The sequence below is a fragment of the Sminthopsis crassicaudata genome, chromosome 3 (genome assembly GCF_048593235.1).
Source record: "Sminthopsis crassicaudata isolate SCR6 chromosome 3, ASM4859323v1, whole genome shotgun sequence".
Lineage (NCBI taxonomy): Eukaryota > Metazoa > Chordata > Mammalia > Dasyuromorphia > Dasyuridae > Sminthopsis > Sminthopsis crassicaudata.
In genome coordinates, this window is record NC_133619.1 from 580,553,740 (window position 1) to 580,625,828 (window position 72,089).

General features: G+C 36.7%; 2 protein-coding genes and 1 pseudogene across 2 annotated transcripts; 2 read left to right on the plus strand and 1 right to left on the minus strand.

The window, feature by feature from the left end:
• The first annotated feature begins 9,160 nt into the window (after positions 1-9,160).
• Positions 9,161-10,339, plus strand: LOC141559836 (hypoxanthine-guanine phosphoribosyltransferase pseudogene; annotated as a pseudogene).
• Positions 10,340-21,557: 11,218 nt separating this feature from the next.
• LOC141562430 (olfactory receptor 52M1-like) lies at positions 21,558-22,511 on the minus strand. Its single transcript, XM_074302466.1, has one exon. It carries the CDS (start codon positions 22,509-22,511, stop codon positions 21,558-21,560), a length of 954 nt encoding a protein of 317 aa, XP_074158567.1.
• A 15,995-nt stretch (positions 22,512-38,506) lies between these two features.
• LOC141563620 (heterogeneous nuclear ribonucleoprotein H2-like) lies at positions 38,507-39,943 on the plus strand. Its single transcript, XM_074304977.1, has one exon. The coding sequence runs from the start codon at positions 38,507-38,509 to the stop codon at positions 39,902-39,904; it is 1,398 nt and encodes a 465-aa protein (XP_074161078.1). The 3' UTR covers positions 39,905-39,943.
• The last annotated feature ends 32,146 nt before the right edge of the window (positions 39,944-72,089 follow it).

The window sequence follows — 72,089 nt, forward strand, 5'->3', positions numbered from 1 at the left end:
CTTTCTGAGTACAACAGAGTGTTCACTCCTCAGAAACAATAAAGAGGAAGTTTATTCTCAATCAATTAATCATAGCAATTTTCCAATTATTTACTAAGTGTAAAGTACTTAGACAAAGGGAGGCTCACTCTTCTCTTCAGTGAAGAGAGCTTTTTACCAAATGATCCCACAGTAGAAATAAGTCACAAGCTCATTGATTACTGGGAGCAAATCCAAACCATGTACTATACTTATATGTCCATGATGGTGTCTGATAACTTGATTGTATTCAAGATCCCAGCATTTTATTTGCTTATCTTCACCATAGGAGAAGAGGTATGGACTCCTCATATTGACCATCACCCCTCTAACAGTACCCATAGGTCCAACCAGTGACAGTTTTAATTTGCCATCAGCCAGAACCCCACATTAGTCATTCTATGAGAGAAGAATCAGAACAAAAGGGAAAAAAAAGAAACAACAAAAATTATAAATAGTACACTTCAGCCTGCATTGAGACTCCATAGTTCTTTCTCTGAATGTGTATAGCATTTTACATCATAGGACTTTTGGAATCATCTTTTATCATTGCATTGATGAGTAGAACTGTCTTTAAAGTTGATCATCTCACAAAGTTGTTGTTATTATATATAATCTCTTCTGGTTCTCCTCATTTCACTTGCCCTGTCTTTTTGAATTAGTTCTCAGTTCTATAAGTTTTTGGCTTTTCCAAAGTAGTTTTGTATAAGAAGAGGTATGTTGTCTTATCTTCCTAAATCTTACTAAAAAAATAAAAAAATGATATGTTTATAATTCATATGATGTTTTCAATCTAAATGGGCAGTCAATTAAACTTTAGAAGACAATACAAAATATAATCAAGGGCAAATTTATATATAACCAGACTAAATGCTTTGACTGTTCAAGGAAAAGGAGGTATCACAGATTGTCTAAGGGGTAATCTCTGAGTTAAATAGGACATCCCTGCTGCTAACAAAAGACAGTAATTAATTCTCAACAAGCCAGTTGGCACCACTAAGGGCCTGATCATCTAGGCCACAGAGATCATATTAACTAAGAACTGGCTGAGAGAAGTGATTTTTTTTTTTAACTTTAGATGGCCTCAGATGCTAATCAGTAATTCATTGAAAAAAAGGCTCTTAGCCCTTGGGAATGGCACTATCCCAGGACATAGTTCCATCCTCAGAGGGGATAGGTAAGCTAACTTAGGGATGACTATTCCCAGGGTTTCTTTAATTTACAGTTTGTGATGTTAACAGTTCCTGGGAGACAGTAATCACAAACATCAGAGTAAAATATATATTAGCAACTCTCCAGTTGATGTTCAGCAATCAAGGTTCAGGGCCTTTTTGGCTTCTATTGGGAGTTATCACTTTCTCCTAGGTTTTCTTCCTAGCCCTAGAAACTTCTGGCTCTGGAGTTGGTATACCCACATATCCAAATGGAGAAGCAAAAATCTTGGCTCAGTAGAAATCCCAGAGTTCTTAAAGAGTGAGTAGAAAAAAAAATTTAGGGGAGGGAGAGAACCTCTGCTTTCAATTGAGAAAAAAATAACCGGGTTGGTTGAAGAGAAATCTTGAAACTGAAAATTACTTTTAATCTAGATTTCAGTCTAGCATTTGGGTCTAATAGGAAATCCTAAGTTGGGAATCAACAAGGCTCTCAATTTAAACAACAGTTCTCCTAACTGTTCCATCATTGACCTTAAGCAAGTCACAGCTTCTGGGTCTCTTCAGTTTCCATATCTGAAAAATGAGGGTGTTGGATAAATCATCTCTACTTTCCAGATGCTACTTTCTACCTCTGGTCCTTGTGGTCTTGAATCTCAAAAATATTTATGTTAGGGTGGGTATGGAACACCCCCACCTCTACCAACTAATTAATATGGAGCAGATGACTAAGACTTCTAAATTGAATCAATTAATCAAAGCTGTAAACTAATTATAGATTCCATCATATTGGATAAAGTGCTTGATCACTGATTCAAATCAGAGGGCAAACAAACAGGAAATGTATTTGAATTGATTGAAGGAATCAGACATATGGCTGGTTTTATATATATTACAACAGCAAACAATAGCAGGATCATACCTAAGGCAAGCCAGCCTAGTGGTGGTCTAGAAATATAAAATGATCCAGAGGTGCAAAAAATATGGCTTTCCAAGGTAGTTGAGTCACCTCTGTCACATTGGTCTTGGTCACCATAACAAGAAAAAGGGAGGTCCTCCAATTAACTTCCTAGTGTGCCTTTGACTGAAGATACTCAGATTCAATGACTGCCAAGTGAATCTGCTGCAGTCTTTAGGTGTGGCCCAATATTCTTCTTTTTGAGAATTTAGAATATTTTTATTAGCCTGTAACAGTCTTTGAATTGGAAACAATGATTTGGGCTCTCATTTTTTTTTCTTTAGATTCTAGATTCTACCAACCTTAGTTTTTTCTTTCTTTCTTTCTATTTTTTTTTAAAGCTTTTTATTTTCAAAACATAAGCATGGATAATTTTTCATCCTTGACCTTGTGTTCCAAATTTTCTTCCTCTTCTCCCCCACCCCCTTCCCTAGATGGCAAGTAATCCAATATATGCTAAATATGGTAAAAATACATGTTAAATCCAATATATGTATACATATTTATACAACTATTTTTCTGCACAAGAAAAATGAGATCAAAAAGGAAAAAAATGAGAAAGAAAACAAAATGCAAGCAAACAACAACAGAAAGGGTGAGAATGTTATGTTGTGGTCTATACTCAGTTCCCACAGTTCTCTCTCTGGGTGTAGATGGCTCTCTTTATCACAAGATTGTTGAAACTGGCCTGAATCATCTCATTGTTGGAAAGAGTCACACCCATCAGAATTGATTGTCATATAATCTTGTTGTGTGGTCCTTTCTTCTTCACAATCCAGTCTGGAGGCAAACCCTACCTCAGCTCATGTAGGAGATGTTTGCCAATAAGCACCTGGGTTAGTTATGGTTAAGAGGGAAGCTAGAGGCACCAAGAATGCTGCAGTGATGGCCAGAAAGAATGCTAATCCATAGTAGCATCCATGGAAACCCTACAGAATCATCAGTGGACAACTAGGCTGGGTCTAATATCTTGCATGAAACCTGGCAATCAGTGGTTTGGTATGGGTTCTGCTGGTAAAACTACAGAAATCTGGCAAATTAAAACTGTCATCATATTGGTATTGTAAAAGGGTGTTGGTCAAGTACAAGGAGGCCATACTTCTTCCGAGCTAAAGATAAGCACGTAAAATGCTGGGATCTCGAATATAATAAAGTTATCAGACATTATCATGGACATCTAAGTGCAATACATGGTTTTGATTTGTACCCAATAATTGATGTGCCTGTACTTGTAATGGTGATTCAACTGCAAGGATATGAGATGTGAGGACACACGCCAGTGTACTGGTGGGGCATACAAACATAATGGTTGTAGTCCAGTGTCAAGCTTCAGAATCACAGATCCATTACAGGAAGCCATAACACAACCATAAGATTATGGGATATAAATGGGATATAAATCAATACCATACATATAATGAGCATACTAATAATTTAGATTTTTCAAGCCTTTTCTGGCTTGCCAGTCAGAAACTCACAATGCAGCTTAAAATTTTCAATCATTCTGACAATGGCTATTTCCTTGTGCTATACCATACCTGTGTATAATATGGGAAGAGAATCAAAAATTACAGAAAATTCTAGTTCTGTGTCCTAGGGAGGACCTCAAGATTTGAAACAGCCCAAGAACTGTTGTACTACCTTCTATTCTTTCACTTGTCCTGGGAAACTATTCAAATCTTGGGAACGATTATATGTATGATTCTACCTTCCCATTTATGATATGCATAAAAAATCTTTATCTTTCTTGCAACAGGTAAATTCTTCTGCTCAAAAGTTTCCAGTTTGCAAACTTTCTCGCTCTGAAAATAAATAAATTACTATTTGATCTCTAAAAATCTGTCTCTAAACCTGCTTTGTTTGACTCCAATCATTCTCAGTTTAGAGACCAGTACAGTAATAGTCTTTTAATAGAAGCTAGAAAAACATGGATAAAGTTAATAAATAACAAAAACAAACAAACCAATCAAAAAATCCACTAAAAGCCATGATTTTGCATCCTAGACATTATATATTTGCTTCTGATTCTCCAACTCATATTAAAACAGTGAAAATTGCCTGATGAAAACTTTATTCAAAATCTTCCAGGTCATTATGCTATAATTAATATATCAGTTATGAATTCAGATACAGTGCTGGTATCTAAAGCAGATAATGGCATTGCACAGCTTTAGGACTGGAGAACTGGTTACAATTTCTAGATTTTGAGTTAATCCAGGTCTAGCCAGACCTTGCCTATAAATGAATCAGGTTGTTTTGAAAAACTACATTACATTTTCTGAGGAGAAAAGATTGGACAACATCACTATTGATTAATCCCAAATAGATCATAAAAGAGGGAAAAGGATCCACATGTGCAAAAATGTTTGTAGCAGCTCTTTTTGTTGTGACAAAAAACTGGAAATTGAGTGGATACCTATCAGTTAGGGAATGACTGAATAAGTTGTGGTATAAGAATGTAATGGAATATTGTTGTTCTATAAGAAATGATAAGCAGGTTGATTTCAGAAAAGCCTAGAAAGACTTACAAGAACTGATGTTAAGTCAATTGAGTAGAGCCAGAAGAATATTGTACAGTAACAAGATTATTTGATGATCAACCGTGATGCACTTGGCTCTTTTCAACAATGAGGTGATTAAAGACAATTCCAATAGACTTGTAATGGAAAGTGCCATCCACATCCAGAGAGAACTATGGAGAATGACATTTTAAGGAGCACAGGGGAGGGTGGATAGCTTCAAATGGAATACTGGGATGACTTGGGATGCAATGGGCAGTAATAAAAGAGCTTTCATTGGTAAGTAGGGGATAAAAGATGTGGCCAGATAAATGACAGCCAAAGTTTCAAAATTGTTGGAAGCCAAAGGATATGCCTGACTGAAGGGATGGTAATCTCTAAGCAATGTGTTGAGCTAGATTTTCATATATGATATTTCCTAGGGCTTCAGCCTCTTGGAGGAGATCCCTCTAAGAGAAATAATCATCAGAGACTGGTTGGAAAGAGAAGGAGGAGTGGCTAGGAAGAAGAGAAAACCAGCAAGAGGTCTACCATAAGGTAATAAGGATGGAGATGTAGAAATTTCTTGGGAGAGGAGATGTAAGTATTTGTTTATCCAGAGAGGCCAGTTTGCACTATCCTTCAAAACAAGGTTAGGCGATTTTCATCATGATTAAACAGGAAGGTTCAAATGAAATCATGTTGACATGTTTTGCATATATTGGATTACTTGCTATCTTGGAGAGGGAGTGGAGGGAAGGGAGAAAAAATTGGAACATAAGGATTTGTAAGGATGAATGTTGAAAATTATCTTTGCATGTATGTTGAAAATAAAAAAAACTTATTAAAATGTAAAAATTTTGTTTTAAATGTAACTGGGGAAAATATTAAATAAATAAAATTATAAAAAGTGAGAAAAAATAAAGTGCTATACTCAAAAAAAAAAAAAGAAAAATATATGTTAAAGATCTTTAGAAAAGTTGAAAGTGTTGTACAAAAGTTTTCTTTTATTATAGTTCAGGACAGATATGGAAGCAGTAAGCTACTATTCAATTTTCCCCCATGAAATGGTCATGGCATTTTATATCATGCTGTCTTGTCATTCTCCTTCTTGCTCCTTAGGTGCTTGGAGTTCAGGGTCTTTCAGTTCCTTAACCTGAATCCTGTGGCCAATCCCAGGCCAAGCTCATTGAGCTAGATCAGCCATCCAGGGCAGAATATTTCCTGAATATGGGAAAGCTACTCTATTTGTCCCTCCAGCAGCTGTCCCTCTATTACTGCCCAGTATGACCTATATGACTTTCTTGCCCTGAAGCTCCTGAGAAGGCTTTGACTCCCTTTTTAGGACGTGATAGTTATCCAGTTTAGAAAGCAGAAATGCAATTTTGGCCTGGGTTGGCTTACTGAGACATTAAGATTCTTTCATTATTTCTGCTGTGGGATCATTAGGTAGAAAGCTCTTTTCACCAAAGAGAAGAGTGAGCCTCTCTTTGTCTAAGGACTTTACACTTAGTAAATAATTAGGAAACTGCTATGATTAATTGATTGAGAATAAACTTCCTCTTTATTTATTCTGAGCATCTTTTTGTACTCAGAGAGTGAATGGGGAGGGGGTGGAGTTATCAGGGGAAAGTATATAAAAGCCAGAACTGGTTCTTATGGAGTAGTAATCCCTTCTCTGAGACTAGAGTGGACTTCAGCTGCAGCTGTGATCCTGATTGAGAAACTTCTCAGCCAAGACATCAAAGATAGGTTTTATCCTAGGAAAATGTCTCCTTTCCCGCAGATTTGTGAAAATTAAGAGCTGGTCTGTTGAGAGAGAGGGCACTTGGAGTCATTAGAGCTATGGGGTTTGCATGAGTGCCTGGTTCATGGATAAGTTTTCTTATTCTGCCTAAACTTTAGTTTCTTTGTTAAGAATCCACTTCCAGTGAATACCCAGAGTGTGAATCTGAATTGAATATTCCATGAAGAAGATGGAAAAATATGCTTTTCAATTTTTTGTTTATTAATCTGAGAGCCAGAATTTATATACTCTTTAAGCTAGTATTGCATTAACACCAGCTACCTCCAGATGGGTACTATATATATTTCAGGATTAATGTAAAGACCTTACTTCAAAGTTCACCTTAACTAGCAATAACAAGGTGTCTATCATAATAGGGTCATAAATAACAGTAATAATCAATAACAAGGTATTTGTCAAAACAGAGTTGAAAATAGCATAATTATGCTGCATTTTTCCTGTCACATGCATTCTCTATCAAGATTATCCTAAATTTACCTTGAATAAGTCTTTCATCCCTTATTAAGGGAGGTGATGAGCTAATGTTTTAAATTATTCACCCTTAAAGCAGGTCTCAAGTAATACCTGAACTAGACTCTTCCTGTACACGGATTTTTTCCAATACTGGTCCTCTTCATTTCCTCATCTGTAAAATACAGAACTTTAATATCTTAACTTAGGTAGACTTCAGGATCAAATGGGTTAGCACATGGGAACTGACAGTAACACACAATAATATTCTTCTGAATTGTCCTTGTTGGGGAGATTAGGTGTAGTGGAATTATTAGGGAAGTCCTGAGGTAGCATCTAAAAGCTCTGGAGTGACCCAGCATCAGCTGCTTTCCTTGGCATGACCTAACTAGGCACTCAGAACAGTAAGCCAAAAAGCATTTATTAATCACTTACTATATATCAGGCAGTGAGCCAAGTGCTGGGAATAAAAGAAAGGCAAAAACTGGTCTGCCATCAAAAAGCTCATTTTCAAATGGGGACACTCTATACAAATATCAGTGTGAATATGCAATATGTAAATAGTGTAAATAACAGGGAATCTTTAGAGGGAATAGGGGAAGGATGAGGGGAGGATGAGAAATAGGGGAAGGCCAGGAGATTGATATTTAATTCTCAAAGTAAAGACTTGACAACAGATTGGATATCTGGGAAGAGCGCAAGTGGGGTGATGAAGATGATACTGAACTTATGAACCTGGGTGATCATGAGAATAACGGTGACCTTGACAGTCATAAGGAATTTTAAAGAGCAAAGGGTTTGGAAGGAATGACATTGCTTTTGGTTTAGATATGTTGGATTGAAGATTCATAAGGGGCATCCGGTTTGAGTTGTTCAGAAAGCAGTGGGTGAAGCTCAGCAGACAGGTTAACCTATGTCTGTGGATCTGAAAACCATCTGCATAAAGACAATTTAACCAAGGCAAATCTAATGAGATTGAGTGTGATAATATAGATTTTTAACTTTTTTTGTATCGTGGGTCTCATCTGGTGAAACCTACAAATCCATTCTCAGAATTATATTCTTAAATGTATACCTCCAATTGCATGGATACTGTAGTGTCAACTCAGGAAACTAGAAGGGAAAAGCAGAAAGTTTGCTATAATCCTGACTTCAGAATCATAAGATCAAAGACTTTTGAGTCCTAGAGCTCAGAAAATCTTTCAAAGCCAGCTAGTCCAACCTTCCTTATTTTACAGATAAGGACAGTGAGCTTAAAGGACTTGCTAAAGATCAGGGGTAAATGACAGAGCAAGATTCAAATCCACTTCATCTGCTTCTGAACATTCTCCAAATCTCTTTCCACTACAATCCTCTGCCTCCTTTTGTTGGCCCATGTGAATTCATAGATAATCAAGCACCATAGGTTTAGGTTTTCTCAGCTCTCAAAAAGCATCTTTTTTTTCCATGACGAAGAGGAATTTGCTAGAGCATCATTCTTGTTGATCTCTCTCAGAGCATTTTCTAAGCAACAGAGAAGAAAACTAAAATCAGAAGTTTCCTAATGCTTAACAAATTTTGTTGTTACTCATTTTCACATGACCCCATTTGAGGTTTTCTTGGCAAAGATACTGGAATGGTTTGACATTTCCTTTTCCAGCTTATTTTACAGACTAGGAACTGAGGCAAACAGGGTTAAGTGACTTGCCAAGGTTAGCACAGCTACTATATGTTTGAAACCAGTTTTGTACTCCACCTTAGCAATCCTTAACAAATCTAAAGTAATTCAAAAGTTAAAATTTGAGGTCATTATCTTTACCTTCTTCTCAGATGATCCAACCTTGATTTCTTTTCTTTCATATGATGTCTCCTAGAAAGAGGAATGTAGTTGCCTTCACTTTCTCATCCTACAAGCTATATTTAAGCTAACAGAGAATAACTACATAATGAAGTGATCTTTCTCTCAGTGGTTAGGTGTCAAGGGATAGAGAAGGAGGAGACAAAATCTAATTATCAAATAAAGGGGAAGTCTTTAGCTAATATGCTCTGATAGCACAGTTAAAGAAAGTCCTATTTCAGCCCATAACTTTGACACGGTTCCTTCCCTCTGTAGGTACCAGTAGTGAAATAGGAATCACTGAGATTCATCTTAGAGCTGGAGGTGGCAAGGTAGCATCCTATCCTTGCTCCCTGGGCATTGCTTAACCTCTTCCTCCTAATCAACTTCTTTCTCTCCTCCCATATTCCTCTTCCTCCTCTTCCTTCTCCTCTCCTCTCTTTTTCCTCCTGCTGTAGCCCAGCTGCCCCAGTCCATCTTCCTGCACCATCATGGAGAACATCAGCACCAGCATCATGATTGCAGATGATGAGCCAGGCTATGACCTAAACTTATTTTGCATCCCTAAACATTATGCTCAAGATCTGGAAAAAATCCTCATTCCTCATGGACTAATCCTGGACAGGATTGAACGTCTGGCACAAGATGTGATGAAGGAGATGAGAGACCACCACATGGTTGTCCTCTGTGTCCTCAAGGGTGGCTACAAATTCTTTGCTGATTTTCTGAATTATATCAAGGTACTGAACAGGAAAAGTGATCAATCAATTCCTCTAACTGTAAATTTTATCAGAATGAAAAGCTACTATGATGGCCAGTTAACAGAGGACATAAAAGTGATTGGGAGAGATGATCTCTCTACCTTAACTGGAAAGAATGTCCTGATTATTAAAGATATAATTGACACAGGGAAAAACATACAGATTTTGCTTTCCCTGGTCAAGCAGCATAATCCAAAGCTGGTGAAAGTAGCCAGCTTATTGTTGAAAAGGATCCCACGAAGTGTGGGATATAGACCTGACTTTGTGGGATTTGAAATTCCAGACCAATTTGTTGTTGGCTATGGCCTGGATTACAATGAATTCTTCAGGGACTTAAACCATGTCTGTGTCATCAATAAGGTTGGCAAAAACAAGTACAAAGCATGAGTTCCAGTTTGTGGGTAGAGGAGCATTGAAACTCTTGGGAAACACATCAGCTTCACCTCTGGACCCCCAGCTCAATTTATCCTTTATTTCTACACCATGGCTATCTGTTTATTAGAACTTTTTACACAAATTGTATTTTATCTGTTTTCTATTGGAGGGATGTCAAACAGGTGCTACAGTTCTGATTGTTTCATTGTTACATTTAAAGAGAATATCACTTTTTCTTGGTGGGTTGTATTGCTTCATTTGCTTAAATTTCTGCACTGACATGCTTAAAGTAGTGTGCACATAAGGAACATTTAAAGAAGATAGAATTATTTTTTAAAGGAGTAATTTAATTATATATATTGATGAAAATGCAGAGAACCGATTGAATGTTAGCTAATATCATTCCTTGTCAAAGAGGAAACAATCTGATTCAATATGTATTCTAGTTCTATACAGAATACAAGAAGTTTGATTATTTTCTGCTACCCTTAAAACCTTTGGTTATTCTTGCTAATGCTGCATTAAAATAGAAGCAAAGACTTTTCTTTCTATTGTTCATCTCAATAAAATTAAAATAAAAGTTCACTGAGTTGTATCCCCTTCTTACAGATTATTTCCTTTTTGTGTTTACCATTCAGAACTAATTTTCTTTTAAAGAAGAATTGACAGGGGCAGCTAGGTGGCTCTATCTAGTGGATAGAGTACCAGCCCTGAAGTCAGGATGACCTGAGTTTAAATTTGACTTCAGACATTTAACACTTCCTAGATGTGTGACCCTAGGCAAGTCACTTAACCCCAATTGCCTCAGCAAAAAAAGAATTGACATTCTGAAATCTATGACATTTGAGTTGTGAAATTTATAATTCAAAATGTTTAAAATAAAGGCTGTCTTTTAAAAAGAAAGTCATTGTTCTATGATGGGGCCCATCACTCTGGAAGCTTGAATAAGAAATCAGTCCCATCTCATTTCATTGGATACCTGTAAATCCTGAAATGAAATCTTCTCTGTAGTAAATTTGAGTTATGAAACTGACCAAATATCTAACTGCTCTGTGATGGTCCAAATCATTTCTATTGATATAGTGGCTTCAGAGAGCATTTCCTGATCACTGAAGATTGTTGGAGGCATCAAATATTGGGGTTCAGTCATATGATAAATTCACAATGGCCATTCTCTTTGTTTATAAATAAACCAAAGAGATACATTAGGTACAGAAATGGTAAATATGAAAGAGTTGGGAGAGTATATAGTTAGCAAGAAAAGGGGTTCTAACAATTAATTATGGAAAAGACAGTTTTCCTAGTGGAACTCACAATTAACCAGAAAGGGAACACTCCATGATGTTGGAGTATGTCCTTAGTGGTTAGCACCCTTAACAAGGGAGTTAGCTTTAAGGAGAAAAAGATACCATCAAGCATGGTGGGGTGAAAGGGGCAAGCCAACAAGGCATGGGAGAATGGTGAGTAGAGAGACAGTATCCAAGATTCATTAAAGATGGTATGAGCCATGGACAGACTTATTGGAGAAATTTAAGCTCAGGGGTTTAACATAACTGGGATTTCTGATGGGACATAATAAGGTGGGGAATACCCATGGTGGGGAGGGAAAGACAAAGTATAGAAACAAGAGGCTAAACTGATCTCCCTTAGTGCCCTTTCCTGCCTCCCCCAGGGAGCAATTTCGTCAAAAAAGCTATCTCAATTTAGTCAGGACAAATGACCTCATATTCTAAGTCATAAATGAGGAAAAACTTGGAATTTCAATGCCAAAGTGGCCCCAACTTAGTCTTACAAAGAAAAAGGTTCCTTGGGCTCCTTGTAAACCAGGTGATCTCTGGAGAAAGAAACCTTGCCCTGGGACACAATCTTCACTCAAGTTTTACAACACTGTCTCCATCTTGTGAGATAGCTTTCACAGTTCTCCTCATTCAATTCCCCCCTCTCTTTCATGAATGGAAAGCTTCTCACACCAAAGTTTATCATTTTTGAAGTCTGATCTATCCTCCCAGGCTCCAGTTCCCACCCTTCTCTCTTGAACGCAATCTATCATGCTAATCCCATGACTGTACCGTCTATCTTAATGATTTTGCAGTTTCTGAACCACATTGGTAATAAGTTGCATCAGACAGTGGGACATAACTCCACTGAGGGCTATTAGAAGACAACATAAAGCCTGTCTCCAACAGACTCCTCCAACCCAAGAGGAGTTAAAAGGGGAGGTCCAAGTTTGAATCAGAACATGTGCTGATTTTCTAATGTCTTTATTATATCTTTTACCAAGGCAATAGTCAATATTTTCTCTTGGAAACATAGTCTTTTCTCATGGAAATATGAAATCACCCAGGCAGCTTCCTCCCCTCTTGCCCTTCATTCTAACCATTTTGGATAATACAGATTGGGATAGGAGGGCCCACCAGAGGCTATAAGAATAGCCTTCCACAGACATCTTCTTGATGGGAGTTTTCGTCTTGGGCTCTAGTGGCTGGGCCAACCTATTATCCCCACAAGTTGTCTTCCATAATTGGAACAGGTAGCCTTTCACAAATAAAAATGTCTTCACAAAAGTCAGCAACAACAGAGATATTAAAATAAATAGACAGACATATGCACTTAGCAACAAATAAATGACTAGGCCAAATATTCACTTACCTAATTTAGGACATAATGATCACATTTTTAAATTTTTTTGAATTGTTCTCATGGCTTCTACTGACCATTTGCTCTTATTATAATTATAATCATAATTATAATTATAAGAGAAAAAAAAAGCAGGGACATGATTATAATAGCATCAAAACAGGTCCTTCAGGCCATGGCTTGAGAGCACATATATATATGATAGTAACATCTCCTTGTAGGATTGAATCAATCATACTGAACCATGCTAAATTAGATAACTATTGTCTCTATCAATTCCACTGACTTAGTACCTTGTAAGAATCCTTTGTTTCAAATTCAGGGTTCTAAATTAAATTCAGAGACATTTAATAAAGGCCTTAAAAGACATTCAAAAGTAACAATAATTGTATTACTTTTCTTCCACCGTGATATTTTCCAGAGAGTTTTAATGAAATTTTGAGACCCATTTGCCTCTACCTTCTCCTGAAATTATCTATTTTCTATTTCTTCCCTTTCATAGTCCATTTGCTGGAAAGAAGGAACACATGGTGTTCCACTTTCTCAAGCTGAAAGCTAGTAGCTATGTTGAAGCTCACATCTGGTAAATTTGGTAAAAAGAAGTAAACAGATTTTGGAAATGGGAGAGAAAGAAATGCAGGCAGAGAGTAAATTGAGAAACCAAGTTAAATATGAAGAAACAATGCCTTCAGGCTTCCTTCTGAATCACAATCCAGCCATATCATGTTCAAGTGACATCAAAAGCAGTGTATGTGAATATAGCTCTGATGAAGAATTTTATTTAACTTCCTTTCCCAACCCAAATTATCCAAGTATAACTTGAAGAATTGAAACCCTCCTTTGTGTATCCCAAATTTGCATCTGCATCCCAGATGGCTGAAGATATGATGGAAGTGAAGACAAGAGCAATGATAATGAAATCAATAATAAAATCACCTCTGACAATGATGATGACCAATATAGAGATGCTGTTTATATGGAAGACAATTTTTAGTAAGGGATAAGTGATGGATGTGGTAACAGATATAATGATAATTAAGATGATGGTAGTAGCCATACTGGAACACTGAAGAGGCTGCTGAGGTTTATGGCCAAGATGACAAGGGCCATAACATATTTCATGATATCCATTATGATAATGGCAGCAAGGTTCCTGACAACCATGATGATAATGATGATAAAAGTTCCAACGATCAAGACAGAAATATTGATGTTACCCACAACAGTGTTGGAGACAGGACTTGTACGACCACATGTTTTTCATATGAACTCTTGCAGAGCCATGTGTCTCCTCCTTCCTTCTACTTCTTGTGTACTTGGTTTTTTAAAACATATGCATATGACCTATATACAGTATTCATGTTCTCTTATTACCACTTTCCCTTTGGTTCTTCTAAACTGATATGGAAACTTTTCTTTTTTTCCCCAAAATGTTAGCTTTCTATTTTGAATGTTAAGCTGTGTTAAAAATTGCTGTTCATTAAATACCTCATAACATATTATACACAGTGATAAAGGAAATAATAATTCTTTTTAGAGATAAATGACATGTTAGCCCATTAAGACTGGAGCCCTGAATCGATAGGGAAGGAGGAAATTATAATTTATTATAAACACCACAAAAAACACCTAGGCCTATTTTTATTTCTATTTTTAAAAGAGAGACAAACAGAGATAGAGAGTCAAAGGCTTCAAAATATAGAGAAAAGTCACGTAGATTTAACTTGAGAGGCCTGATTCAATAGACTTTCCTTATCTTTCTTTTTATTTTTTAATTCTGAGTTTAATCAACATCAAATAAAATTAATATTTCCATATGCAAATGACAGGGGGGAAAGAGAATTTTACATGAAACTGTGACTCCATTATATACATCTTGCTTTTATTTTAAAATATCTGAGATAAAACATATGTTAAAAGCTTTTTTGTTTGTCTGTTTCTTAATGACTTTTATTCTCTTCTCTTATACAGTTTTAAATGCTCCAGTGACATATTCTTCTTTTTTTTCTTATTTCTCCTTTGACAATTTTCATTAGCACCATTTTCACAATCTTCTTTACATGTTTACCACTTTAAAAATTGAAAGAATGAAAAAAAATTCATATATTGGATATATATTAAAAAACCAAAATGAAATAGCCACCTTGATCCTTTCCAAAATGTATGTTTCATTCTACAGCTTGAACTTATCATTTCTCTGACTGCTTGGATTTCCAAAAAGCCATGTGGGAGGACAAAGTGGAGATAACATGCAAACACAGAAGCCTAGTTGGAAAGCATAAAACCATAATGATGCTATAGAAAACCAGCAATTCTGCTGTTTTTGAAGTCATCCCTAGTGGTTTGAGTACTATCTCCAACTCTGAACTACAATTCAAACAGAATAGAGTAGGTAATCCTTGTGTTGATGGCTAGTGGGAATGGGTGACAATGAATTATTCAAACTAACACAGGTAGGACTAAGTAAGACACTCTCAAGCCCTAGACAGGTGAATATGGAATTGAATAACTTCAGCTTCATTAGGTGTTGTAAACACTGACATTTTTAGCTTAAGTCCAAATTCTTCTGTCATTAAAATGAATGTGCCTTCAAAGTCTATACAGTCTCTAGTTCTCTAATTCTCCTAAAAGACAGAATTAGAAGAATGGGAAAAAAGTTTTAGAGACAAATCAAGATCTGATATATATGAAAACATCCTAATGATTAGTACTGTCTCAAACTGGAATAAGATTTCAAGCAAAGTAGTGACAATTCCCATCAATGGAATCCAATGGAAGTCTCCAAATACAAGATGACTCGTGCCTTGTCAAGACTGTGGTAGAAGGAACTATTTTTGTTGTTACAATTTGGTACATGAGCACTGAGGTTTATTTCAACTCTTATATACAAAATACAGTTACAATGATGCTAGAGGTGGTCTCGTTTATCCTCTCATCCAAAGTAAAAAATTCCTCTACAATATCCATGAAAACTATTCCCATAGTTTCTGTTTGATCACTTCCCATGAGAAGGCTCAAAAGTAGCCAGCTAATTTCACCCCTAAACAAAAATTTAATTCTCTACAATTAGCCCCATTGGTCAGGTTACAAATGAGGATTTTCCAAGAAGCTGGATTGTTCTAGACAATGAAGGATCATAATTTGCTCTAAGTCTTGGAGACTATGCCATTCATCTTGTCACAATCCTAATACCAGAGAAGCAGTGTTGCATAGTGGATATGGAGATGATCTTGCAGCTAGGAAGAGCTGGATTTAAGGTCTTCTTCTGACACAAACCATCTTTGTAATCCTGGAGCCTGACATCTAATTTCTCAGCACTTTGGAAAACCCTTTAGGGGCAGCTAGGTGCATAGATAGAGCACCATCCTGAAGTCAGGAGGACCTGAATTCAAATCTGTCCTCAGATACTTAACACTTCCTAGCTGTATGATCCCGGGCAAGTCACTTAACCCTAATGGCCTTAGGAAAGAAAAAGAGAAAAAAAGAAAAGAAGGGAGGGAGGAAGGGAGGGAGAAAGGAAGGAAGAACAGGAGGAAGGAAGGAAGGAAGGAAGGAAGGAAGGAGAAAGAGAGAGAGAAGAGAAGGAGAGGAGGAAAAAAAAAAAAGCATATTTAACATTTGCTCTAGGATTTACTAGGTCCTCAGACCATAGATGATAGGATTCAAGGTGGATGGGATAACCAAATAAAAATTAACAAGTAGCACCCATGCCAACTTGGCCACAGCCATGTGCTCATAGTAGGACCATGTGGGAGGCACAGAATGGCAATTGGATCACCATCTAGCTCAGCAGAGTCATAAACAGAAACATCTTGGGGGCCATAGAGGTTGCCATGATAACTGCCAAAATGCACAGGAAGTAGAACATGAGCTCCTGCAGAATAGATTTGACCCAGATCACAGTCAGAATCAGAGTGTTCCCTACAAGGGCCATAGCATACATCAAGCTCAACGGAGTTGCCAGCCACAGGTATGCCCTCTCCAGTCCCAGGATGCCCATAGTGTGAAAGAACTATCTGATGTCTGGTTGTAAGGTGATTCCAGCATGAAAAGAGAGGCTTCTTTACTGTGGACAAAACCACAAAGTTTAAGGGAACAAGGAGCCAAGCTTAGGCTTCTTTCTCCAATGCTACCTTCTACATGATGACATATTCTAGAAGTCCTCAGAGCAAAACATTATCAGCAATTATTGCTAGTCCTAAGAGAATTTCCCAGTACTCTACTCAAACCCAGTATTCTAACAACCTTTACAAGTTTTTGCAAGGGAAAGATAGAGCATTTTCAATGAAGTCTTAGCCCCAATAATTCAAACACAAGAGTCCAGTTATATTTTAATTTTATTCCTCTTTATTGAAGGATTTTTAACACTATATTGAAGGAAAGTGGAAGACACACCAAAGCATTGAGCTGTTGCTCAGGAAAGGGAGAGCAGGAATGATTTAGTGGTATTTGACAAAAGAGAAGAGACGGAATTGTTTAATTTGGCTACTTATTTCTCTGCCAAGAAGATCTTTTGTCTTGAGAAGGCTAGGAAAAGAATAGATAACTGGCAGCAGATATCCAAGAAAAGTAGAGATCAAAACCAGTTGGATGTCATTTTGCAGATCTCAAGTTTGTAGGTTGATTTAAATAACATCCTTGGGGCCTGAAAGAACTAGTGGACATGACTTTTGTACAAATGTTGGTGATTTGGGAGGACTGCAAAACACAGAAGTGGGGCAGGAGTGATGAAAAAGCAACTAATTAGGCTTTGCAAATACTGAGTGTGCCAATGTCCTAAAAGTCTCAGTGCAATGATAAGTCTAAGAATGAAATAAGACTTCTAGGACACTCTATACAATATGTGAGAGGGGAATAATTAAACAACAATTTCTCTGAAAAAGAATCTGGGCACATTATAAGTTTCAATCTAATAGGAGTCAAAACATGATGAGATCTGAACAATCTAATATGTTCTTGTGCTACGTTGAAAGAGGTGTTGCTTCTGAGAATTAGGTGGCTGATAAGCCTGCTGTTATTTTTCCCTAGTCAGACCACATCTGGAGAATTGTGTTTATTTCTGAGCACTACATTATAGGAAGGAAATTGGATGTGGGATTTTTTACCTTGAATTATCACTGTCTAGTATAGGTCACTGAAGTTAGTAGATATTAATAAGTGTTGGTTGTATTTTTAATTATCATTAATGTATAAATTTGAGTCTAAAACCAATTGGGCTAATGGTATTATCCTAGAAGGAAGGAATCAAGAGAGGGAGGGAGAAATTTGAAGAAGGGAGGGATGGAGGAAGGAATGGAGAAAGGGAGGAAGAAAGGGGGGAAAGGAAGGAAGGAAATAATAAAGGAAGGAAGGAAGGAAATGGAGGGAGGAAGAGAGATAGAAGGAGGAAAAGGATAAAGGAAGGGAGGAAAAGGATAGAGGCAGGGAGGAAAGGGATAGAAGGAGGGAGGAAAGGGGGAGAGAGAGAGGAAAGGAAGGGATGGAAAGAAGAAAGGGAGAGAGGGAAGAAAAAGAGGAAAGGAGGGAAAATAAGAGATTCTTATTCAAGGACCTGGGGATATTTAGGCCAAAAAAACAGAACTAGGAGGGACACAATCATGGTCTTCAAGTACTTGAAGGGCTGTCATAGGGGAAGGAGGGGAGCTTTGTCCCAAAGGATAGAACTAGAGGCAATGGAGGAAGGAAGTGGGATATAGAAGAGCTATAGTGAAGCATGTTTTAGAAAAGCAATGTAACCAGGAGAGTAGCCAAAAAATCCTGCGACATCTAAGGAAGTCACTAAGATCTTCTGTCAGAGGGTGGATAGCTACCTGTCAAAGATACTCTAGAGATGATTACTTAATGGGGCAGTGTGCTGACTTAGGATGATCTCATAGGTCCCTTCCACTTTTGAGATTCTGTCCTACAAAAAACATCAGAAACTCAGTGGACAGCAGGTTCAAAGTGATTCCTTGAAAGGAAAGGAGCCATGGTCCTTCATCCAAATCATCTTTCTTTTTAAACCTCAGGTGAGAAGTGAAAAAGGAAACCTGCTCAGTTGAAAATGTGCCTCAGAGGGCACATCCCTAAATCAGTGTTGTGGAGCACAAGCTATGACAGTGAGGGGTAGAGTTTGCAATCATTCTGTCTGCTCCTAGGAAGAATGACAATGGTTGATGATAGGATGAGGGAGGGCACATTATAAGTCTTATATCTGAGAACCAGGGTTCTAGGCTAGAAGAAAAGAGATGATCTTGATTAGACTCTCTGAAACTTTGAGACTCTGGTTCAGGTCCTCAGTCATTCTGCCTGAGAGACTGAGGTTCTGAACTCTAGAGCAGAGAATACCCATACTTTTAAAAAGATATCTACCTGAAATTCCATCCCCAAACCAGGATTTATTTGCCACCTCAGGTCCTTGTTTGAAAGGGCAACAAGAGCATCTGAGCTGCCATCTCGCTAGATGAGAAGAATATATAACCCGATGTCCTCCTTTCTCTAAGAGCATGTAGTCTTGGAATCCCCTTAGGAGATCTGCATCCTCTTCCTGAATCACTCAGGGAAAAGTCTGAGCCTGTGAACTGTGGAAAATAGGATGTCAGAGGAGACAGCAAGTATAGGAGAACAGAAGCTGACTGTAGAGTCTGAGGATCATGATATTCTTACTACTGATATCACAGGGCTGCTGTGATGCAAGTTTTTTGTCAGCCTTAAGCATTATAGAAATGTGAGGGCTATTCTCAGCACAGACAACCTGAGACAATCAACCATTTCTTCTATCTCTTCATGGATCATAGTTCTAGAATCAGAATCAGCAAGAATATGAACCCCACACATAGGATCATCTAAGACTGAGGGGATAAAGTCTAAGGAAATCCAGAATCCGTTATTCTAAAGATTATAATCTTTCTTATGGTTGAAAGGTAGCCCAATGAGAAAGTGATGAGAAAAAATTGGAACCAGTGAGAATTAAGGGCTCACTATAATAACATTACTGCTGGAGAAGCAAATTGGAACCACTCCCATATATTTTCCAAGAAAATCTCAGATGAGACTATGAAGAGTCAGACACAACTTAAATGACTGAACAAGAATATAAAGTTACTGGTCTTTGTATGTATTATTCTTGGTCTAGACTCTGCATCCAACCAGGGTACAAGTAGCCTATGGACATCAACTCTGTTTGGCACTGATATAAACCATGACCACCCACTCATATATGATGGGGATGCTTTGGCACTTGATTTCAGAGCTTAGAATTTAATCATGAAGGATAAAACAATGTTGAAGCCTTACTCCTATAATTCCAAGGGAAGACAGAGGAGCCATTGAATACCCTAATAAATTTCAGGAATGAAGGGGAAAAAGGATCAAGTTTAAGAAGGAAGGTGATAGACTAGAGAATAGCATGGAAACTTATGGTTCAGGATAGAGTCTGTTTTTCCTTTTGTTTGTATCATGTCTCCAATACTTATCACAATGCTTGGCATACAGCAAGCACTTAATAAAGTCTATTATACCAATAAGTAATTTTTGTCAACCTGTTGAGAGTCTAGAGCTCTTAATAAATACTACAAAGTAGTCAGGGGTATAATGAATTTAAGAACTGAGATTGGAATTAGAAGAACTGATAATCCTTGAAAGAGAATCACCATTATTTGGAGGGCTTCAAGTGATAGCAGGCATAATGTAGACTTGATTCCAGTTCATTTGCCTAGATCATAGGTATTAAACACATGACCATCATTAAGCCCAGTCAGTGGTGAACAAAGTTAAAATATAATTGGGAACTATTTGGCAAGATAAATAAAAATAAAATAGAACATAAGTAACATTAATTTGAGTGTTTTTTAAAGTCCAGTATGTGACCAGCAGGGATTCTTACATAGGGTTTAGTGAGCCCTGTTTCTATTTGAATTTGACACCAGTGACCTAGATGGCCAGAAGTTCTAGAACCACTCAGAGGACAAGTTTTCCAGTTTGGACTCTGCCACTAAGTAAATGAAGGGCCTAATTCCAGGAAGAAAGAGTTATAAACCTGGTGATTCTATAGAGAAGGAAAATATGGATAGAGTGAAGAGGGCAGAGTTCAAAGATTCCTTTGAGATTTGGGGTTTCATAATCAATATGGGGGATGCCTCTTCTCTATCTGTCACTTCATTCTTTGGCCACATACTGTTTAATTAATCAAAATCTAAAAGAAAAATATGGAACTCTGAGATGGAATGAAATGACCATATTATTAAAAGGGAATAAGACATCAATATGAGTTCCTTCAAATCCATAAAGATTTACCCTTCCTTCAAGTTTCAGTTCAAACCTAGATCTTAGATTAATTAGATTAATTCACTTAGATTAATAAATGTTTATTATCTGACAGGCTGTCCATCTGGCTGCCTTATTCATGCTTGGCTATGCAAGATGCAAAGTGGTTTTAGTCAAAGATTTAGGTCCTCTGGCCAACACATCTTAAAAGGGGAAAAGTACAGATGTAATTATAAAAAGCCGACCAAATATAATTAGGATGGGTAGGGGTCATCCCATAGAACACATCTTGGACTTATAGATATCCTAGTTGATTCCCCTGAAGCCTCCAAAGTATAAATTCCTCTACCTTCTGATTATAGAAGACACCAATTAGTCTTTTTAATAATATGAAATTTGAAAATTATACCTTGAAGTACAATTTTCTCCTAGATTAGTCAAGATTACATTATATTGAGAGTTAAAAGAAAAAATGTGAGACAGTGTTCAGAGTCTGGGATAAGAGTTCTGGACTTTGTTCTTCTGGTTCTATGTCCAGACTAGGGCTCTAAGTTTAAGTTTGCATACCTAAGGTCACACAAAGAATGATTTTTCAGATGATGAAACAGGCTTTGAGGGGCTAATAGTGATTACTTACACCTATAGTGTATGGATTGTTTATACCTATGAGTAAGGAATACAAGCCCTGGTTTAGTTGATTTTCATAATCCGAAAGTCTATAAATATCCCTAATTGTACATACTGTGTTTCAAAGGAATTTTTTGTTCTGAGGTAAATGTGGAGAATGGAAGGTATTTGCTTTTTTATAAGCAGCCCATTTCCTTGGGTACCAACATTAGTAGTCACCCGAGCTGAGCTCCTGCCTTCAGGATTCGAAGAAGCCTCTCTCGGATCTGTTTGGTTCGGACAGCATAGACAACAGGATTGAGGATGGGTGGGATAAGCATATAGAAATTGGCCAACAAGATGTGGATGTGGGGGGGCACCTGGTGTCCAAAGCGGTGGGTGAGGGAGGAGACAGCAATAGGGATGTAGAAAACTAAGATGGCACAGATATGGGACCCACATGTACCCAGGGTCTTGAGCCTGGCCTCTGGGGTGGCCAGTCCTAGGACAGCCCGGAAGATCATCACATAGGAGGCTGCAATGGCCAGGGAGTCCAGGATCAGAACCAGGAAGCCAATGCCCATGCCATAAAGGTTGTTGATTTTTGTGTCCCCACATGCCAGAGTCACCATTGCCATATGCTCACAGTAGGAATGGGCAATGATCTGCGTTCGGTAATGAGAGAGTCTCAGACGGATCATCAAAGGCAAGGGGCTGATGTAGAGCACCCCTCGCAAAAGGGCAGCCAGTCCCATGCAGCCCACCGTGCCATGGGTGAGCACCGTGGTATGGCGCAGTGGGTCACAGATGGCCACATAGCGATCAAAAGCCATGGCCAGGAAGATACCTGACTCAACAGTGGCAAAGCAGTGGATGATAAACATCTGGGCCAGGCAAGCATCCAGTCCAATGTCACGAGCATCAAACCAGAAGATAGCCAGCAGCTTGGGCATGGTGGAGGTGGACAGGACCAGGTCAATGACAGCCAACATGCATAGGAAGAGGTACATGGGTTGATGCAGGCTGCGTTCTACTTTCACCACTGCTAGAATGATCATGTTTCCCACCACAGCTACCAAATACATGGAGCCAAAGGGGATGGATAGCCAGATGTGCAAGGGTTCCAGCCCAGGGATGCCGGTCAGCAGGAAAGAAGTGGGGATGAAGCAGGCATTTTGAGAGGGGAACATGGTGGGGGTGGGGGGACCCACTCACCTTTGCCCCCCACCCCAATGGAGTTTTTTCCTCTGGAAGCTACAAGTTCTTGAGTTTCACTTCCATAAAGAGTAGGCTGATAGAATCTATAATCAAGAGTAGGATGGTTAAATACTCATTCAAAAATAACCATATTATCTTCTGTTTGGATGCATATGATAATTACATCCACTGATTCTCCCTTTTCCAGCTAAAAATCCCAACTCTTTGTCAATTTGGTTCCTATAAAACCTGTTGCTCTCATTTCTCATACTTGTCTCTTTGAATCCTTAGCTCTTTTCAAGACTCAGATGCTAGTTTTTATAGGATATTTTTGAAAGTTATCAAAATCTTTTGTGCTTCCCCACTCCCCTCCCCAAGTCACTGTCTATGTATTTACTTTTTCATTTGCTAATGTATATGCATATTATTTCCTTCAAGTGGGTAGATATTATTTTACTGTTGTCTTGTCTGTTCCATTCAATAAACATTTATTAGGTTCCTAACATATGCAGGGCACTATACAAGACACTGAGGATACAATCAATTATTTTTCATTGTCTGCGATGCATATTTTTTCCTTTCAAAGGGATGCAATTTTAGCTTTACAGCTTTATACTATAGGGCTGGTTTATTTAAGAAGATATAAATGGGAAGCATTTAAGTGGCAAAGTGAAAAGTCAACCGGACTTGGAGTAAGGAAGATCTGAATTTAAATGTAACATCAAATATTTACTAGCTATATGACTGAAGCAAGTTACGTAACCTCTATCTCAGTTTCCTCATCTGTCAAAAAAAGAATAATCATAGCACCTACGTGCCAGAATTGTTATGAGGCTAAAACAAGATATTTGTAAAGAACTCTGCATTATTGTTATTGTACTGTTTTTTTTTTTTCCTGTTTTGTGGTCTTTTTCCTTCTTCATGATAAAAAAAATCTTTTAGTAGTGAGGAGGAAGCAGTGACTTATTTTCCTATCTATAATCACCCAAGTCAACTATCAATTATCACTGGGATCAATAGTTGTAGGAGATGATAATAGTAATAATAATAACAACAAAACAACTGGTATTTTTAGCACTTTGCTCACAACAATTTTGTGAGGCAATTAATATAAATCTCATTTATTACTCTGGACTTTACTATAAGATGAAAAGTGCCTTATGAAAGGTGATTAGCTTCTAAGTGTATGAGAAGAAACTTGGAATGAAAACATGAGTCCAATTCAACAGTTGTGTGTGAAACACCTACCTTGTACAAAATGATGTACTAGACACTGGAATTATGAAGACAAAAACAAAACAAAACAAAAAAAACCCTTTCCTTGAAAAGCTTATCTTAAAGATCTTTATAGTAGAAATCTAAAAGATCTTTCTAGTAGAAAGATCTTTCTACTAGACCATTTGGTCACTTATTGAAATAAGATATTTTTATTTTTAAATCTTGATAAATTTCAGGGGCTCAATTTCCTGCAATAATTTATTTTTGAGACAAGAACCTGAATTGGGATAGTGGCCATAGAGACAGATGCCATGACCTCCAAACTTTTGCCTCTGTTAATCCAATGAGATTATGCAGGCCAGTTGGGAATAGGTACACCAATTATTTTGTTCTCCTTCACCTTGTTATAACTCTATTGAACTTCTGGTTATACACTAGAATGCTTGGACATAGATTCTTGAATAGCAGCATGATATAGTAAAGCAAAGCAATGCAGGGTTCAAAGAATTGGGTTATAATGATACTTTAGAATGGAAAGAAATAAGAGATATATGTTTGAGACCTGCTTGGTTATGGTTAATAGCTGGCTTCAAGAACAACATTCCCTTCAACCTCATGCTTTTCCTCTCAATCTCATTCATGACGTGTTGGTAGGGCATGAATAATTCTCTCGCCTTACTTAAACCAATACACCTTTTATAAGGTTGAAAGCACCACACCAGGCTATCTTAACTAAAGCTTCTATCTACTTTTAAAACATGGCAGAATGGGAATACTTAAAGTTACTCCAGAAGACATAAAGGAGATCTATTTAATTTTTGTTTATTTTAAGTACACACTCTGGATTGGAACAGCAGGGAAACCTCTTGAAGTTTCTTTTCAGAAACAATTTATTTTAGCAAAATAAAGTCTCAGTTTATCTTTCAAAGAACTTTGTTCCACAGGATTTGGGGCTTCATTAGAACACATGCAAGATCTTTAGTAATTCTTATGTTTTACCAGTAGGGAAAAATACAATGAATTGGCTACTGTGATGCTTGGATCCTGAGATTAGAATTAACATCTGCCTTTTCACATTTGGGCTGACATTAAAATGATACAAGATACCAGTATATCACATGCTTGCATTCACCATGATGGATGTGTACCTTAATATTACCTTTGTAAAGACTTTCAATCCCTCAATATCAAAATGTCTCCCTGAAAGGTTTTAGGCAATACCAAGTCAGAAATCAGTTTACGATCAGGGTATGTTTTGATTCTTATAATAGGTAACTTTCATATTACTATTCTGTGAAAACAGTTCAAATAGGTATTTAGGTTTAAGGCACAGAATTAGTATTTATAGGACTAGTTGGATGATTGTGGACAACTCATTTAATATATCTATACCCTGAGGCATTAGAGACAAGGGAAAGCCATGTTCAGAGGTTTTCTCTATATTCAAAACTAAGCGTATCTTGGAGACAGGTGAAGCAAAACAAGCTTTAAAAAAGGTGTTAAGATTTGAAAGAACATTGTAGAAATGGAGTATGAAAGGCTTGATAACTAATAGCGTATCCTTCTTCCTCATCGTCTCAAAGGATTAGATCTTCCAATCATTTCCTTTCCAAGTCAACTTCTTCCCTGGACTACTACAACAGTCTCCTAATAGGTTTCTTGCTTTTCGTAGGTCCCTTTTGCAATCCATTCTGGCCATACTAACATGGTAACATTATTGTCCTGCCCATAATATTTGGCCTTTACATAACAGCTACACTTATTTTCTGTTCCTCTCCCTTAAAGTAAGTGCCTGACTGCAAAGACTTGAAAGAAGAGAATACAGGGAATGCTGCAATGGGGAATCATTGAATAGTCTTAATATTCCCTGTTCAGTTGCTGTTTGTATGCATTTACTTATTTTTCTCCACATTTGTAATCTTTCCCATACTCTAGCCCCTCAAAACACCTTAGGTTACAAAAGGAGAGAGGAATAGGACTAAATAAATCAAGGAAAGCTTCTTGTAGGTAGTAATTTTGGAGCAGGACCTTTATGTACAACCTAAAAGATAATCAGTCTAAAGCACTAGCTTTAGAGACAAGGATCTTGGGTTCAAATCTCAGTTTGCAATCTATGACCCTTTTTTCATTTCTAGGTCTCAGTTTCCTCAGCTTGTTCATTGTCCCTATGTTTCTCACACCCTTCCCATTTTAGAAATATTTTTATAGGTCCCTTCTAATTCTGAAATTCTATAAGTTTATGTGCTATGCCCAGAAGTTTCATGTTTTTAGTCATCCTTACAGAGAGTCCCTGATATCAAAGAACTGAGAAGTTAGAAGGAATATTTGTGGGTCAATTCTTCCTTGACATCATGTACAATGGAATGATTCACACCTCTCCTGAGAATAGCCCTATCTAGTCCCATGATTAGATAGAAGGGAAAAGGCAATAAATTTTCCCATTTCTATCATGCTTTAGGGTTTAGAACTTAATTTCTCCTCAGTATATCTGTGATAGAGGTAGCATGCAGAATAATATCTCTATTTTAGAGATGAGAAAAATGAGGAAAGTTTTATCATTTTGTCCTCAATTTTGGATAGATATGCTGTGGTCTACTATAATTAGTATATATGGGGAAACTACAGATAATAAGGCAGAAATACCTGTGAGAATTGTTCTGTTTTTGAGATTGAAGACTTTGATGTTTTAAGGCTTATAAGAGTCAAGATAATAAATCTCTGGGCAAATTCAATCTATCTCTGGTAATATCTGCCAAGAAGGAATTTCCTTGCCATGGCTCCTCCAATGCAATTCCATCCATCCATCTCTCTCTCTCTCTCTCTCTCTCTCTCTCTCTCTCTCTCTCTCTCTCTCTCTCTCTCTCTCTCTCTCTCTCTCTCTCTCTCTCCCAGCTATCATGTAGGGTGAGCCTCCTCCTATATCTCCTATGCTAGATGGAAAAAAATAATGACCATATCTAGCACTATGATATTAGATATTAAACTTCTAGGACTTTCTATTCTTACCTAGAAGAGATCTAAAGGAAATGATCTTGAGGTCTGCATAAGGTTATAGAGCTGCTTTTCATTTATGGCCTATATTTATGTCTCCTCCTCTGCTATTATAAGAACAAAAAGTGATACTAAGCACATAGAAGTCTAGAAAAACAGTAATAATAACAATATTGTAATTAATTTTATTTAGGCAAAGCATCTTGTAAATGGCAAAGCATTATATAAATGTCAGCTATTATCATTTCATTTGAACTTTTTAATAATTCTATGAGGGAGATAGTTTGGGATCACTATCCTTATTTTACAGAAAAAAACTGAGGATCACCAATGTTGAATTATTTCATTTGCCAAATGTTACTCAATTAGTTCTAGAATCAGATGTAAAATCCAGATTTTCCAATTCCAAAGTAAATGTCCTTTGCACTATACTAATCTTTCTGTGGAATTAGAAATATCTGGAATAAAAAAGTAAGGAAATGAATATTTGTCAAGCATCTACTATGTGCGAGACACTGTACTAAGAACTTTACAAATATTACCTCATTTGTTCTTATAAAGGAACTCATACATATAAATCCCTCATAACTATCCCCTTTATCACTTGCCTTCACAGACACATGTAAATCAACCCAAATGGTCCTAGATGTGTATCCTAAGATATAGAGATGCTATAGTCTGAGGACACATTTCCTTTAAATTCAGAAAAGAGTCAAAAGTGATCATTTAGATCAGATATAATACAGAGAAGTAATCAGTAAATAGGAAGTATCACAACAGAAAGGTAGTTTGACAGTAGAGAAATTCTGAACTTGGAATCAGAATGTGAACTCAGATCTCTCCTGAATCCAATCCTTACTAAAATATCTAAATTTAGGTAGGTCAAAATCTTAAATAAGATATTAGCAAAAAGACTTCAGAAAATCATCCCCAGGATAATACACTATGATCAAGTAGGATTTATACCAGGAATGCAGGGCTGGTTTAATATTAGGAAAACTATTAGTATAATTGACCATATTAATAATCAAATTAATAAAAACCATATGATCATCTCAATAGATGCAGAAAAAGCATTTGACAAAATCCAACATCCATTCCTACTAAAAACGCTTGAGAGTATAGGAATAAATGGACTATTCCTTAGAATAATCAGGAGCATAGATTTACAACTGTCAGTAAGCATAATATGCAATAGAAATAAACTGCAACCTTTCCCAGTAAGATCAGGAGTGAAACAAGGTTGCCCACTATCACCATTACTATTCAATATAGTACTAGAAACGCTAGCCTCGGCAATAAGAGCCGAGAAAGAGATTCAAGGAATTAGAGTAGGAAATGAGGAAATCAAACTAAATTTAGGTAGGTCACTTATTTTCAATTTCCTCATCTATAAATGGGAATAATAATTCTTGCACTCCCTTCCTCATAGGATTTTTGAGAAGAAAGAAATTTTTTAAGTCTTAAAGGGCTCTACAAAGTGCTCCATCCCATCACTAACAGGGCACAGCATCTTTTTTTTTGGGGGGGGCAACAAGAAATCTGACCCAGACATAGCCACATCTGCTTTACCCCCTATATCTAGTTCTTTTTCACCCATACCTGCTTTTCATGTTGGTTTCTCAGCTGGAAAAATGCCCAGGGTCACAGCCTCTAAATGGGCTCCTGCCCAGCTCCAGGACTTCACAAGCATCTAGATACCCCTTGATTTTCTGGGGAAACTTCCTTGACCTTTTGCTTCTGAGAATTTGGTCAGGACTTCTAGTGGCCAGTAGGTTCCTTCCTGGGTCACTCCCCAAACTGTCTTGGCAAAGACTAAAAGTGCAACTAAAGTTCTGCTTGCGGTAGGAGGCTTCCTTGGATGGTACCACTCACCCCTTAGACCTTCACAAAGACATCCTCAGGCCAGGAGCTGAGGACCAGGATTTTACAGAAATTGCCCAAACCAGGAATTTATGTGTTGACCTTGGAGGAAACCAGGTCCCTCCTTCCTCCTAGTGCAAAAAATAACCAAAAAGTCCCAGTAGGAGGCAGTTGTGGTCTAAATTAGTCCATGGAAAGCCCTGGACAATTAGGGGTAATCCAGAGGGGGATTAGTTAGTAGGTGGAGGGGCCAGGACACTGAACTCTGCCTTAGAGACCTACCTCTCAGTTTGAATTCCTTCAGTCCCAGGTCTATGCTCAGCTTCCCTGTTGACTGAAGGAACCTATGGGAATCCAGCCAGGACTCAAAAAGAAAAGTTGAAGGGGGAACCAATTTAGGATATTGATGAGCGCTGTAGGGTTTCCCTGAATTTCTCTAGAGAAAACCTAGTTCTCCTAGCTAAACATTGGATTTTCTTAAAAGAAAACCACCTCTTCATGGCTTCAGATGTAAGGGACCTGATTTTTCTCTTTCTCAAAGGGTTGAAACAATGTGATTTAGTAGAAAGAGGGTCAAACTTTAACTTTCTTTACCCTAAGCAAGAGATGAGTTCTGAGGCTTAATAAGAATCCCCGAATCTCTAAGTTGGAAAACTTCAGAAATCTTAAAAATAATAACTAGCATTTATATAAGTGCTCTAAGGTTTACAAAGTCTTCTAGCTCATTTGATTCTCTCAATCCCTTGTGAGAGATGCTATTATTACATTTTACAGGTGAAGAAACTGAGGTACAAAGAGGTTGTAACTACAAAGGGGTTAGAAGGGTAGAAAGGGTCTGAGGCAAGATTCACATTCAGGTCTTTCTGACTCCAATTGTTACACTCTACCCACTACTCCATGTAGTTTCTCTAGTCTGTCTAATCCAACCCACATTCTGACAAGAATCCCTTTGACAGCATTCCTGGCAAGTAATCATCCCGTGTAGAAGTGAAGGACTTCTAGAGAGTAAGAACTTCCCAAAGCATAAATGTTGGAACATTTTCCCAAGACTAAATACCTACTGCTTCTAATTCTTCCCTCTGGAGATAAGCAGAATAAGAATTATCACTTGATAAAATCTCATGCTTGTTGGACATTGGTTCAAGTAGTTGCATTTGGAACTGGTAGAATATCAAGATTCAAGTAATCATTAACAAATATATCTCACGTAGGCAGGAGCTGTCTACTGGAAGTTCCCAGGACTCTGTTTTGCCCTGAATGGTTTAACATTTTTATCAATGACTTGGTTAAAGTCACAGATAGCATGCTTATCAAATTGGCAAGTGACACAAAGTTAGAGGGGGATTTCCACATTGGATGACTAAGGCAAGATCCAAAAAGATCTTGACAGATTTTTGAGTCATATGAGCAACAAAATGGCAAAACAGACCCACTCCAGTATGGTCTGGTTTTCCAGTATTGGTCTTATGTATCAAAGATAAAGCAACTTCAGCTGCTTTCACAGTGTAAGTCAGAATCCAAAAGAATGTTTAAAAAAACTCTAAGAACTGATGATTACGGACTCTAAGCCCAGTCAGAATTCATCCCCCACATCCCACTATCAGCAGTGAGGCAGCTCTAGCAGACTCAGGGACTTGACACATCAAAAACTATCTTTGCTGATAAATAAAGTTTTCAGATAAAGTTGTGGATGGTGACAGAATAACAGGCAACTGTCAAACCAAACAATGATTACTCAACCAAACAAGCTCAACATGCCTCTGTCAAGTCAGAGAAGTTTGATTCTTCTCTAGAATGTCAAGAGTAAGGCTGAAAGGAAGTATATAAGTGACCTTTACAATCTGATCTGTTAAGTGTCTGTTGAAGTAATACATTGGAGAAAACCTATCCTATTTTCTTTAGCATTTCTAATATGAAATGAGAATCATTTTTGTTTGTAAACTTAAGTTTTCAAGTGGATACCAGTAAGAATTTTAGATATGATTTTTCTTTCTGTATGTTATTCTTCAATATTGCATTGAAGGGTTTTTTTTTTTTTGTTTTTGTTTTTTTAGCGAAGTAAATATATAAGTTCAGTCCATCAGTTTCCTGAATTCTGTCAATGACCAGACTTGTAAAGGAGCAAGTGCTCTTTGTCAGAGCAAGAAAATTCCTTTTAACAGAAGAGGGGGCATGTATTGCTCTGGTTTCCTGACATGACATGATTCAGGGATTTCTCTTTTTCTGGAGAAAAACATAGGATGTTTACAGTTTCTCTATGTTTTATAGTTGTCATTGTATATATGGTCCTTTCTGTTGTGTGCTACTTAAGTTAAAATTGGCAGAAAAAATTGCTAGCAATATTTGCCAGGAAGAAAAGCTGCACCAAACCAAGTGTAACTTGAGAGTATCAAGAGAAAGGGACTTCTCAGACTGACATACCTGGCTGAAGAAAATAGGCCTCTTTCTCCAGATTATGCATTTTCCTTAAGTTGAAACAGAATCTTGCTTGATGTTTTATTGCCTACAATATAACCCCTTCATGATCCATCTGTATAATAGCATGGTTATTCAAATTCCTAGATACTGATTAGAAAAACAATTGCATTTTATTGAAAGTCCATTAAAGATCCTAGAAGAAAGCCAAATGCCTATATGAATATATTTGAATCAGTATCAAGGTGAAAATTTGAGCAGTGAGAATTCTCACTGTTTGTGGAATAAGTGACCTTAATCATGTTTTCTTATTGCAAAAGCCTAGCACTATATTTTGATAGTCTCTATTGATGGACTCTGGCTCAGATCATTCATTTGAAGATGGTAGCTCATTCCTCTAAAGTGAGAAGGACTGTTGTTTTGTATTGCTAACTTCTGCATCTTCTCTTAGAGAAGGAAATGGAAAAAACACTCCATTATTTTTGGCAAGAACAATATATATATATGTAAAATTTGTGAATTTGACAATTCACAAAGCTATCCTTTCCTGAACTTTCTGCTTTTGAGATATCTCAAATTGGATTCAACTTGCCCAAAAGAGAACTCATTAAATTTCCCCAACATCATCCTTCCAGTCCCTCAGGTTCACAACTTAGGAGACATCTTTAACTCCTCATTATTTCTCACATTGTCTTCCATCCCCTACATCTGAGCCCTTTTCAAGGCCTGTGGATTTTACCTTTCATTTCCCCTCTAACTGCAGATACAAGTTCTCACAACCTCACACCTGGACAATCAGAAATTTATGCTGGTGGATCTACCTGCCTTAAATATCTCCCCACTCAGCCAACAAATTGATTTTCCTGAAGTACAACTCTAACCATATTATACTCCATCTTAATAAACTCCAGTGACACATTATCATCTCCAGGATCATATATAAAATCCTCTGTTTGGCATTAAAAGTCCTTCATAATCTACCCTACGACTCCCTTTTTATTCTTCTAACATTTTACTCCCTACCATGTACTCTTTGACACAGGCCTGTTGATTATTCCATAACTGAGATGCTCCATCTCATAGCTCTCTGTTCTGCCTTTTCAACTCTGCTTCCTGAATTTCTTAGCTTCCTTTAAAACTCCAACTGAGATCGTATCTTTGACAGAAAGCTTTTCCCAAGCCTTAAGATTCTAGAGCATTATTTTTAATTTATTCTGTATATTGCTTGCTTTGTACATATTTATTTGCATGTTGTCTTCTCCATTAGATTTTAAGCTCCTGTCTTTTGCTTCTTTTTTGTGTTCCTGAGGTTTGGCACAGTGTCTAGTACAGAGCAATCAGCTTATATAGATATTAATTGATTTATTGATTGATAGTCGTTACAACAGAGGATGCAATTATCCTTTCATGGGATTAAGGGGAATTTCTGATATTAGGTCACTAATTGGTTGGAGAGGTGTCTACATTTTTAGTCTATTAAACTATAATGAAATAATTGGAGGCAGCTAGGTAGAGAAGTGGATAGAGCATCAGCCCTGTAGTCAGGAGGATCTAAGTTCAAATTTTGGCCTCAGACACTTAAGACTTCCTGGCTGTGGGACCCTAGCCAAGTCACTTAACCTCCATTGCCTCAGCAAAATAAATAAATAAATAAATAAAATAATAATAACAATAACAATAATTGTAGTTCCTATTTTTCAAAAGGGGGGTGGGAGGAAATACATTCAAGGTTTATATTTGTTGAATAATTCATATGTAATCCAGTGTTTAGCATAATACTTGGAATATAATAGACACTGTAAATATTTATGACTTGATTAGACTTGGTTTCATGAAATAAAAGTAATTAGATGTCAGAGATTGTGATAGTCCAAGATCTATTTGTTCTATGGTTCAAGTTCTATTGGAGTATGCCAATAGAGATGGAGCAGAATGGAAAGAAAGTGAAACCCTGGAGGAAGACTGAGGTTATAGGAGCAAATTCAGGATGATCTTTCAAGAAAGAAGTACAATCTATGGCAATCTAATCTTTGACAAACCCAAAGATACCAACATTAGGGACAATAATTCATTATTTGGAAAAAACTGTTGGGAAAACTGGAAATTAGTATGGCAGAAATTAGATATGGATCCACACTTAACACCATATACCAAGATAAGATCAAAATGGGTCCATGATTTAGGCATAAAGAATGAGATCATAAATAGATTAGAGGAACAGAGAATAGTCTACCTCTCAGACCTGTGGAGGAGGAAGGAATTTATGACCAGAGAACTAGAGATTATTATTGATCACAAAATAGAAGATTTTGATTACATCAAACTAAAAAGTTCCTGTACAAACAATACTAATGCAAACAAGATTAGAAGGGAAGTCACAAATTGGGAAAATATTTTTAAAAGGAAAGGTTCTGACAAAGGTCTCATTTCCAAAATATGTAGAGAACTGACCCTGATTTATAGGAAACCAAACCATTCTCCAATTGATAAATGGTCAAGGGATATGAACAGACAATTCTCAGATGATGAAATTGAAACTATTTCCACTCATATGAAAGAGTGTTCCAAATCACTACTGATCAGAGAAATGCAAATTAAGGCAACTCTGAGATACCACTACACATCTGTCAGATTGGCTAAGATGACAGGAACAAATAATGATGAATGTTGGAGGGGATGTGGGAAAACTGGGACACTGATACATTGTTGATGGAGTTGTGAAAGAATCCAGCCATTCTGGAGAACAGTTTGGAACTATGCCCAAAAAGTTATCAAACTGTGCATACCCTTTGACCCAGCATTGCTGTTATTGGGATTATATCCCAAAGAAATACTAAAGAGCAGAAAGGGACCTGTATGTGCCAAAATGTTTGTGGCAGCTCTTTTTGTTGTAGCTAGAAACTGGAAATTGAATGGATGTCCATCAATTGGAGAATGGTTGGGTAAATTGTGGTATATGAAGGTTATGGAATATTATTGCTCTGTAAGAAATGACCAGCAGGAGGAATACAGAGAGGCTTGGAGAGACTTAAATCACCTGTTGCTGAGTGAAATGACCAGAACCAGAAGATCACTGTACACTTCAACAACAACACTGTATGAGGATATATTCAGATGGAAGTGTAAATCTTCAACATAAAGAAGATCCAACTCACTTCCAGTTGATCAATGATGGACAGAAATAATTACACCCAGAGAAGGAACACTGGGAAGTGAATGTAAATTGTTAGCACTACTGTCTATCTACCCAGGTTACTTATACCTTCGGAAGCTAATAATTAATGTGCAACAAGAAAATGGTATTTACACACATATATTGTATCTAGGTTATATTGTAACACATGTAAAATGTATGGGATTACCTGTCATTGGGGGGAGGGAGTGGAGGGAGGGAGTGGATAATTTGGAAAAATGAATTAAAAAAAAAAAAAAAGAAAGAAAGAAGTACAGGCAGAACCAAGAGAATAGATTAAGGACAGCCCATCCAGCTGAACTCTCCCCAATATTTCCCTCTAAACAACTTTAAAATAATGTCTTAAATAAAATTTTGGTGCAGCAGAGCAAACAAAAAGTTAGCATGAGATACTTTTTCAGTCTAAGAAAATTTACAAGGTTGACAGAAGTCTTTAACAGAAAGGTGAAAGACTGGTGGAGTTCTTTTCAGAGTCCACACATATAAAAAGGGAGTTTGTAGCTGATAAAAGGGAGGATAGATTGGGGAACAGAAGCAAAATATTTTTGAAAATGGACAAGGTGAAAGAAGAGAAAGAAATATGAAATATGGGGAAATAGGATGGAGAGAAATACACAGCAATCATTACTGTGAAAAAAATGTTTACAGTAAGTTTCTTTGAATTAGATTTTATTTATATAGACCTCAAATATATAGAAAACTGAGTCAAATTTATGCGAATAAGAACCATTACTCAACTGATAAATAGTGAAGAGATGAACAGGAAGTTTTCAGACAAAATAATCTAAGTTACCTGTAGTTCCATGAAAAAAATTTCTAAATTGATTAGAGAACTGCAAATTTAAACAACTTTGAACTACATACTATATACTGTGTATGACTGGAAAAAATATTATGACTTTCATAATTATCAATATAATACATATGATAAATATACTAATCTAGATTTTCCAGAGAAATCATTTTTCCAGTGAACTCTGACTTGAAATGATCAATCAAGTCTTGATATTGCTCTCCTGTGTATGTTAAGTGAAGTGAATCAAAGCTTATAGAATCTGTCTGTCATAGAATTCTGGTCCTGTCCCTCACCAAGTAAGGACCTCCAGGATTTGAAGCAATCACTTGCAAACTGTTTCCACAGAATTGGAGAACACCCATATTGCTCTGCACTGGCCTTGTCATGAGAAAGCACTCAGGTTCTGAAATCATACTGTAATCTACCTTTCCCTTCCCTTCTCATTTAGGATTTGTGTATAAAATTTCTACCTTTCCTGTAGTAAAAGAAGATTTCCTGACCAGGAGAACTTCCAGTTTGCAAACTTATTTCTCACTCAGAAAGTAATCAAGTAATTACTTGGGCTCTAAAACATGTCTCTCAACCTGTTTTGTATGGCTCTAGCAATTCACAGTTTAGAAACTAAGACAGTAAAATTTCTGTTTACATGACAAAAAAGGAGAGTGATAAATGTTGGAGAAGATGTGGGAAAATTAAAACACTAATGCCCTATTAATGAAGTTGTACACTGTCTCAATCATTCTGGAGAGCAATTTGGAACTATGTCCAAAAAGCTGTAATACAAATTGTTTATATATGATAGTGATGGAATATTATTGTGCTATAAAAAATGACTAGCAGGATGCTCTCAGAAAAACCTAGAAATACCTGAATGAACTGTATGATGATTTACTGAATGCCTCAGCTATTCTCAGAAACACAATCATCCAAGGCAAAATAATAACAAGAGGAAGGACAAGCAACAATTATGATGTCAGAAGAGCATGAATATTCTCTCTAGATTAAAAATATATAAAAATAAAGCTTGAAAATGTAAAAATAATAAAAGCAATGGCTAAGATGAAAGTGTGTTTTGCACATGTATAATTGATGCCATATTGCTTAACTTTGAGAGGAAAAGAAATTTTAACTCAAAAGTTTAAAAAGAAGAATGTTAAAAATAAACAATGAATTTTTAAAAATTAAAAAAATATATGAAGAAATTTAGAAAAAAGAAAGCAATGGAGATTTGAAGCATTTAGGTAGTAATTTCAGGAAAACCTGAATTACAATTCTTCTTCAATTAGTACTTGTGAAAACCAGAGCAAGGTATTTAATTAGCTTTCTTTGCCCCAGCCTTAAAATGGGTAAAATTATACTGACGAAACAAGTTTCTTAGGTATAAATGACATGATAAATATAAAGAGCCTTCAGCAAACCTTAAAAATTATTATTATGCTTATGACTATGTTTTGGAAAAAAAAAAATAGAACAAATTACACAGCCACTTCTGTGCATTCAGGTTTCAAATGGTCATTGTACTTATTAGAAGAACCATCTAATTATTTTTGGTTATTGCCTAAATATCTACTTCAAGGTGTTTCCTTGATTCATTTGAAATTCTGTATTCTTATCCTTGTCCTGGACTATTCCTGAGACTGGAGAAGTCACTATCTTTTGCTCCTTTAGTGCCTTATTTCTGGAAGTGCATGGCTGCACTGAACCTATGATGTCTTTCTTCAAGGGACTGTGGTTACTGAGGGAAGAAAAAAATGAAGCTTTCTTGATTGGCTTACTTAAATGCTTGTATTTTGTTCCCAGACCTTTCAGAAATATCTTTTGACTGCAATCAAGACTTACTAAGTACTTAAGAGAATAAGCTGATCAAGTGGTTAAGGGGATAAATTTTCTCTTCAGTGTTTCTGAGGTGTGAACACTAGGTGGTACTCAGAAGGAGGTAAAAGTGCTAAATGTGTAATTAAATGAGGTTTTAACTTAATGCAAGAGGGATAGCCAAGCCCTGAGGGGTGGTCCTTTGTGAAGAGGGACAAAGGGATCTTTCTACCTGCAATTCACTCCTTTTTATGTAAATAAGAAAGGGGAGGAGACACTTGAGAGCAGGACTAGTTCAGTTTTTCAAATCTTTGCTCAGAGCTGGACTCCAGTTGGAGCTGTGTTCCTGACCAGGACACCTCCTAGCAGGATAGCAAAGGTAAGATTTCTCCTGGGGAAATAGCTCTTTCTTTCAAATCTGTAAAAACTGAAAGATGGCCTATTTATACTTGGAATCAGAGCTTTGGGATTTGAATCAGGGCCTGTGACATGGTTATAGTTCCATGAAAATGGTAAAGTTACTTATTCTGCCTAACCTTCAATTTTGTCATCTGTAAAACAAGGATTTTAATATTTTAGTATCTGAACATAGAGACTGGTTGTTTGTCATGTGGTTAGTTGGGTATTAACATTAGATTATGGTCACTCACAAGGGGAGCAATGTCTTGATGTGTCAAGACATCATGACCATGGTGATCTGAACTATCTTGGCTTATGAGACGGGCTGCAGCTAAATTCTGGGAGAGGTTCTGAGATGGGATCCAGCAGCTACTGCTTTGCTTGGCAGTACCAACCTATGTATATAATAGGCAGTCAATAAGTATTAAACTCTTATCATGTGCTAATAACCATTTGTGCTAAGTTCTGGGGATACAAAGAAAGGAAAAAACGTAGTTCCTGTTCTCAAGGGGCTTACATTCTAATGAAAATTATAACATGCAAACAAACATTTAAATGGAAAATATATGGTATGTAAATAATGGACAATCACTCAGAAAGAGCTGCTCCAGAAAGTAAGATATTTGACTTCAGGGGACAGAAGCAAGAAAGAGCATTATAGGCTTGGGGAAGTTCAGGAAGAGGCACAATAAGACCTCTCACTCCACATATCTATGATCCTCCTTGTGGGTTCTTGGAACTTGAACTCTTTCCACACATTGGCACTATTTTTTCTTTGATTGACTTGACTGGAAGATAAAGATTTTAGTTACCACCTTTTTTATTACTCTGAATTTTACAAATATTGAGAAAAACAAATATTTCTAGATACAAAGAACAGTGAAAAAGAATTATACATGAAACAAAAAAAACCTTTTAATTCAACTTTTCTCTTCAAAAGTGTATAATAAATTGTGCAGAGAAGTTTAAAGCTGTACCATCTGTGAGTCTTGTCACTTCCTTTATTCTCTCCTATCTATTTTGTGTGAAATTCTAGAAAGGTATACTTTTCCTTTTTCTTTTACCATTGCTATAGTGATAGAAATTCTAGATAAATCAATAACATAAGAGAAAGAAGTTGAGAAAGTAAATACAAAGAGGATGATTTATATAGAGAAATCTTTTCACAAATACCATGATGATTTGTTTAGAGAACTCTAGCTAGTCAATTAACAAAATTAATGGAGATTTTCTTTGCAGACACACTGAAGTCAAGTGTCAAGACAGGCACTTTTCAACCTGCTGCTGCTGAATAGACGACGATGCTGAGCATCAAAGCAGAAGGCAGCTTTGTGGTGAAGGTCAGGGGCTTGCCTTGGTCGTGCTCGGCCAGTGATGTCCAACACTTCTTCTCTGGCTGCAGAATTCGAAATGGGGTGGCAGGAATTCACTTCATCTATACCAGAGAGGGGAGACCGAGTGGAGAGGCATTTGTGGAGCTTGAGTCTGAAGAAGAGGTCGAACTGGCTCTGAAAAAACACAGAGAGACCATGGCGCACAGATATGTGGAAGTGTTCAGGTCCAACGGTGTGGAGATGGATTGGACCCTGAAGCACACTGCTCCCAATAGTCCTGACCCTGCGGGCGATGGCTACGTGCGTCTTAGAGGGCTCCCATTTAACTGCAACAAGGAAGACATCGTTCAGTTTTTTTCAGGGTTGGAAATCATGCCGAATGGGATAATGCTGCAGGTAGACTTCCGAGGGAGGAACAGCGGGGAAGCCTTCGTGCAGTTTGCTTCACAAGAGATCGCTGAAAAGGCCTTAGAGAAACATAAGGAGAGAATGGGCCACAGATACATTGAAATCTTCAAGAGCAGCCAGGCAGAAGTTCACACTCATTATGATCTGCCTCAGAAGAAAATGGTGAGGCAGCGTCCGGGCCCTTACGACAGACCTCCGACCGGCAGATACTATGGCAGCCTCGGGAGAGGAGCGGGGCTTGAGGGAATGAGATACGGTGCCCATGAAATCATGTATGGAGGCTACGAAGACTACGTTGGGTACAGTAATGACTATCACTTTGGGAGAGACCCCAGGTACTTTTTAGCCGTGTCTGGCGACAGCTACGGATCCGGCTGGTCTACCTTCCAGAGTCCTGCGGGCCATTTTGTGCACATGAGAGGGCTGCCTTATAAAGCTACTGAAAAGGATATCTATGACTTTTTCTCACCACTCAAACCGGTGGGAGCTTACATTGAGGTTGGAGCTGATGGCAGAGTGACTGGAGAAGCCGATGTGGAGTTTGCTACCCATGAAGATGCCGTGGCAGCCATGTCAAAAGATAAAGCAAATATGCAGCACAGGTACATAGAACTCTTCCTCAATTCTGTAGCAGCAGCAGACAGTGGTGTTTATGATCCCCAAATGATGGGGGGCATGGGCTTGTCAAACCTGCCTGGTTATGGCAGTCCATCTGGTCAGGAGCTGAATGAGGCTTCTGCAGGAGCCTACGATGGGCAGATCAGCATGAGCAAAAGTGATCAAGTTTTACAGGAAAACTCCAATTTTTCAACCACATATTGCATAGAGAACCAAGGAGAGATGAACAACAGCTACAACAATTGGGGGAGCTCTGTTTCTGTGGGAATGGATAGAATGGAACAAATAACAGGCATGTCCAGTATGGGAAGTGAATCAGTAATGTACCCTCATTATTGATTCTTAGTTAATCTTGAGAAAAAAAAAAAAATCAAAGGGGCAGCTAATTGGTGTAATTGGTGTAGTGAGAGAGCACCAGCCCTGAAGTCAGGAGGACCTGAATTCAAATATGACCTCAGACACTTAACACTTCCTAGCTGAGTGATCCTGGGCTGTGTGATCACTTAATCCCGATTGCTTCAGCAAGAAAAAAAAAAGCAAAGAACAAGCTTCAAATACTCTTATTAGACTCAGAACTGTTTTTCAAAATTCCAAGCTTTATATTTTTAGAAAATAAGAAAACATCCATTCATGATGTAATAAGCAAACTTATAAAGATTATAATTGCTAAAAAATTTTCCATTTTTCTTAAGTTATATTTTATGAATGTGCATAAGTATTGAGGTTAAAGCAATTTCAGGTTTGTTAAATATTACTGTCATGCCAGACAACTAGGAATGCTAAATTCATTTTGGTAGACATGTTTTTAAAATTATTTATTTTGTCAATTAAATGTAAAACAAAAAAAAAAGTTTTACCATTTATTTTATAAAAATAAAATTTTACTTTTGAAATTTTGGGTTCTGAAATCTCTTCATGTTTCTCTTCCCTCAATAAGAAGGCAACTAATTTGCTATAGTTTACACATGTGTAAGCATGCAGAACTTATTTCCATATTAGACATGTTGCAAAAGAAAATGGGGGTCAAAAAGAGTCAGATATGATCAAAATGATCCAACAACAATGAAAATAGACAAAAAAAAATAGACTAATAAGGTTTTAAAATTATGCTTTGATGTACATTCAGACTCCATCAATTCATTCTCTGAGGGTAAATAGATCATAAGCTCTTCACAATTGTCTTGGATCATTGGATTCCTGAGAATACCTAAGTCAATCATAGCAGATGATCATACAATATTGCTGTTATTGTATATGATGTTCCCTTGGTTCTGCTCACTTCCCTTTGTGTCCCTTTGTGTCTTAAAAAACCTTCCTCATTTCTTATAACAATAAGAATGGAATAATAGTATTCCATCAAAAACATGTGCCAGAGAACTGATTAATACAAATCATTTGCCAATTTATAAATGGTCAAAAAATGAGTATAAATAGTTTTGAGAGGAAGAAATTAAAGCTATTCACATGAAAAATGCTCTAAATCACTGTTGTTTAGAGAAATCCAAATTGAGACCACTCTGAGGTACCACTCTACATCTCTCAGAATGGCTAAGATGATAGGAAAAGATAATGCTAAATGTTGGAGAGAATGTGGGAAAACTGGGGCACTAATACATTATTGGTGGATTTGTGAAATGTTTCAACCATCTTGGATAGTAATTTAGAACTATACCCAAAGGGTTATAAAACTGTGCATATCTTTGATCCAGCAGTCTCATTACTGGGTCTATATCCTAAAGAGATCATAAAAGAGGGGGAAAGACCTACACGTGCAAAAATGTTTGTAGTGGCTCTTTTTGTAGAGGCAAAGAATTGGAAATTGAGTGGATCCCCATCCATTGGGAGATAAGTTGTGATATATGAAGGTGATGTAATGTTATTCTACAAGAAATAATGAGCAAGCTGATCTCCAGAAAAGCCTGGAAAGCTTTTCATGAACTGATGCTGAGTGTAGTGAGCAGAACCAAGAGAATACTGTACACATTAATAAGATTATGTAATGATCGCGAAAGAATCCAGCCATTCTGGAGAGCAATCTGGAATTATGCCCAAAAAGTTATCAAACTGTGCATACCCTTTGATCCAGCAGCGCTACTACTGGGATTATATCCCAAAGAAATACTAAAGAGCGGAAAGAGACATATATGTGCCAAAATGTTTGTGGCAGCTCTTTTTGTTGTAGCTAGAAACTGGAAGATGAATGGATGTCCATCAGTTGGAGAATGGTTGGGTAAATTGTGGTATATGAAGGTTATGGAATATTATTGCTCTGTAAGAAATGACCAGCAGGAGGAATACAGAGAGGCCTGGAGAGACTTAAATCAACTGTTGCTGAGTGAAATGAGCAGAACCAGAAGATCACTGTACACTTCAACAACAATACTGTATGAGGATGTATTCTGATGGAAGTGGAAATCTTCAACATAAAGAAGATCCAACTCACTTCCAGTTGATCAATGATGGACAGAGGTAGCTACACCCAGAGAAGAAACACTGGGAAGTGAATGTAAATTGTTAGCACTAATATCTGTCTGCCCAGGTTGCATGTACCTTTGGATTCTAATGTTTATTGTGCAACAAGAAAATGATATTCACACACATGTATTGTACCTAGACTATATTGTAACACATGTAAAATGTATGGGATTGCCTGTCATCGGGGGGAGGGAATAGAGGGAGGGGGGGATAATTTGGAAAAATGAATACAAGGGATAATATTATAAAATATATATATATAATAAAAAATTAAAAAAAAAAAGATTAATGATCAACTGTGATTGACTTGGCTCTTTTCAATGATGTGGTGATGCAAGGCAATCCCAATGGACTTGGGAAGGGAAAGGTTTAAAATGCCATCTGCATCCACAGAGAACTATGGAAACTGAATCTAGATGGAAGCATAGTATTTTTACTTTTTTGTTTGTTTGTTTTTTTCTTGTGGATTTTTCCTTTTTGGTATGATTTTTTGTACAAAGTGACAAATATGAAAATATGTTTAAAAGGATTGCACATACATAATCTACATCAAATTGCTTGCTACATTAGGGGAAGGGAGAGGTAAGAGATGAAGGGAGAAAATTTTGAAACATTAAAAAATGAATGTTGAAAATTTTACATATATTTGTAAAAAATAAAACACTATTGAAAAAAACAGCACTGGTATGAGTAATTGCAAGATTAAAAGAAATTGTCACTATTTCAAAAATTTGAGAGCAGAAGAAACGTTGATTTGCCTAGCAGGAAAACAGTGGGGGAAACCATAAGAGTCACTGGCAGAAAAAGTTTGTTGTAGCATAGAATTTTTGAGAAAAAAATAAAATCATACCTATATTCCCAGAGATGTCAATTGTTTCATGTACATGAATTGTCCTCATTTATGTGACTCCTTGCTAGATTTTTCTGTAGATGCTTCCTTGTTCCTACTGCTATAGTAGTAGAATATGAGCCAGGTATTTCCCTTATCTTGTATATCTGTGATATTATAATTATTCTTGTTTTTTAATCATTAAATAAATGTTTTATATTTGAACTAATTATATTCTTATGATTAATTGTATATAAAATCTCCAGAGGATGAGCCATCCCATCACAAGGTAAGAAAGAGAAAGCTCTTGTTAGGAGGGCTAAAGAAGTAGTAAAGATACACAACTTTTATACAAGAGATTACATCACAAGTAAGAGAGAATCATTGAGAAGGGGAGGGGGAGGCATCTAATTGGTTGTTGCTATTCAGAGAGATGGGAATGGAAGGTTTCTGTTCATAAGTTGGGGAGCTTTGAGAAATAAGTGTCCTCTCCCCTAATTGAATGTTAAACATTGGTGCCAAAGACAGATTAGAACTGAATGCTTTGTTTCCCTGATTCTGAGAGGAATCATCAGTAAGACATTCAAACTTTAGATTACCGAGCTAACATTTAAACCAATAGTCTAAATATTGATAACATTGAATAAGGATAAATGTCATCATTTCTGGTTAAGTAAATATATCTAAAGTTTTAAGTAAATATTGGCTTGCATACACTGGACTTATGTAGGTCACAGAGATATAGAAATAATTTAAAAAAAATACAGAAAAAGAATTTAAACATTCCTGTAAGTTCTTCACCTTATTTCTCTATTCCCCACAGGAAGATGAGCAAATAAATTGGATTTAACTCAATGATAAAACCATTATTTCTCCTGCCCTTTTTCTAATTGTATGTGACATCTCTCTAATAAGGGGTGGCCAAAATGCCTGCAAATCCAATTACAAATCAAAACATAGGATAGTCCTTGTACACAGAAACTAGAGTCTAGGAAAGGGCAGCAGCATTTGCTTTGATCCCTTTAAAAATATCATTATAAATTCATCTCTGAGATGACACTAGGCAATCTCCTTTTGGAAATGTACAACTATCAGGATTGTCTTTCTCTCCTGATGAACAATTATCTATAAAAGCAATAGACAATTTGAATCGTGACCTAAAAGCATTCAAATTGCTTTTGCCTTGGGTGTTACAATAAACTCTGATCAGACACACCTGAAGGCCACTTGGCCTTCTGCAAGTGCTGCACTTAATCTCAAAGTTCCCAACTGTCCTGACCTGTCTCCCTTTTTCTAAGCTCATTAAGGATTATCTTTTCCATTCCTCCTACACAGGCTGACCCTACTGAGGGCTAATAGGTAATAGTCCAGGCCAAGCAAAGTCATCAGTACTTCTTTTGCTTCATGAGTCACTGTCAATAGGTGGGACTCAGTTTCTTGATGAATTGATATGTGGCCAGAAACATGAAGTAGATTTGGGAGAGCATAATCATGAAAGAACATTATAAAATTGTGTAATGGGACTTAACTAACCATGATTTAAATAAGACAGAGTCAGATGACTAAACAACTCCCTTTGTGGAAGATACAACTTTCAAAGTCTCAGGAAGTGGAGGAATGGGGATGAGGCCGGATTTTGGTTGTCTAAAGATAGGCTAATCAAGATAGTCTCAGAAGTTATAGATGGGATGAATGAATTCAAATTTCTAACAACCGAAAGCCAGATGATCTCTAGCTGCATATTATTCTATGCTTAACAAGACAGTCTGGGAAACTGACTTAATGACAAATCAATAAGAGGAACAGGATGGGCTCATTTTAGCAATTCTTGAGAATAAGCTGGTTTCAGCTAGTGGTTTCATCACTAATATTTATATCTTCCCCTAAGGTGTGGAAAAGACAGCCCCACAACTACTTTTTGTGGGAGAAAGGTAAGAAAGGGTAGGGAGTAAACATTTATTTATCATCTACTAGGTGTTAACCACAGTATCAGCACTTTAAAAGCATGACTTAATTTGATTTAATTAAATGAGGGACTAAGTACTGAAGAGTAGGGATTGGTTAGGGGAAACAAAAGGATTTTACTTGGAATTCATATCTCATTATGAATTCACCCCCTCTTAAGAGAAGAATCTTGGAAAGAAAAGGAATATAAAAGGCAAGTACTAGCTCAGTTTGAGAAAGCTCTGCTCAGAACCTAGAATCAGCTGAGAAATCCGCCAAGATATAACAGGTAAGTTTGATTCTGGGGAAATGTCCCTTTTCTTGCAGATCTGTAAAAATTGAGAGTTGACTTGTTGAGAGGACTTGGAGTCACTATGATGTGGTTGATGTAGCCAAATGAGGTGCTTGTAGAAACCAGATAATGTGAATTTAGGAAAGAGCCAAATATTGGAGTTAGGTCATATGAAAAACTTAGTGGACATTCTCTTTGGCAAAAAATAGGTTTATTTAGGAGAAGAGGTTACACACAAAATGAAGAGCCAATAAATACCAGGATTGTTAATATGAAATAGAGTTGAGAGAGCACATAACAAGGAAAAGGGTTTTAATAATTAATAATGGAAAATACAAGTAGCCAGGAGAAAAGAAACACTCCATGAGCTTGGGGCATGCCCTTAATTGGTAGGGATTTAGCATCCTGAAAGAATTAGTGAGTCATAAAAAATGAGAAAGACACCAGAAGGCATAGTGGAGTTCGAAAGGCATGGTATGGGTTGGGAGAGCACCATAGGCATGGGGGAGAGAGAGGGCAAAGACAGCCAGAGGCAGGGTGCCATGGTGGACTGATCCTGATGTAGTTAATGGCAGTGCAGAGAGTTGTGGGAATCCCCTCTTTGTTTGGAGACACAGGTCCAATGTGAAAGAATTCATGAATCCAAAAAGTCTGACTGGCAAAGGGAAGTTTGCTGATAGCTGAGAAGCCAGCTTTGCTAGGAAGATAGACTTCTAAGTAGCAAGAGGTCCTGGCAGAGGAATAACAAAATGTCTTCATAGCAGGCAAAAGTCCTGTTAGGCAGCAAGGTCCCTTGGCAAAGCATAATTCCTACTTCAGACTTCTGCAAAGATTTGGAGTTTAAAATTGTCTTTTTGTAAGAAATCTGAGACTGGGGCTTCTATTGAATGAGGTTCCTGCAATGTTGTCACTACCCCCAGGCCTACATTTCCAGTTGAATGAGACCACTTAAGTTGGAGCTAAGTAGGGAGTTGTTCTGGGCTAATCTTAATGAAACCACTTAAAGGTCCTGAAGGGTGGGTCTTTGTCAGAGGAGGGTTTCAGAGGTCACCCCAAAAGTCAAGTTTCATGTTTCACCCCATCAATCCAAAGGGGTTCAGCAAATATGATGTGAGCCATAAGCTGATTTATAAGTGAAATTTAACTTCAGGGACTTGACTGGATTTCTTATAAGCCTGATACAACTTAGACTTCTGATTGGACAACCTCCACAGAGGGTGAGACTATGAGGCTAAATTTATCTCTATCAGAGTCTTTTCCCTGTCTGCCCCAGGGAACCATTCCATCAGCACTCAGATCTCTCTGTCATCCAGTTACTGAGAGGCTCATCAACTTTGGATAAGGGGTTTGCATCAATTCCTGTGATTCCATGGTCATAACCATGGTCTAGCTTCATACCCTGTCTAAACTTCCATTTGCTCATCTATAAATCACTGGCATTTTAATAATTATAATATATTTAAATACTGGGGATACAGAGATTCCATTTAACTTCTGATGGCTGTTTCATTTTTGGACAGAGGGGAAGAAGAACCCCAAGCTTTATATCCAATGCTTGAACTTCTTTACATCAACTACCTTTTCCACAATGGAAACATATAGCACTTAATCAAGAAAATCCATTTATCCAGATTAGTATCCAAACAGAAATCAAAGAAGATAGGAGAATTTAGAAATCAAATAATACAGAGTAGAGAATCTCTTCCAATTGGCAGTGAAGTAACTCAGCTCAACCAAGAGAAAGTCTTAGATCTCACACAATGGGAAATTCCCTAATGTCTATAGTATAGCAAGCTGAGAACAGGGACATGAATAAGCCTAGAGTTGTTCAGAAGTGGTTTGTCATTTCCTTCTCCACATCATTTTATACATAAAAAACTGAGGGCAACAAGAGTCAAGTGATTTTCCCAACATCACACAGCTAATAAGTATCTCAGGCTGGATTTGAACTCAGGTCTTCCTGACTTAAAGTGCCATGCGAATGAAAAGTCACTCTTTGCTACACTGTAGATTAATTATTCTTCATGGAAATCTTGAGAGTGGTGATAATTTTGGCATAGTCTTCTTCAAACTCTTTATATAAAAATAACTTGTCAGAGTTATGCAACTGGCCAATTTCTAATGCCCCAAACTTCTTGGTACACCAGTGATCGTTTTTGAGTGAACTCTAGCTGAAATTGGAGATGTTTGTAGCTGCCAGAAACCACAAATATGCCTTGACCAATAAAGGGCAGCTACACACTCAAAACCTTTCTTGGGACTTTCTAAATATTCTGCTCTTGGTTCCTATGTTATCCGCACTCTTAAGGTGAGGGAAATACTTAGATAATTAAGGGAACAGTATAATTAGAAAATGGTCAAGTTCTCTCCTGTTCTAAATGTCTCAAAATCAATTGGGTCCTCAATATTATCACTTTTACCTCCCCCAAATCTGTCATTTCATCACATCCTAATGCAGACGAAATTCATCCCTTACATATTTTAGGAGACACATAGTCACTCCTTAATAAAATCCTCCTATGTCCAGACCCCTAGGTATTTTTTCCTCTAAGTCCTTTTTCTTGTTGTTTTTTATCCTTCAACAATGAGTAAAAGAGTCTATAAAAATTTGCTATATGTCAAGGACCAAGCTCAGATGTCCTAATACTTCCAATTGACTTCAAATGTCCTCTGTGTGCTTCTACCAATCCTGCTCTCCTATCTCCAGGCAAGGCTTCATCCCAATGGTCCCAATAGAGACAAAGCTAAACAAATATTATCAGGAAGCACCATACTGACAGAACTCTCCATGAATCTCATGGAGTTCATTTCTCCTTTTCCTTGTTTTTCTCCTTGCTTTTCCCCCAACACTTTACTCTGTGTCAGCTTCTTTCTTCTATCTTTTGGCATGTACCTGGCATCTGAGACCATCTATACTAGGAGTAATTTCCATGTTAAAAACACAAGGTCATCAAAGCTTTGAAAATGGAGATATTGAAGATTACACTTCTAAGGGGTGGGTTGTTTGACTCCTAGGAACCTTGTGTGAGGAAAGCCCAAAGATTCTTGCCTAAGACGATGATACTTCTTACTTAGAAAGACTTTTAAAAACTCCACCATGACATTCACATAAGAATCATCCAGATTCAGTATGAAAGGTTCCAAATTTGGCCAAATCAAACTCATGTAGAAAAAAAATATTAATATTGTACAGACTATGCCTTTCATTATACTAAATGCCATATTTCTTTTACCTCTTATGAGAAAACATACCTACTTATTATTCTCCCCCAATCCCCAAATTAAGTCCTGTAATTATATAATATACAGAAAAAAAATACCTCTCCAATGTTTCTGCCACATCCTAGAAAGAAATAAAGAACAAGATAAAACATGAGGTTTCTCCTAAAACCTTCCTGTGACATTCATCTCTAAAAAAATTGTGTTCCTATGCCAGTGTCTCCTATGTCATACAATTGATTTTAAAGTTTTTAAGAGATACCTCTTAAAGAGTTATCCTCTATTACTTTTTAAAAACTTCCTGACAAATATGATAGATCCAAGAGAGACAAATAGGATTTTTAAGGCTTCAGATGCTTGAATCATTTGGCCCCAGCAGAACCTAGAGCCCTCCAGATTGATATCAAGTCAAACTGCCTGTAGTTTCTTTCAGAAGTGACTTCCCTTTTTTCTTCTCATCCATCCCCAAGAAACACAAGATATATACAGCAGGAAATAAGGGAAGATCCCATGAGAAGCCTTTTGGAATCTTGGAAGTGTAGTGAAAGATGTCTAAGTTTTTTTTTTTTATCCTCATAAAGAACAGATTCTGATGAGTTTACCATACATAGTCTTACCTATAGCATTTATACATCTGGCTTGTACACCTTTTCCTCCAGTTTAATGATAATGTCAATTAGAAACTTGCTCTAGATAGACATCATAGTCTCCCAATTCTTCTTTTCCTCCATGATTTATACTTCCTGTTTAGCCTCCATTTCCTTCAGTGTTTGATAAAGCTCATACAACTTCTTGTTTTCCTTCCCCATAACTTTTTCCTCATTCACTTTCTCTTCCCTTGCCAGATATTCTTACAGTTGATTAAATTGCTTTTAAAATATTTTCCTGTTTGTATGGTCCAGAAGAGAAAGACGTTAGCTGATGTACCAAAAGCAATACCCAAATCTCCCCTTCCTTGCCTGTTCAGTGTGGTGTGAGCTGGGGGAAGTTACTTAGCTTCTGACTTCAATTTTATCCTCTAAAATCAGAACTTCTATATATATAGATAGCATCAAAGGCATTTTCCAGTTTGTTGTTGTTTTTTTTTTTTAGAAGTTTTAAGACATTTAAGAAACTTTCTCTAATAGCTTTCTTTGAAGAATAAGATTTTAATCCATTCATGTCTTCTTATTACATGTGATTCCTCTGTTTTCTTTATATATCCTTTTTATAGGAGCTTCCCAGATCTTTTAAACATTTCTCCTGATCATTTCACTTACATTCATTTCTTAAAATATCTCCCACCCCAACACCACTTCACTTCATAATATACTCTAATAATTGTCCCACTCTCCTTTCTGGGCATCCACTTTCTCAATGACATTCTGTCCATTAATTTTTGCCCCTAAAATAGGAGTAAACATTCTTAACTGGTATCCTAAAATATTGAGTTCACTTATGGGCACAACAGTTTATAAGATCATTGAAAGGAGAAAAAAACCATAATAATGGAAGACTGTGCATTAGGATTGGTTGAAGAAAATATGAATTTAACTTGGATTATAGAAGATTCAGGAAAACCTGATAGCTGTCTTTAAGTGTTTCAAGGAATGCTACGTGAAAGAGGGAATAGATTTAGTTTGTTTAACTTCTGAGAAAAACTATAATAACAGGGAATAAATGTGAAGAGGCAAAATTAGGCATTTTAATGTCAGGACAATGTTCTGAACAGTTCAATCTTTTCTAAATCAGAATTTGCTATTTTGAGAAGTTTTGTGTTTCCCCTCCTTGGAAGTCTTCAAGCAGAAATCATATGATTACATATTCAATGCACTTAAGGAGTGTGGTTTGGAGTCGGCCACTGAGGCGCTTTGCAACTCTCATTTTTTTTTTCTCATAAAATTATATTATTATTGTCATTTCTGAATTAAATAATTGTTTTGGAGATCAAGTGTAAAATATTGCAACAATTTTAAGCTAACTGTAAATGTAAGGGATGATGATAATAGTCATAGTAATAATAGAAAATTCTCTCTTAGGCTTGCAGATCAGGAAACTGATAAAGGTCAAGAAATTTGCACAACTAATAATTTTGGTGTTAGAATATGAAAAGACTTGAGTTAAAATCTGGCCTCAGATGCCAGACTGATTCTTCTAATTTCTTCTTCTGATCTCTAAATATAATACTAGCTAAGAACAAGCTAAGATGTATTTAGTACTTTGTTTTACTGATCTCGTCACATATAACATCTCATTTGTTCATGCATGATAACATCAAGAATGCAGGAATTATACATAAAGCACTTTGGAAACTACAAATTAAAATGGTATAAAATTGATTTTACTCATATTATTATGGTCATGCTTTATTTTTAATTTTGCTGAGGACTTACAAACTTACCCATCTAGTGAAGAAAGATACTCAGAGTAATGACTTACTTCATATGTTTGACCAGATAATGTGGTTTCCTGAAATCTATCCTCACTACTTGGGGCCATGGAATAGTAAGACTATTGAAGCTGGAAGGGACATCAGCAGCCATCTAGTTCATTATCTTCCCTTTAGAGATGAACAAACCAAGACCCAGAATGGTTAAGTGGATTGCCCAAGGTCAGATAGTTGATGACAGATGGGATTTGAAGCCATATTTCTCCATTCTTACTTTTATATTCTTTCTGCTGCCAGGTGATACATTGGATAGAGTTCTGAATTTGTAGTTAGGAAGACTAGAGTTCAATTCCAGGCTCATATATTTTCAGGATCTCACAGTTAGTATCTGAAGCTGGATATGGGTAATGCAGTATGTCTTGTAGAAAGAAGGAATAATCATTAATCTGAAACTATTCACTCAGATCTAGTCAATGTCTAACCTGGAGTTAAGTAAGTATCTTGCACTGAACCCAGATGGCATAGAGAGAGAGAATGAAGCTGGGGGCTTTTCATAGCTCACCTTCACTTAAATCCAATTTACTTGCATGTCATGGTATTACTTCACTGATGTCATGGTCCTCTTAGAGAGGGAAGGACAATGGCATTACTTTATACCCTTGTCAAGAGGCCAATTCCCAATAATCATAAAAATGAGACAGTAATCAGTCAGAATCAAATTTTTCCAATGATCCTCTCCAGACTTAAACGTTTCTGAGGCACAGTTTTCAGATATATACTGTGAACCTTCTTTTAGTAGCTTAATTCAATGTATGTGACTAGAAAGGAAACAAACTTTCTGAGGGTAGTATCTGAATAAGATGAAAGGTTCTGAGCAAGATGAGGGGGGGACAAGGGAATTTGTCTACTATACCACTCAGTGTAAGGATAATGATTCATAGTATCTTTAGCACATGGAAAAGAGATGGTTATATGTGGCGAAAGTTTATAAAATCCCAGTAATGGCTCACATTGAGAAAGATTCCCTTCAAGGCAGATTTCAGGAAATCTTGAAAAGACTTATATGAACCAATGAAGTGAAGTGAGCAGAACCCTGAGAATATGGTACAAAGTAATAGTAACATTATGCAACCATCATCTTTGATGGATTTGGCTTTCCTCAGCAATACAATAAAAAAAGAATATGAGCCACAGATCCCATTGAGGATTTGTTTTACTTTTTTTAATGAATCCTGTTAATCCATAAAAGCATATTATTGAAATGAGGATTTATTTAGTTAGAGATTTTCCCAATGAAAATAATTAATAGTAGAGGGCTCTAAATTAACAAATCAGACAGCAATTGTGGATTTCCTTACCTGAAATCCCAGATTCCAAATGTGAAAAAAGATACTAATAAATACTAAAAAATACTAATAAAAATGGTATATATATATGAAGAGCTACATTATCAAGATTTGTACTAGGTTTCAGAAAAGCCCTGTGATATGGCAGAAATCATTTGGCCTTAGAGTTTGACCCAAGCTTTTGAATATTACTAATGACTGTGTGAACATGAGCAACTCAGTTCCAACACTGAATTTCAATGTCATTTAAAATTGTAAAGGGAGAGAATAAATGGAAAGATAAAATGGACAGAATAATACTTAAGCTCCCTGCTTCTCAGGAGAGCTGTAAGGACCATGCTTATAAAAACCTTTGAACTAAAGAAAAGTGAGTTATCTATAGCAAACCATTAATAATTCAATATTTATTAAGAACTCACTGTATGATGACCATAGTGATAACCTGGGTGGATCAATTGGATTACATAATATTTCCCAAGTTCTGTTCTTAAGAGACTTCTTCAAGCATGCTCAGGAAGTCAGGGGCAGGGTTGGACTACAAAATAGATTCTCTAATTCCCATATCTTTTTTTACATTCAGTTGTGTATATATTACAAGGTGAAAAGATCTTCTAATCTTGAACTGAAAAGGGGTGAAGGGAATAAAAGGAAGTCACTTGGAATTATTTTGAGAGGCTCCTAGAGTCATCAGACTGTGCAAAGACCTACCCAGTATACATACATTGATAATTAAGGCAGGAGCTGATGGAAATGTTCTAAACATGAATTATGGGCTAGCCTGAATCATGTCATCAAAGCTAATCTAAGAGGAAAAAAACAAAGATTTCCCCCTTTTCCTTTCTTGCTCTCTGGGGAGAATCTAAACAGTTATGTGTACTATTCATGCTCTCTTATTATGTACTTCTATTTTACTCTTCTAGGTTCATACCGAAGCTTTTCTCTTTTCTCAGATGTTGACTTTCTCTTTTGATTGTTAAGCTAGGATAAAGTTGTTGGCCACCAAATAACTCAGGCAGTTTCATATGTTATTCATAGATAATGATAAAGGGAATAGGAGGAATTCCTTCTTTTAGAGACAAATGACATAATAGCACAGGAAGACAGAGCTCGGGATTGGAATCCTAAAAGGAAGGAGAAGGAAAGAATATTATTGATTACAAGCATCACAAACATACCCATATCTATGCTCATTTTTATTTCCATTTGTAAAATAGAGATCGAATGAGAGAAAGTTAAGAGCAACATACCTAGAGAGAAAAAAGACAGAGACAAAAGGAGAGAGACAGAAAGATCCAGAGAGAGAGAGAGAGAGAGAGAGAGAGAGAGAGAGAGAGAGAGAGAGAGAGAGAGAGAGAGAGAGAGAGAGAGAATTAGAGAGAAACAGAAATAGGTTGAGAGGCACACAGAGAGAAAAAGAGAGAAACAGACAGACATAGTGTCAAAAACATCATGCTATGGAGAAAAGTCACTACAGATTTAACTTGAAAGCCTTGATTCAACAGGCTTTCATTCTTTTTCTTTCTCTTTATATTTTCTTATTTTATTTTTTTATGTTATTTATTTGAGTATTTATGAAATAAGACACATTTCCATATGCAAAGAACAGGTGAAACTGTGACTCCATTACATACAACTTGCTTTTATTTTAAAGTATGTGAGATTAAAAATACTTTAAAAGCTTTCTTGTTTCTGTTTCTTACTAACTTTCATTCTATTCTCTTCTATACAATAGTAAATACTACAGTTATTCTTATATTGTTCTTTATTTCTTTTTTAAATTTTTATTAGCACCATTTTTACTATCTTCTTTACATCTATTTCCCCCTTAAGAATCAAAAGAAAAATAAAATACTTATAAATGATAATATATTCAAAAAAAAACCCCCACACTTTGATCCTTTCCAAAAATATATGTTTCATTCCTCAGCTTGAGCTCAACATTTCTCTGCCTGCTTGGATTTTCAAAAAGCCACAGAAAAGTTATAGTGAAGATAACATGAAACATAGTAGCCTAGTTGGAAGGTATCAACTGCACATGTACTATCACAGCCAAACCAGTAATTCTTGGTTCTTAATTTTCCCATAGTAGTTAGAGTATTATCTCCAAATATGAAATAGAAACCAAATAGAATAGAAGGGGTTGCTCTTAAATTGATGGTTAATGAGAATGGGGCACAATGAAATCATTCACAGTGACACAAGTAATACTAAGAATAAAAAAATCCTCTCATGACACTAGACAGGTTAATATTGAATCTAATAACTTCAGCTTCATTAGGTATAGTAAATACTGTTTTTTTAACCTAAAATTCAAATTCTTTTTATCATTAAACTTAATGTACCTTCATAGTATATGATCTCTTGTTCACTGATTTCTCCAAAAAGAAACATTAGGAGAATGGAGAAAAGTTTCAGAGAGACAAGTCAAGATTTGACCTATGTAAAAAGATTTTATTCAGAAATACTGTCTATAATATTTCAAGCAGTGACCATGCCTAATATTTGCTCTAGGATTTGCTTCATCCATAGGCCATCCATGATACGGTTCAAAGTAAGGGGAATGACCAAATGTACCTTCATAGTATATGATCTCTTGTTCACTGATTTCTCCAAAAAGAAACATTAGGAGAATGGAGAAAAGTTTCATAGAGACAAGTCAAGATTTGACCTATGTAAAAAGATTTTATTGAGTAATACTGTCTATAATATTTCAAGCAGTGACCATGCCTAATATTTGCTCTAGGATTTGCTTCATCCATAGGCCATCCATGATACGGTTCAAAGTAAGGGGAATGACCAAATAAAAATAAGCAAGTAGCACCTGAGTGTGGAAACCATTCTGTCCAAACCATTCCACATGGTGGGATATCATTCCAGGAAGATAATAGAGCATCATGAGAGCCCTATATGAGAGCCACATGTGCAGAGAGCCTGTAGATCAATGCCTACTTTCTGCCATACTAATTTCACATTTTCTTAGCAATAAGATAAATATTCTTTTAAAAGTTAGTGTTGCACATACTCAATAGGGATACAGAAATCTATCTTGCTTGAAGGAACATAGGAGGCAAATAGGATTATAAAAGAGAGATTATTTGAGGGAGGGATTGATGAGTAGCAAAACACTCTTAAAGAGGGATGGAGTAAAAGGAGAGAGAATAAACTGGGGGGAAATACAGTTGGCAATAAGTGTCAAAAAATTTTTCAAAGCAAATTTCCCCAACAGAATATTATTGCTCTCTGGAAATGATGAGCAGCATGATCTCAGGAAAAAAGAAAAAAAAAAAAAAAAAAAAAAAAAAAACCAAAACAAAACTGGAAAGTCTTCCAAGAACAAACGAGAATGTACTTCATACAAAGTAACAGCAAAATTCTAAGATGTCTAGGTGTAAATAACTTTGTTATTCTCAGTAATACAATCATACATAACTGCTCTGCAGGACTTATGCTGAAAAATGCTTTCCATAGCCAAACAAGGAAGTTATGGAATATTATTGTTCTGTAAGAAATGACCAACAGGAGAAATACAGAGAGGCTTGGAGAGACTTACATCAACTGATGCTGAGTGAAACGAGCAGAACCAGAAGATCATTATACACTTCAACAACAATACTGTACGAGGATGTATGCTGATGGAAGTGGATTTCTTCAACATAGAGAAGATTCCAATTCCAATTGATTAATGATGGACAGAACCAGCTACATCCAGAAAAGGAACACTGGGAAATGAATGTAAACTGTTATTTTTACCTTCTGAATCCAATTCTTCCTGTGCAACAAAAAATTCGGTTCTACACACATATATTGTATCTAGAATATACTATAATATATTTAACATATATAAGACTGCTTGCCATCAGGGGGAGGGGGTTGGGGGAGGAAGGGAAAAAATCTGAATAGAAGTAAGTGCAAGGGATAATGTTGTAAAAAATTACCCATGCATATGTACTGTCAAAAAATGTTATAATTATAAAATAAAATAAAAATTAAAAAAAAATTAAACAGTTAATAATTACAACAGAATTAAAGTGATGGACCAGTAGAATGGATTATATTCATAATTCATTTTAGCATATGACCATAGAAATTTTGTAGATAATAAACCTGAGGTCACTTTTTGTTAGCATTGTTAGGCTTGGCTTCAGGAAACACTAAGGATCTCTAGCTAAATCTTCTCCCATCAAGCCCTCTGCTGTTCATTGGATGAGACTGTGAAGTAGAAGTTGTGGAGATGAAATTCCTGAGAGAATGAATGAGATGAAAGCTGAGGTGAGTGGCCAAGCCTTCTTCCTTCAAAAAGAATGCCAGGAAGGGGGCAGCTAGGTGGTGCAGTGAAAAGAGCACCAGCCTTGAATTCAGGAGGACCCAAGTTCAAATCTGGTCTCAGACACTTAACACTTCCAGCTGTGTGACCCTGGGCAAGTCACTTAACCCCAGCCTCAGGGGGAAAAAAAAAAAAAAAAAAAAGAATGCCAGGAGCCTGATGGTGAATTGAAAACTCCTCCCTGGAGGAAATGCTCATTGAGATAAATAGCAACAAGCACAAAAATGAGAGTCCACTAGACAGTCATGAGACTAGGTTTTTTTTTTTTTCCCCTGGAAATGGGGGTGTTAGGGGAAAATATGGGTATGACAAGGGCCATGAAAAGAATAGAGTGCAATTTATAAATAATAGAACTCTAAAGAATCTTGTAAAAGGCTAAACTACCAGGAGAATATTCCAGGTTAACCCAAACCTGAAGTAGAGTGCCTTTCATGTGATGGTTCAATGGCCCAAGATAGGTCTGTAAATAGTAATCTCTCCTTCCTTCTTGATATACCAGAGCAAGAAAGCAAAGTCATAGGAGTCCACATTCCGGGTGCTTTTCCTTCTCAAATAGGGGGTGTACATTTATTTCCAGGACCTACTGAAGTAGTTGAATCATACTCACCTCCCAGTACTGGCTGTCTAAACTGAAGTCCTGCTCAACAAGCACAGCATGACAAGAAGAGTCCTCAGGAGGCTTGGTCTCCATCTGCCAGTCATCTTCAGCCTTGGCACTCTTGACATCCTCAGAAACAGTCACCAAGGAATCAGCTGATGTAGGATCCATTGTTCCCACTCAGAATCTGTTGAGCATCTCTATCAGGCCAGAGATGAGATGTTTTCTCAGTTCTGGGCTGACAGCCTTGGCCCTTTGGGACAACACAGCTTCAGTCATTGCCAGCAGCTGCTTGGCATCCTGTAGCAGATCCAGATTGGGTTGGTGGCTAGAGCCTACAGCTCTAGCCTGAGATTCTAAAGGATTTGCTTAAGCTGATAGGCACCTGTTCACTAATGGGATCTCTTTGTGCTGGGAAACTTGCCTGAATTCAGGACAGGAGAAAGTTGTAACTCCAACTCTCCAGGAGAGACATACTCTATAAAAGCTGTGCCCACACCTTATGCTGACAGGCTCAGAGAAGTAGCACCTGCAGGTGCTGCAGGTGAACTCACTCTGCAGTTCCTTCAAAAGTTTGGCAATAGCAGCCATTCTTCTCTCTCCAACTGTTTTTTGTCTTCAGCAACCACATGAAAGGACTTCTCTTTCACTGGGGACAGTGCTACTAAGCAAAAGGATGTTCTCCTTTCATTAGAGGTAGCTGCTCTATCTCCCCTCCCTTTCTGGGCCTCCCACAGAAGATGGGAATTCCCCTGACCTACAATCCTGCAGAACAACCTATTGATTCTTCCTAGTGGGGGCAACCTTGAGGGCCCTGAGTTCACACCTGTGGCTGTCTCCTTTAGATGGACAGGTTTCTCCAAAGTGACTGGCCTGCTGTGTCTTTAAGAAGGAATGTTATATACCAACAAGAAGATTATGTGATGATCAACTATGATGAACTTGGCTTTTTTCAACAATGAGGTAATTTAGGACAATTCCAATAGTCAGACATATTTACTCTATTATTAAAGCTTGTATTATCCTATGTAGAAGTAGGAGGAGAATGGAAAAAGGAAATGGGGAGTCGATATAAGGGAGAACAGAAGTAGAAGGGAAAAAAGAAAAGGAAGGGAGGATGTAAACGGGGAGGGAAGATTAAGAGATATGGTGGTCAGGAACGAAACACTGCTGTGGAATAAAAGAGGGACAAGAAAGAGAAAAGTATAACTTGGGGAAAATAAGATAGTGGGAAATACAGAATTAAGAATGTTAACTGTGGAACACTGATACATTGTTGGTGGAATTATGAAAACATCCAGTCATTCTGGAGAGCAATTTGGAACTATGCTCAATAAGTTATCAAACTGTGCATACCCTTTGACCCAGTAGTGTTATTGGGCTTATATCCCAAAGAGATTTAAAAGAAGGGAAAGCGACCTGTATGTGCAAGAATGTTTGTGGCAGTGGCCAGAAACTGGAAACAGTGTAGATGCCCATCAAGTGGAGAATGGCTGAATAAATTGTGGTATATTAATATTATGGAATATTATTGCTCAGTAAGAAATGACCAGCAGGATGATTTCAAAAAGGCCTGGAGAGACTTGCATGAACTGATGCTGAGTGAAATGAGCAGGACCAGGAGATCATTATATACTTCAACAACAATACTATATGGTGATCAATTCTGATAGACCTGGCCCTCTTAAACAAAGAGATGAAACAAATCAGTTCCAATAAAGCAGTAATGAATTGAACCAGCTACACCCAATGAAAGAACTCTGGGAAAGAACTATGAACCACCACATAGAATTCCCAATCCCTCTATCTTTGTCTGCCTGCATTTTTGATTTTCTTCACAGGCTAATGGTACACTATTTCAAAGTCTGATTCTTTTTGAACATCAAAATAACTGTTTGGACATGTATACTAATATTGTATTTAAAATAGACTTTAACATATTTAACATATAGAGAAGGAGGGGAAAAATTGCAACAAAAGATTTGGCAGTTGTCAATGCTGTAAAATTACCCATGCATATAACTTGTAAATAAAAAGCTATTATTAATTTTTTAAAAAAATTATAGTTTTTAAAAAAAATAAAAATTAAAGAATTTTAACTGTGAATGTGAATGGGACAAATTCTCCCATAAAAAGAAAGTGACTAGCAAAATAGATTAAAAGCCAGAATCCTACAATATGTTCTTTAACAGAAACACATTTAAAGCAGAGTGATGCATACAGAGTAAAGGTAAAAGGCTGAAACAGAATATGCTATGCTTCAGCTGAAGTAAATTTTTAAAAAGTAGGAGTATTGTTCTTGGTCCCAGATCAAATAAAAGCAAAAATAAATATAATTAAAAGAGATAAGGAAGGAAAATACATCTTGTGAAGGGATACAATTGATAATGTAATAATATCATTATTAACATATATGCATTAAGTAGTATAGCATCCAAAGGACCTAGTTAAGAGAAAGGAGAAGTGGAGATTTGTAAGAAGAATTAGCAAAACTATACTACTGGGAGATCTCAATCTTGTTCTCTCAGATGTAGATTAATCAAACCCAAAAATAAATAAGAAAAAATTTAAGTAGGTAAATAGATTGTTTAAAAAATTAGGTGTGATAGATCTTTGGAAAAAATTGAATGGAGACAGAAAGGAATATTCTTTGTTCTCAGTAGTATATGGAAGCTATACATATAATAAATATAATAAATAAATGTTTCCTTCCCTTCATTGCCTTGTAATTCTCCAGAGAAGAAAAAGGACTCTCTCTCATATTCTGTAGGGGAAAATGTAAGTACCAGGAAAAAGTTTCACCTGATGTCAGTGGCAATTTAACTAAGGACGTTATTTATGACCTCAACTGGCCTGTTCTATTATTTAATTAATTTTAATTAGATTCAGCAACCACAGCAACGTGGGAAAAATTCATTTGTTTTTAAGCCCTGGAAGAGGAAAGGAAGTCAGGGTAATTGAGAAGCTTTAAAATCTGATGAAGCTGGGGAAAGTGAGTTGGCCTTCAGGTTGTAGCTGATCTCAGCATATTATTGTAGCACACGAGGCAAAAGGATATTGAATGCATCAAAGTTATGATTTCAAACTGCCTGATGCTTCGATAGACAACTGGTCATCAGAAAAAGCCAATCCCAGCAGATGAATATTTCCAAAATGAGATGGCTTATTGTCATCTCAGGAAAGAATTTACAAACACATTTCTGAAGTAACGGTACCAGAAGTTGTAATATGTACTAGATTTGGAAGAGTAATTGTAACAGGATCATATATAAAAACAATATAACAGAGCTTATGTTAAGTCCAATCAACCTGAGGAAATCAAGTCAGACATCCATCACAGGTAATAGAGAGAATGCATTTTATTTTATGTAAAGAACCAGGGCTCAAGTAAATACAACACAGAGTCATCAAGGAACGAGCACTTTAATTTTGAGGAACACAATGTTTTAAATTTATAGCAGCATAGTCAGAATCTAGGGAGTGACAAGAATGGGTATTGAGATGTTGAGACTATCTTTTATTTTTCCAAATTAATTGTATCTAATAAAACAGAATAAGAAAAAAAGAATAGTAAAAGAATAGAAAACAAAATGAAACAAAACAAGAGAACATTGTCATGTGCCCAACAGAACATCAGGAAAGATTCAAAATAGATAACAACAAATTATCAGTCCAAGAAAGTATATACATTAGGAGAAGAACTTATATATTTTTTCTTTATTTCTTTCTGAATTGTTCATTTATTCTCTGCTGTGCACCTTATTTAATTTATTGTATTTCCCCCTCTCATCACCCCCAACACCAAGCAGGCTATTGTTAAGAAAGGATATATCTATATATACATACACCCACATGTTTCCTATCCCTGTTTACTCTTTGCTTTAATTCTGCTCCATAACTTGCCTTGGGATCTCTTAACTTCCCCCACCCATGGATCCCTCCCTTACCTTCTCCCATTAGTTCTTTATAGTTTGGAGAGTGCTATACCCTTCATAGTATATATGTAGTATTGCCTATTTAACCCATTCCAAATGTGAGGTTTTCAGAACTACATGCTCCCCTTCCTCCAAATGCTTCTGTATCATTCTTCCTCTGCATTTCATTTGAGTGACATAATTACTGTTTTCATGTTGTCTGCTCCAATCTTTCTTTTCAGCTGCCCTATTTTTGATGTCAGCTTTAAATAAAGGTTATACATTTCCCATATTAAAAAAAAAGTAAAAAATTTGTCCCTGTTGATTATCTTGAAATTGATCTTTGATATTGGCTCATATTAAATATTGGCTTAGGTTCAGGTTTGGTGATAGTGCTGCAAATCTGCAAGTTCATCGAACATCCATTTTTTCTTGTTTAACATTTTAGATAATTTTATTTATCATATTTTTAACTGAAGGCCTAGTTCTTTTGCTCATTTTCTATCCTTTTCTTTTGGTATTTCCTCTTTTTTACTTTTAAGGTGGAGCTCAGCTCCTGGGTTAAAGGTGGCAATGTCCCAAGCTTCCTGTGCATCTCTGAGCCTTGGTTTTAAGCACAGGGGCCCCTTGTGTCGGCAGAGGGTAACTTTGGCCGCTTTTTTCAGGAAACAGACTTCTTACCTGGGACTGGAAGGTGCTGCCCCACCCCCCAATTTACTCCTCTAGTGAGCCAGGACTAAGGGAATAAATTGCTGATTTGCTGGGATTAGGAACCTGTCATTGGCTTTCACAGAGTCTATTTAACCTGGGCTGAACACCCTTTTCACCCCAACAAAAGAGACTTTAGGATTTTGGGAAATTATCTAAAATTAGAGTGAGGAATAATAGTACTTATTTGTCCAATTTCATGGTTTTGTTTTAGATCCATTTGCCTCCCTCTCACTGGGTGGGGGAGGAGGTAACTGTTCCTTAGCCCCCAGCTCAGCCTTACTCTACTTCACTGGTTGGGAGATGTGGAAAAAACTTCCACTTACTCATGCTTGTCCCCTTTCTGGGTCCTCCCCATTTAAGTGAAATTTCTTCACTTTTCAAATTCTTCTTTTATTTAAAGGCATAGCTTGAGTTGACATGGTTTGTAACTGAATATTTGTTTTTATTTTTCAAGTCTATGGATCGTTTTAAAGCAAAATCATTTGTGATACTGCACCAAATTTCTACTGCTTAGATATGCAAGGAACATCTAAGAGAAGTTCGCTAGATATTTATTTATTATTTGTTAGATATTTATTTAACTGCAAGTTCTTTTGAAGTAATTATTTATGTCATAGTTTCCATCTGTCTTTGTCAAAACATTTAATATTTATTTAGTGCATCATGGTCTTCTGTTTAACCAATATGATCTGTAGCTTTCTTAAAATGCCTAAAATAAGATTTTAACTAAACAATATTAGTACTACATTTATAGCAAAACCTCTAATTTTTATGCATTTAGATTTGGCTGTGCCCTGCAGGCCTTTTGCACTATGAAATGAAATTCCATCTCTACAAATCCATCTCCTTTACTATCATGCATATGAAAGGAAAGTTTGGTATGAAAGTACAGGCCCCATCATATCTGGTGTCCAAAGTCAGTTGTGAGATAGATTTAGGTTATGCACAATTATTTGAAAACATTCTGATTTTTTAAAAATCTGAAACCTCTGATGAGAAAGTTGGTTATTGTAGAGAATTTCTTGCGGTCAAAACTAATGTTCTTTTTGAGTTTTAGTTCAATTGTGGTTGACAGACCATTAAGAAAAACAAAACAAAACAAAACAAAACAAACAAACAAACAAACAAAACTACAATCCCAGAGAATTGCCACAGAACTAATCAGAAAGTACAGGTGATGTTTTGCATCTGGGAAAAATTTGGAAAGCTGGCTTTTTCAGCTCTACTTGAAGTTAGACTATACTAATATTGATTTCCCAATTGTGTTTCTATGTATTGGAATGTTCCCCACCTATATTCCTGACCCTGGCAATGAGGTGGGATTGGTATGACATGTCGGAGTTAAGGATACATCATTCTGCTATAATCATTTCCCTATTTTTCCTCTTACAGAAAATTTCTGTATTCAGAGCAAGTAGTCAGCTTTAAAAGCCATGATTTTATTGTTTTCTATCTGGAAATGTGTAGTCATTAGGTAAATAACTGTTTTCTATCTGCAACATTGGTTACATGAATATTTGGCCTCATTGTTTCCCTTTTATTACTTGTATATCTTACTAAAAATTATTTGTATACTGTAATATTCTCTTTAAAATGTAATGTTCTCTGTTGAAGTTTTCTTGGGGTTCTCTGGGAGCAGCCTTCGTTTCAGTTCAGTAATCACCACACAAGTAACCAGGGGTTAAAGTCCTGTTCCTCTATTGTCTCCTTCAAACTCTTTTCTTCTTTCCTGGAGGCCAGGGTCTTATAGTCCAGATCCTTTAATATCTCCTTCCTGGGTATGGGAAACTTTCTGGAGAGCCTGTTTGGCTTCAGTGGAGAAGAAAAGGAGGAGAGCCTGCCATCAAGGTGGTGTCAGATGGAATGAATATGTCTGATTTCAAGGGTTTGTGATCCAGCCTTCAGCCTCTAGCCTTCTGTCAGCTTGTCTCTCTGGCCTTATATATCTAGCTTATATGTCCCATACTGAGTACAAACCAATTCTTATATCACTAGGAAACCATTATTTATTGTAGGATTAAATCAATGCTAAAGTGAATTTAAACCATTGTCTCCTCAATTCCCTTAGTACCTTGTTTCAAGTTCTGGCCCATAACATCTCTGTGGATTAAATCAATCATATTGAACCATGCTAAATTAGATAACTATTGTCTCTATCAATTCCACTGACTTTGTTCCTTGTAAAAATCTTTTGTTTCAAGTTCAGAGTTCTGGCTCATAACAGTATAAGCTCTTTAAATCCTTCAAAATGTAAGAACATTGAATTATTTGATGCAACTTTTTGTGAGTCACAGCTGTTATTCTAAAATATTGTGACACAGAGTAGAGAATTTTAGTGCAGTTTTCTTAGAAGATGTAATTTATGGAGTCTTCTTTTTGTTATATCAATGTAGAATTCTATTTTATTCAAGCTAATGTGGTAATAACATCTACTTCAGCTGTGTCACCTATGAACAACTTATTTGATAAGCACAGAACAAGCTAATGCAACCATAAAAGGGACTGCTGGCCTATGTTCGCCTCTCCCAGTTTATCATACAACAAAGCTTGAAAGATAGAAAATCCTCTTTTTCACCCTATGGGTGATTAAACTACATCAAACTACCAGTAGCTTCAATTTCTGAAGTAAACCTCCTTTTTTTGGAAACCCCATTGGTTCCAGACTCCTCTTCAAGGAGACCCCTATTTCTCTCCCAAATCTATTGCATATTCACACCATTCCTGGTGAATTTCTTCATTTTGTCTATTACCTCTTCTGTTAAAATACATCTACATTTTGGCAAAGAGAATGGCCACTGTGGATTTGTCACAAGTTTATTTCAAAGACATCAAGTTGGTCTTCATTTATCAGCTTTGTTTCACTCAGGGCTGCTATTTGGAGATGAGTATTTTTACAAGAACTATTCATCTTTAGGATCTACTGGATTTTGTTCTGTCTATAAATGTGCACACATTCCAGGTACAGAGTGGATTGAGCTTTGCAGAAGTTATTGTACATGTGTATGTGTGTGTGTGTGTGTGTGTGTGTGTGTGTTTCAAACTCAGGGGGGGATTCTGGTCTGCCATGGTTCCTGACAGGGTTGGGCAAGGAATCAAAATTTAGAGCACATTTTCTAACCCCTTCTTCAGAGTAAGATGAAAGCAGTGTGATCCCTAAAAGACTGCTCAGATACACAGGGGCTGCCAAATTCCACTGCTGCTTCCAGTTAACTCTCTGGGCTGCGAGGTGTGTAATCTTATGACTAGAACTCCCAGTATATCCCCACCTTCTGATTCATCACTTTTCTGTTGCCACAGCATTTTGAGATAGGAAAAAGGCTCTGTGGTCTGGGAAGAAGACAGAATTGAAAAAGTCCAATAGAAATGCCAAATGGGCAAATTTAGGGAATCCATGCCAAATGTTCACTGGACTATTTGTGCCCATCTGTGGCAGAGTGTTCTGGGCTTGTAGTGTCTTGATCAGACACTTTCAGAGACACTGTAAATTAACTCTAACATATTGAATGATGTCATTTTGGTCCTCTTTAATAGGACCCTTTCCTATGTTCTGGGTGAAATGTATAAAGGCTAACATGTGGAATAGCAAGAATTTTGGCCACCTTTTACTAGGGGAGTGTTATACAAAATAAAAAAAGACAATAGGAAATCATGGGATCACTAAAAGGAACTTGGCAATAGTGGCCAGCTTCTGTACACTAGTACAATGCTCATCATTCATTTATTGTAATTTATTGTAACTGAGTATGGAGCCCATCACTTATCTATATTCTCACTTGTTTTACCTATTTTTTTCCTTCATTTTCCTCAAAATATTCCTGGTTTCATGTTCTTTTATGCTTCCAGATGGGAGCTGAGTTCAGATGTTCCTACTCCTTATAGCACGAGTATATTTCAAGAACCAAACTTCTCAATGTAAGAAACTCATTAGGACAACTAGATAATACAGTAAAGAGAGCGCTGGGTCTAACGCCAGGAAGATTTCTCTTCCTGAATTCAAATATAACTTCATTCAGTTACTAGTTCTATGATAGTCTATAAGTCACTTCATCATGTTTGTCTTAGTTCTTCATCTGCAAAATGAACTGGATCAGGAAATAGTAAATTACTCTCATCTTTCCTTTGGGAAGAAAACCCAAAATAGGGCCATGAAAATTCCTACTTTATTTTTGGGCTATGTTTTTTTTTTTTATTATTACCTATTTCAATAAAATAGACTCTTTGTTTCCATTTTAATTCAGTATTAGCAACAGCCAAAAGTCTTGAAATCAAAACAAAAATGTGACAGATTGCTAAGGATATCACAAAATAATCAAACCTTTTGTATTCCCAGTAGAAGTATAACAGGTATTGAAACTGATGGTTCCCTCTTTGACAAGGAAAAGATGTTAACTAACAATATTCAATCAGTTTTCTACATTTTCATTAACATACATAATTAAATTTCCTATTTAAAAAATCGGTATCTTCTTCAAACATCTCTTTTATGTGCTCACTCCTTTAATTATTTTAATTCAGTAATTTAAGTAATTTCCCATTCATAAGTCAAACAGCAAATGAAGCTACATAATACATGGAGGGAATAATCTTATCTTTCAGCTTTACAGGGCAAATGATATAACAATCATAATTGCAGTAATTGATGTTCCTCCAATATAAAACAGACAAGATACAATTTGTGCAAAAATGTCTAACAAACAGATGATCTGTGGTGCTGAAATAATGCACAAACTAACTGGAGGTCCAAAAGTGAAGTTGATGAGTTTACCAAGTGTTACAAAGCTTCTCTGCATATCAACTGGAATTAGTGCTTTCTACTTGACTTTGCCAGTTTCACTGATGACACAGACATGGTTTAAGTCCTTGCAGTATTCATTGTAGTCCAGGGCATAACAAACGAAAAAATTTGTCATAATCATCAAAGTTGTCAATATCTTTAATGCCATCATCATAATGGATATCACTCTTTGTGTTATGGTCCTTGTCATTTTGGCCATAACCATCATCAGCCTCTTTGGGGTTGTCCATATCACTATCACCATCAACATAATTAGCATTATATTCATTACTATCTTTATCATCCTGATCCTTGAACTTATGATTGCCCCAGATATCAAAAGTATACTCATAATGCTCTTCATCATTGTCAGAGATAACTTCATCACTGATGTCACAACCATTATCTTTACTCTTGTCTTCATCTTTATCACCTTCAGCAGTCTGAGATGCAGGTGGGATTGTGAAAAACATAAAGGAGTCTCCCAATTCTTCTAATTGTCCTGGAACAATTTGGGCCGGGAAAGGAAACTCAATAAATTTTTCATTAGAACAATATTCATATGCTCTGCTATTGGTATAACTTGAAGATGGTATGACCAGATCTTGGGTCAGAAGAAATTGTGAAAGTACTGCTCCTTTATATGTACTTTGGCTTCTTGATTTACTCTCTATCTTCTGTTCTTCTCCCATTTCCAAAAATTCACCAGGTGTTAGCTTCAGCATGGCTTTCATCTTTCAGGTTGAGAAAGTAATGAAGGAGGTAACCACTAGGTGTTCCTTTTTTCCCCCCAGGAACTGAACTGTGAAAGCAAAGAACAGATAGTGGATAATCTCAGAAGAAAGTACAGGCATATGATCTCCAAATTCCATTTAAAATGGTGAACAGGAACTAAACACAATTATCATGATTTTTCAATTAGGTCTTTATTCATTAAAAAATAAAAAAGTCCTGCATTATATTTTCCTTTGATGTTGCTTTAAAGCAACATGAACAATGTTGGAGAAAGTATCTTTCCTCTCTCTGAAAGCTCCCAAAACTAATTGAACAGTGGAGAATACCCTGCTCTGTTGATTACTTCCTTATTTATGTATTCACTCAAATCAATAAATGATAGCAGGGTGTAGCCCATTGACAAAAGAGATTTGAAAATAGAAGAACGGGGTTTAAATATAGCTTTGCCATTTACTATGTGGATTTGAGCAAATCATCTCTCTTTGCCCTTCAATTACTTATTATTCCAATATCTCTAAATGTTCTTGATCTCTTAGAACTTTCAGTCTATAATTTTGTTTTGGTCTTTTAGAATCAATCATTCAGTAAAACTCCTGTTTATAAGGCAAAATTCTTCCTTGGGTGTAATTGTGCCAACTTAGTTCTCCAGTGTGCTAGTTCAAGTGTCTAGATCTACCCAATTGAGAAAAGGGCCTCAAAAATGTGAGATTCTAAAATGTAACTTTAGGAGAGGACAATATACGTATGATGTAGTAACACCCTTCTGTTTGGTCACAAGAAGAACCAAGGAGACTTAATTATGAGGAGAGACTGCTAATAGGTTAAGAACATTAGAAGAACAAATACGTTCCATAGTTAGTCTTTTCATTTGCAATGCCTTGGCCCTTTGTCCCAAAATATATTATACTTTGTTAAACACCTTTTTTTTTTTCTTTTCTTTCAGTTTTCTATCACCAGACTTCCAATTTTGCTCCTATTTTTGTACTGCTAAATGAAGCTAGAAAGTTACAAAACTGAGTTCACTGGGTCCAGTGTACCTTGGTGTTACAACCTGTTCCCACACAAAGACAATCCTTTCATAATCTCCTTAATTTACTTTTCCAATAACCACAGTGGGGATTACAAACATTTCTCCTATTATCACTTTACCTGGTATCTCTAAAGAGATGGACATTCTTTTTCCCAAGAAAATTCCTTCTGTCTATACCTTTAACACCAAGATTATTCTCCTTCTGTAGTAGATTGTCTGTTCTAGGATCCTACTCTCTCTAATTTTTGCCTTGGTCCTATCTGTTAAGTTCCTGCAATCGACTTGTAAACCAACTAATGAATCCTTCATCCAAAAAAAAAAAAAACTTGTTTTCTGCTCTGAATATTGTGATAATAATGGTTTCTCCAATTCTGCTCTGTGTAATTGCTCTTTTTCAATCTCCATTGCTGATTATTCATTCATTTCCCTTGTATTTAGCAAAACCCTTAGTCCTCAGTAAGTACTTAATAAGTGCCTCCTGAGTGTACTGGCAGGTGCTAACATGGAAAGCCTTCAGTTCTGGATCTGTCTAGTGTCTTTTGCTTGCTACTTCAGAACATCTCCAAGAATTGAGCTACATCCATTCTCTCCAGCCAAGATAGTCCAGACCAACATAACAAAGGACCAGAAAGAGACACAGCTCCACTTCTGAGTGAACCTGATCTAAATGATAGCATCAAACTAACCTCACAACCTACTTATTGTTAGTTTCTGCATATGTGATATTAAAGGATATTTTTACAAATGAACAAATCTGAGGTTTTGGCAGAATAACAAACTTATTTTTGTGGTAGAACCATGACGATGTCACAGTAAAAGGCCAGCTCTCTGTTTTCATAGATCTACAAGAAAAAAAGGCATTTCCCCAAGAAGAAACTTACCTTGAATGTTTTGCTGAGTAGGATCTCAATCAGGAACACAGGTACACCTGGAACCTAAACTCTGAGCAGAGAATTCTCAAATTCAGCCAGCACTGGCCTTTTATATTCCTTTTTCTCCCAAGTTTCCCCTCCCCTTTTCATTTACCTAAAGAAGGTGTGAATACCAACCTCATTACAGTAAAATTTTAGACAAATCCCTTTGTTTTTCCTCACTAGTCACCACCTCATTTCTTGATTACCCTGTCAGTTCTGATTATCTTCTGAATTAATTGACATGTAATTCTGAAAAGTTTTGGAGTACTTTACTGTTCTGATACAAGGGAGGATGATTTAATCACAGGTCTCAGTTAAGCATCTACTAAGAATAAGGTACTTATGATGAGGTTGAGACAGCAATACCTAGTGGACAAGAAACAATAGCCATTTTCTTTGGCAAAAGGTAAATTTATTTTAGGGAAGAGGTTTACAAACAGAATGAAGAGGTAAAATAGATACCAGAAGTGGGATAAAATAAAGTAGGGAGACCTTATAGTTAGACTAACCAGAGTTAGCCCAGGTAAGGAAAAAAAAGCCCTCCAGAAAATGCAGTATGAGGAAAGAGAGACAGAGAGAGAAAGAGACAAAGATAGAGAGAGAAGGAGAGAGGGAAGGAAGGAGGGAGGGAGCAAGAGAGGGAGGAAGGGAGGACTTCATAGTGGGTTTAGTCCTAAAAGAAATTTAACAAAAACGTTCATCATAAGCAAACCTTGTATAGGGGAAATACAGGCTTGGGCATTTTTCTGAGGGAGACCACAGAAATAAAGGTGTAAACTCGGTGAAATAGTTCAAGAAAGCAGGGTCAAGAAAGGGGTCAAGAGACCAAGACCCAGACCTGCCTGAAAATATGATAGTCAATATCCCAAAAGGTTGTTTAAGGATACCAGAGCTTGGGAATGGTCAATGGGGTTTGATAAAGAATTCCTTCCTTGAATTCTGAGAATTAGCTGATAATAGTTTCCTCCTGACAAAGGAAAAGGATAAGTCACATCACTTAGAGAAATGATGGCTCTAATCTTCTTTGTAATGAAGAAAATATTTTACCATATGATAGCTCATGTTAGTGAAGGGCTGACAAAAGGATCCCAGTGTCTGAGCAAGCCAAAGAAATCCAAGCTCCATTTTGTCTGATCTTTTTAGACTAGAAAACAATCACTGGAGCAGATAGGCCATGCAGGCTTGCCATCAAGTTAAGAACCAATAAACTGCTAGAGCTCATCACACCTCCAAATCAGGACACTATGGGATGACTCAGTTCTATGCCCATTCCCAACAGTAGTTTTAGAACATGAGACCCCCTGAATAAGAAATTTCTATATTATTAGTAAGTTCATTTCAAATCATTATAAGGACGTGACTCTCTCCATGTGAACCTGATCTCCATTTGGACCATGTGAGCCTAATAACCTGATTTCTATTTGAACCATGTGAACCCAATTAATGTAAGATATAACTTTCTTCATGGGAACCTGACCTTAACCCATAACAACATTTGTTTTAGCTCCTTTTCCCATGAGAACTTGACCATTTTTTAACCTATAAGATAGGAATGTACCACCTGTGTTTTAGCTCCAAATAAATATGTGATTCCAGGAACTCACCACTCCTTGGAATAGTTGTCGTTGATAAGGACTGGCCTCCTTGTCAAAACAACAATTGATTATAACAATCTGGAGCCCTTGTTGGTACGTTACTATCTTAGATGATGTCTTTACCCCTATAAAAAGTGGGTAATGCATTCCCTATTCGGAGTTTCACCCATGAAGATGGTAGTATGTGGGATGTTGTTTTGTCAGTTAGAGCTCTGCCTTCACCCACATTCTTGTGATCTGTCTGGGACCATTTTTTCCCATTCGGAACCCAGAGGCTCTTGAAATTGGGACTCCCCAGCTGGTTGATCTAGTGTTGGTGCTCTGCCAAATTTGGTGATGTATTCTCTTCCCTTCTCTGCTATCTTAATCATAATTCTCATTATTCTTTGTCTTTTATGTATTATTTGCTGTATTAGTTGTTATTGTAATCAATCTATTCCATGCATTGTATAATTAAATTTTACTTTCACTTTGAGCTCCTTTATAGGAACGGATATGAACTTTTCTTTAAAATCACATAACACCCCCATAGCCCAAAGATTTCCCAATGTTGGGACCCATTGTTGAAAGAGGGGAGGAGGTACTGATTGGTGAATGGAAGCCAGCAACATACTTCTCAATATTTCAGTAGATTCCAGTAAGGAGCCAACTACTCCTGTGTTAATCACTGCTATTGTACACTGATAACCAAGCCCTTTGTCTTGAGTTTATCTCTGTGCCTCTCCACTCCCAGATTCTGGACATTAACAAGTGTCTCTGGATTTAGCCTCTAAAATTTCGGATTTGTTCTCAAATTTTTAGGGATGAATCCACCCACTTTTCCAAAGATTTCTTTTACAAATTAAAAAAACTGAAAAATGTTGAGAACCTTGAAATTAGCTTATTTTCAAAAATTATTATCCTGCATCCTTTGTCGGCTCTGATTTTGGCAGTATTCCAAGATTGATTAGTTTGTATAACTTTAATAGGAAATTTACCTTTTCAGTTCTACCTTATTATCATAGCTAGAGTAGCTATAAGAGGCCCAGACTGCCTAGTTAGCATCTTTAAACAAACTTTTGGGAATTTCCCAGACTATTGGGAACCAAGGCTGTTTTAACAACTCAATACATATCCTCACTCTCAATCTCACCTTTATTTTTTTGAGACTTTCCTAGTTATTATATCAAACCCAGTAATTCCGAATTAAAATCAGGATAGTCCTTTGTTTTTCGGTTGGTTTGATTTAACTTCAAGATCAGGCCAACCTCAAGACTGTTGTCAGTCTCCATTATCACATTTGGTACTGAAAGTCTACTGACTTAGAATATAATGAATATTCAAGTAACTGTAATTTTCAGATGAGGAAGGTAAAGTTTAGGCAGAGGAAAAAAATTGACCATGATCATGCATTTATGAGCAACTCATAGACTCTGATACAAACCCTATATTCCTAGAGATTCTAAGTCTGTTCAAT

Coding starts and splice junctions, on each gene's coding strand:
- LOC141562430 (XM_074302466.1), bottom strand. CDS start 22,511: ATGTTCCCCTCTCAAAATGCCTGCTTCATCCCCACTTCTTTCCTGCTG.
- LOC141563620 (XM_074304977.1), top strand. CDS start 38,507: ATGCTGAGCATCAAAGCAGAAGGCAGCTTTGTGGTGAAGGTCAGGGGC.